We start from the raw sequence: 72089 nt of genomic DNA on the forward strand, positions 1-72089 counted from the left end.
CCTTCCACCACAACCACAGTGCCCTGAAGCAGCTCCTCCTCTTTTCAAAGGGCTTGAAATATTAGATAAAGAAGAATTTTAACTTTAATCAAAGATGTAGAGGAATAGCCAACAACCCACTTGACATTGCTTTACATTAATATTTTCATTAACATCAGTGCAAGACCTCAAGGTCCTATTGCATTTCCCATCATAGTTTCTTTCATTTGTGCCTAAATCAGCACTGTGCACATTAAAGAGCCCTGTACATGCTTTCTACTGCTCTTGGTCTCTTACTGCAACACACAGATGTGGGTCTCTCTAATCAGAAAGATTAGACCAGGCACTACCAGACATTGCAAAATGAATGGGTTCTTGCCAGGGATCTGAATGACTCCAGGACTTGAGCCAATCCAGCAAACAATTAGCCTGGTTTTGGCAGGAAGGGAAGATTGGCTTTGGGGAGAAAAACTTTAAGAAAAGAAAGGCTGAACATAGTTTAAGTTACTTGGTACAGCCCTTGGGTCCAGGTCCATCCTAAGCAGTGTGACATAGCTCCGCATGCCCTCACACTGCACCCACCAAAAGGGAGGGGGAAAAAGTGAAAGGGTATTGCACCCCTGGAGACATGGGTTTGCTGCCTCACCTGACCCTAGTGGCCCTGCTGAGCTGCAAAAAATGGCCAGCCTTTTCCACGCTTGCTTTCCTGCTGAAGGGACCTTGGTTTGTGGGCAACCATAGATCTGGATGCACTGTGAGAAGGACTGGGCTTCCTCTGCCCCAGTAAACACCCCTCTACTACAGCTCCACTGTGCTATTGGTGACAAGTCATTCCCACATCTTTCCTGGGATCCTTCCAGGTCCTTCTCACGTGCCTGGGCTGCTGCCAGCCATATCTGGTATGTGGGCTCCTACGGCAGGGAAGTCCAATTGCCATCCCATCACCCGCATGTTAGGTGAATCGTCCCGCCTCCCTGGACCTGTACCATCCCTGGGGAAGGCTGAGTGTGCTCTACATGTAGCTCAGTATCCAGAGGGTGAATATCTCCCTTGATCCAAAAGAGGTCAAAAAGGAGGTTGAGGTACCCCCTGCCTTTTCAGCAGCTCTGCCCAAAACACACTACCAAAGGCAGAGACACCTCACTTAGTCTCTGGAGGTCCTCTGCATGTAGCAAAGGGGCTCTGCAGGTCTGCTAGCAAGCTGTGCAGGCAGGGCTCCACTAAAACCATGTTTCTGGTGACTCACGGCAGTTGCTGTTACTCTTCCTTCTGCTTTCTCCATCTCTGCTTATGGTCGTCATTTCAGAATTAGAAAAATGAAACAATGACGTATATAATGTGGCGTGTTGCTGCATACCCTGCCGAGCAGTATTGCTTCATTCTCATCCTCGCTCTCTCTTAATGGCATGTGACCATCTCTCCTCTTACACTGAGCAATCATTATCATTGCAGCTGTATCTCAAAGACACCAAAACATCTCCCCAGAAAATCTCAGATAAAGCAAATTATCTGGTATATAAACTTTTATGCAGTGCTAACTGGACCCATCACAAATCAATAAACAGAACTATGTGTTGAAAAAGTGTTGTTTTGCTGGTCACTTCTCACAGTTAAGCTAAGCAAAGCTGGAGGAAGTTAGCTCAGGAAATAGCAGGAATTTGGCTACACAACCAAGGATTGTTTTTCACTTTGCACAATATCTGAGACATGAGCAACTTGGTACTACAACAATGCTATTTAAATGACTATTAGTAACATTATCCTCTTTAATTAATCTGAGTCCTTGGCTGAAAGAGTGGTTTATGTATCTGTATACTGGCTGAACCGGATCTTTGGGGATCTCTAGCTCACGCTCCTGCTCAAAGCGTGACTGTCACTGACACTATGTCATGCTGGCCATGGCTTTCTCTGGCCAAGTCTTGACAGCTTCCCAGGGAAGTGATTCAGGCACCTCTCCCATGGCCTATTCCTGTGCTGTATCACACACTGAGTTAAAAAGGTCATCTTAACATCCATCATCAAGTTACTAAAATGCAGTTGATGGCTGTGAATAGCCCCTGGATATATTATCTGGCATTACCAAGGCTTTTTGGCTTCCCTTTGCCAAACTAAACCAGCCCAGCTTCCTCAACCTCTCCTCGCAGGTCGTGCTGCCTAGGACCCTGAGCCTCTTCGTAGTCCCCATAGGAGGTGGAGAGGGAGGCGTTGTTGTATTCTCCCTGGTACGCAGTGATAGAACACATGGGAATGGTTCAAAGCTGTGTTGGGGGAGGTTTAGACTTGACATTAGGAAGCATTTCTTAACAGAGGGTGTGGTCAAACACTGGAACAGGCTTCCTAGAGAGGTGATTGATGCCCCATGCCTGTCAGTGTTTAAGAGGCAATGCCCTTAGCAATTTGTTTTAACTTTTGGTCAGTCCTGAAGTGGTCAGGCAGTTGGACTACATCATCCTTGTAGGTCCCTTCCAATATTCCCCTAAAATATTCTATTCTATTCTATTCTATTCTATTCTATTCTATTCTATTCTATTCTATTCTATTCTATTCTGTTCTGTTCTATTCTATTCTATTCTATTCTATTCTCCTGAGCCAAAAATGGATACCATATTCCAGATACAGTGTCACTCTTACCAAATGGGGGGGTCTAACAACACCCTTTGGTCTGCTGGCCACTCTCCTCCTGACTTTTATGAAGATATAAAGAAAAATGTCTTGTTTTGTCATCCACATCTAATTTCATGTAAAGAGGCCTAAGTCAAATCTTCATCAAAAGCTGTAGAACACCCTCCACTTATTTCACTGGATTGGGATCAGGCACTCATACTTTACTGGCATTACCACAAACCTGGTGACACTGCCAGCTGCCCACAGAGCATAAGTCTGAATTCCTCTTCCCTGGATATTGGTGTTTTCCCCTCCCTGGGCGAAATGAACAGTGTCACCCTGCTGGGATTATGGAGAACGTTATCTCTTGCTGCATCCCTTTCAAGTACAGGTATGTGGAAAGAAGTTTATTTTAAATCCCTTTTTCCTTTGGCAGCTACGAAGCTCCCTGCAGCTGCAACACCCACATCATTCCTTGGTGCCTTGTTTGTCAAGGAGATGCAGAGCAGTTTCTCTGCATGGAGGTGGCCTTTTCAGCCACCCCCAGACATGGTGGAGGGGAGGAGACACTTTGCAGAGGGTGTGTTGAGGCAAGCAACAGGACTTTCATCCCATGTGGTCACATGCGTGAACTTCCAGATTTTTACTATTTTCTTTTTTTTTTCCCTGCTGCATCTTTGCACAAACATATGTAGAGATGGAAGCAGGTATTTTTTTCACTGGAAAGGTGAATAATAGTGAAAGAACATAAAGCTTTCCCATATTTCTGGAACTTTCCTCTCCTCCTCAGGAATTTTTCCATCATGGCTGAAGACCTTTTATGAATTAAACAGGGTTGCCCCTCCTTCCTAGGCTCTGCTCCATCAGCAAAGTAAGCAAACTGAATGTAGTCTTTCAACCAAAAGAAAGACTAAAATTTCAATTTTTCTTAAACATTTTCTGACTTAACCAATTCTCTGATACATGTTAACCATGGACCACGTCCTCACTAGGGGACAGATGAAGTCCTAGCGCACTGTGCTCATCAGCTTTTTCCCCAGAGCGTTCCTTTCAGGAAATGTGCAATGGGTGGCTGTCATGAAGTGTCCTCCCTGTAAAGTTCAAGTTGCTCAAAGTGACCACAGGGACATTTCTGAAGCACTAACGTTTCTGATTCAGCTCAGACATAACCCACCCTTCAGATGGTGCTGAATGGTGGGGGAGGAGTGTTGACGTGAACTCATGGCACCTGTACAGAGGCAGTTGAAGGGTGCTGTGATGCTGACTTGAAACACCGTACCAAAGCCTCAAATGGTCTCAAAGCTGGAGTGACTAGATGTGACTTGCTTCAACGCAAGACTGCAACCAAGAGGTCTTGGCACTCCTGGACTCCCTTAGGAGCAGCACAGGCTGCCAGCAGTGAAAGAAGGGAGTCAATACCACATACAAGCAGAAAAAGACAGTTTTGTCTCTTAGATTTCTCAGCAAAAGCCCTGTTGAGGACCACTGTGGCTCTCAGAGTGCAGACCTCAGGTCAGGAGGTTGTCCCCAGCTTTGTTTGATGCAAACATATACTGGAGGAGCCTTTGTGCTGTTATAGCTTGCCAAGGAGAGCAGATCTGCTTGAAATGGTAGGGGGGAAGTAACAAAAGGTAAAGCAATCTACCTCTGCAAAATCTGACGTGTGTGAAGAATGCCTAAGCCTGATCCCAGACCCAAGCTTTCACATTTCTGCATTTAGTCATTTCCAATCTAGGCTTTTCTGGAAGAAGCAAATGGAAAGCCAGATGAGAAGTGGTTAATGATTAGAAGTTAAGGTGTTCACTGGGATCTAGTCCAACTCTCTCTGGTAACCTCAGAGGACACCTGGAATATCTCAGAATGACAAATATGAACTAAGATCCATAGAAAGAACAGCAATGTAGACAGGACTGTACCACTGGGCTCATCTCAAACATTCTGCTGATTGCACCATATTCATACCAAATTTATCATGAAACACCTTAAAATTCTGCTTCTATTTTTAGGACATCCCTTTTTGAAACAAATAAGATAAATAACGATACTGCACAGGAAAATAATACAACTGTTTCTGACCAGTGAAATCAAGGCATAGTAGACAACTCTGGAAATGTGCTTGTGCATATTGTGCACAAAATACTGTTTGTATTACAAAAGCCACTCTTTTTCTCATGGGAACAGTCTCATGCTATGACACCCATAGGTTTTATTTTGTCACTGCTAAACTGAGACGATACTTGGAATTTCCTTTGTGTGGGCAGTGTTCAGAAGTTTCACTTTGTTTTCTTCCAGTACAGAATGAAAAGCTTCTTCCTGAATAGAATTCATTAATTTGTCTAAGATTTAACTTCAGAAGAGTCGAGGTACTTCTTTATAATTTTGACAAAGACAGGGAAAAAAAACTTGATTAGAATAGTTTGAAATTAAGTCAAATTAAGTTGAAACGGGACAAAAAAAACATCATTGAAATGAAACCTGTGGGTGATTTTTCTTGACAAAGGCAGTGCCATTCCTCCAAGAGTTTTCAGTTCATTCAAGCAAAATTTCCTTCCAGAGGAAAAATATTTTTATCAGAAATATTCTGGTCAGATCTGACATGGCTCAAAGTGCAGTGACAAGGGATGGATGTGCCCTGGGCTTGAAGTTTTGCATCTCACCTTCTTTACACTAATCTAGTTTAGCTCTCTGAACTATGTAACAGCAGGCTGTGCTGTGCCTCAGTCTGTGGTGTTTGTTTTCTCTGCCATTTCATGTTTTTTAATTGAGTGCCAGATGAGCTGATCATTCCAGCACATGGCAAAGGCAGCAAGTGGCCTGCCTGAAACTAGGCAGATTTCTCTATTAACTCCAGTGATGGGGTTTCCATCAGACCAGTAGAAGAGACCCATGAGCTAATTGATCTTTAGTTGCAAGAAATTTCCCTTAGCATTGCCAGGCCAAGTTTCCTTTCAGTTACTACCACCCCTCTGTCCTAGACAGTCCTCCTTCCTTTCCATCCTGGCGCATTTTGTTATTTTCACATTATAATTGCACCGATCGTGGTATAACCCTTCGGTGCTGCATAATTTGTGTGCACAGCATGAAACAACCTCCATTCAAGTGGTCTTGCAATGGACCTGAGAGGTGATACATGAATTTTTCAAAGCTGAGCATTGAGGCAGAGACCATTGTGTGGCAGCTAGATTTTTAACAGTATTTCAGCACCTATTTCACTGATGGGAATCAAGCATAATTTCCAAAAGCAACTAAATATGCTACATAAGAACCATTCCAGATGAGTGTCACTGCATTAGTACCAAGGAGCAGTATCCTGTTACATCATGTTAACACGGCTGGTTTCCCAATAACGTGAAACAACGGTAAAAAAAAAAAAAAAAAAGAGTCCTCTAAAAAGGGCGTGTTGGTTCCCTTCTCCCCAGTCATTATGGTAGACAGCATAAATTTTGTGTTACATGACCTGGGAAGACTTAGAAAGTATTTCCACACTACAGCTGCAACCTAGACAGTACAGAGATTAATGTAAACAGCATTGATATTACTGGTGAAAACATTATTAGCATTTAAGAAATGCCTGTTACTGAAGAAGTCTACTTTAATAATAATAACAACAATAAAACAATAGGAATACTAGCAATAATAGTGATAACAATTTCTGATTAAATCCTCAAGTGCTTCACAGCTAAGAAGCCCAGTATCACAGCCCATATTTTCCTATTGTAAATTCAAAGCCCAGACAAGCAAAGCAACTGGCCAGTGCAGAATGCACATTTTTAAGCTGTAGGTCAGTGCTCTGTCCTTTTCCTCCTCTCGAGGGCATTTTACGTAGTAACAGTAAGCAGCTCTCAAAGTAGCCTGTAATAATCTTTTAGCCACACACTTCATCTGTGTTTATGCTTTATGCTGCTTGCATTCTCCACACCACTAGTAATCCTCACTGAGTTTTCCTGGAAACCCTTCAATTGGACATGCTGCTACAGAGATGCTAGAGACATACATACACGACAGCACTTTATTCTGTTATTTCAGTCTTCTCCACAGGAGCTCAGTAAAAATCCTTTGAGACCAAGTGCTCAGCAGCCTTGGAACACACAGAGCTGTCTAACCACTTCTGAAAGTTTTTTCCAAAGATGGTGGAAATGACCATGCCCCAGCGTGGAGGTGAATTTTGGACCCCAAGTTCCAGCATTGGGCCAGCTGGGGAGCCACAGCCATCCCAGCATGGGAGGGCTGCCCTCAGCTTCCAGACTTGCTGAATAGCTGTGTCCTGGCACTTCAGCAAGAGGTGGCTTATGGTGCATCATGACGCGCTGTAGGTGCCAGGGATTGTGCAAGCAGTGGTGGTGACTTCCAGGAGCAAGATGACTTCCCCGCCATAAGAACAGCCACTACAATGAGAGCTAGTCACCCTGTTTATATTAGCTGGCTGCTGTGAGCAGTCAAGCAGAGTTCAAACCCATGAATGAGGAAAGGGATGGATTATTTGGTACCCACAAGAAGCCCACTTTGTACTGCAGTGTTGGGACATGCAGCCAATCAGAGGCAGAGTAGAGGTGCTGTAGCCTCCTGGATCATGCTTGTGGCAGCACAGTCTGAGAAAGGCATGGAGGAAAATGAAAGAACAAACCAGACCTAGATATGGAAGAAGCCTTTCTATCTTGACTTACTAGGTTTTTGTCTACCAAAGGTCTGTGATATCCATTAAAGACAGTAGTTACTCTTTCCTTGTACTGATAGCTTTTCACCCCTAATGCCCTTTCATTACTCATTCTAAAAAACAGTCCTAGATGATTCATTAAGGCAGATTTTTCCCTTGAATCCCCCCAAGCTACCATGCTTCAGGTAGCTCCTGCAAAATCCAGACAGCACGGTGGTGAGACATCACCCTGCGAGTTTGGGATTGTCGACTGAAGGATAGAGGAAGAACGTTCAGTGGTGTAAAAATATGTCACTGGAATGACCCAGAGGACAAGAAAGGAGGGAGGAGCAGGGAAGGGAGGAATTTGGGAAGACAAGGGAAATGGTGTGATTCAAAAAACTAGGGGAAAGTTAATGGAGAAGTGAAATAGAGTCTGCTAGCCTAGGCAGGGAGACAGGAATAGCTTCATGATTTGAGCTCATTCCTTTTGTCCCATGAGGTGGGGAAGGCTGCTCTGCTAAAGGCTCGATGGAATAAGATAAAGGAAACACAAGGGCAACTTTTGTCCAGCATCTGCATGAAATGAATGCACACAGACAATTTATTTGTATTGATCAAGGTTGTTTTGCTGAAAACTGTAGAAGTCACTACAATGACCCTCCTTTGGTTTTCTACAGCTTCATTACCTTAAGACCATTTCTTTTCTCAACAAATGAGATGATTTAGGATGTTTTTCCCCAGTTGCTATATTTCACAATTTTAGATAACAGGTGAAGTTTCTGGGAATGACGTGGCAGCCTGCATGGTATTTTTGCAGATGGAAGAGTTTTATTACACATTACAGGCAGATGTTAAAGTTTTCCACAATAATTCATGTTCCAGCAACTAAAGAAGAGAGTTTAATCAACAATAATTACAAATAAATGGGCAGCAGTCCTTTAGCTACAGCCAATACCACGCAACTTGTACATGACAAAGAGACTAGAACACAGGGCAAGATTATTTTGCAGATTTGGGAGAAGCCATATTATTCTTGCTTGATCCACCTGTGATAGCATAAGGGAGGGAGAGAGGGTGTGATTTGTGCCAGTTCTCTCATTCAAAGTGGTTTAGTAAGCCTTACACAACAAATCCTTTTCAAGTACTTCAAACTGACGCCCTAAACCCACATCATTCAGATTCTCCAGGTATTTCTGAAAGTCCTGGTCCACATTCTTCAACTTGGTAGTAGTGAGACTTAAGGATAGAAAAGAGGCTAAGGAAAAGAGGCTAAAATCCTTCTGCCTCCATCTTGTTTAATTTACCATGGCATGACTACAGCCCATTAGCAATCCATCTGCACTTCCCTCCAACCTTCCCTGTACCTGTTCCCTTCCCACTTGTGGAGCTAGAAGTTAACAGGGCCCACTATGCAGCTGAAAGGGAAATATATGCCCTTGAGAAGTCAATTATGTGCTTGGGACATGCTTGGGTCTCAGGTGCCTTCTGGAAGGCCACATCACTGCTGTCTTATAATATGGCCAGAACACTAAAGTATCCGTGCATAAGTTACAATTTGTGTGTAGCAAGGTGAAATTAGATGAGGAACATAAAATATTTCTATCATTTCTTCCCTCACACCCCAGGATATTTTGTCTAATAGAATTATTATTTCCTCCAGCCTACAGTCCCACCTTGCTTCTATTTTAAGATTACTAGGGCCAGAACTTTATTGATCAATGTGAAACCAGAATTGATTTGCCTTTAACAATTGAATGGGTGAGAGTATCAGGGAACAGCCTTTCTTTATAAGACACCTGCATGCTACCAAGGTCATATCCACCTCCCCTCTGGCATGCCATCTGCAAGCCTTCTTTCTCTACACTTGTAAGACTCAAAAATTAAAAATTCTTCCTATTATCAACGGTAGTGTGTTAATTTATAGGCTTCAAATCGCATCATATCAGCTAATAAAACATTCCAAATGCTGAACATTTTGGCAAGCATTATGGCATGACATCTATATGTAAGTAGCAATGACTTTAGATGAAAGTATAAAAACAAGCTGATGTTTAACCTGGGAAATGAGATGCATTTACAGAAAGGAGCTATATGACTAGGTATAATTTTGTGATAATGCACAGACTGTGTCATTTGGTTGAGCAGCTGTTTCTCAGCATATTCCCCATATACCTTTAACATCAACTACTGTCCTTTTGTTTTGCCATACCAGAGACATTGCAAGTGGGAAAAAATAACAAGCTGTTAGTGAATTTTGCTTTTTCAAATAATTCTTTGATCCCAGTTTTAAAAAAATGTAACTTTTACTGCTTGATTTCTGTATAAGTTAACCTATAACTTCTAGCAACTATAGCTCAGAGTTCAGCTCTACATAAGTAATGAACTTTAATTAGATCCAATCAGTCTTATCAGGTAGTCAAAAAGTCAAAGTTTTGATTGTGGCATAGTCACATCCTGTGTCAAGAGATAGTGATCCTTCTAAGAGCCACTGCTGTACTCCAGTAACCCTACTATTTCATCCCCCGGAAATCTCGGCTCCAATGCTCAGTGCAAATCATTTCTACTCTTTCCCAGAGGCTATTGACTCACTGGCTTTGCCCACGCAACAGAACTGGGAGAAGTGGCTGTTGCATCACTCTTCCAGGCTCATGGACATACTGGAGCACATGATGGCTCTATCTGCCCATTTGCATGCCCACAATTGCACGTCCCTGAGCATTCAGAGGATGGTGTGGTCCCAGGTCCTGCTCTGGCCTGCAGTGTGGTCATGGACTGAAAGTACACCCACAAACCAGGAATGGTGCGTATAGCAGAGGGCTCCTCATCCCACAGGTGAGATTCTGCCAAGAGTGCCCAGGGGGAGATATGAGGGATACAGATCTGTTGACAAGTTTCAGGATTTGACTCACTGATTTCCTTGGCACTTGAGAAAGGCCTAATTAAGAAGCAGCAAACTTCTGACCTCAGAAAGCAGCCAGAAACATTAGCCCCACAGAGACTCCTACAGAGCCTGCATCTGGCTGTTCCAACAAGTCTCCTTCCTCACCCACTCAAGATGTAATTCAATGACAGAGTAATAATGCCTTTCAGTCAATTGCCTCATTAACCACACCCTGGCAGCCTTCGCTTGTGCTGAGACAACTCCTCTCAATGCTCTTCCACCATCCCAAACAGGTAGGTTTCAGAGGTGCAACTTCATCCTAATTACACCACTACTTTTACCAAAACCTGTGCAGTATCAGAGCACACTTTATCTGGGTGCATTCAAGCCTGCTGTAAGCCAGTTTCTTGGATGTGACAGACCCACTTTCCCACCTCAGGCCTCCTAAACCTAGATCCTAGGAGCTAACCAGTTACCAGCCTCCACCAGGTCCTTCTGCACAGATTGACCATGAGATTTGGCCATCATGTCTTCCACAGATCTAGTCTTCCCAGACTGCTCTCTTGTCCTTCTGCCACACCTACCCACAATGCCAGATGCATTCATAGTTCAAGCCTGTCTCCTGTCCACCTTAAGCACTCTCCTCTTGTAATGGGAACCTCACAGATCAATTTGTACCAGCCCCAGGCCCTTATAGCCCCTCTACATAGTGACCTGGGAGTCAGGCACTTCCCTTGAGATGTCCCATCTTATTATTACTCCCTTTTTGGTAGTCTGCAGTTAGGTTTGGCGCAGACAGTTATTTTCTCCCTGGTGAGTATTTGGGCAGTCAACCACCTGCAAGTGCCATGAGGTTGCGGCTGTATGTTGTCCCAGGTTAATAGCTAGCCAGTGTAAGCTGCAGGCATATTCTTGCAGCTTGATATACTCTGCCAAACAATCATGGAGGGAACTAATTCCCAGTTCCCCAAACAATTCTGTTTATGAGTCTCAAATCAAAATCTTAAATAAAAATATTAATCTCAAAGAAAAAACTCAAAGCAATTGCATTGGAAGGCCTGTATGCAAACAAATAAATGTCCTGATAGGAGACTTCCGTCCACACAAATGTCACCTCAAAAAACCAGGAGGAATTTCCCAGCTTTACTGCAGTCCAAATGGTGCATCTCAGGAATGCACTGTTTTTTCTTTCTGGGGAAACTATAGTTTTGCTCAACTCTTTTGAGCATCAGTCGAAGAAATATAGGCCTAATCTGTCAAAGAAAAGCAGATCTCAGGAATTGTTCATATGATATCTGCATTTCACAGATGTTGAGAGGCCCGTTGAGTTTATACTGACAGAGCACTTAAGAGTCCTTCACAGTGAGAAGCCACATAAACACCTGTTGTGGTTTAACCCCAGCCAGCAACTCAGCACCACGCAGCCGTTCACTCGCTCCCCTCCCATCCAGTGGGATGGGGGAGGGAATTGGAAAAAGAAGTAAAACTCATGGGTTGAGATAAGAACAGTTTAATAGAAAAGAAGAAACTAATAATGATAATAATAACAATAATAAAATGACAATAATAATAATAATTATAAAAGGATTGGAATATACAAGTGATGCACAGTGCAATTGCTCACCACCCACTGACCGACACCCAGTTAGTCCCCAAGCAGCGATCCCCCCAGCCCCACTCCCCCCAGTTTATATACTAGACATGATGTCAGATGGTATGGAATATCCCTTTGGCCACTTTGGGTCAGCTGTCCTGGCTGTGTCCCCTCCCAACTTGTCGTGCCCCTCCAGCTTTCTTGCTGGCTGGGCATGAGAAGCTGAAAAATCCTTGACTTTAGACTAAACATTACTTAGCAACAACTGAAAATATCAGTGTGTTATCAATGTGCTTCTTATACTGAACTCAAAACATAGCACTGTACCAGCTACTAGGAAGACAATTAACTCTATCCCAGCCAAAACCAGGACAACACTCACGATGAATGCTGCATAGAGCTAATCTTATTCTTCTGGTAATTCTATAAAATTCAGATAATTTTGCTCTTCAGTTCAGATCTTCATAGCTGTTTATATCATCCCTGAAACATGAATCTGTTCAGCATTAAATATAGCAAAGCTTAAGTGAGTGAAGTCTTGAGTCAGTCCTTCCTTGTCCACATTTGTGTCACTTCTGCATTTGAAGCCATGACAACATATTTTGTGCAACATGAAAATAATACCCTCTCTCCCCTTGTAATTTCCTTTCCCTAGTCCCACCTCACCTGTCATCCTAGTATGAGGTCGTGGTTTTCTTTGCTCACCGTAAGTAGCATTTGTCCACTGACAGTAGAGGCTCATGACTGACACCTTACAGACCTTACATAGTGTCTCTTGTTTTGATTTGCATGTCTTGTATTCTGGGCTGAACCACCCTTTTGAATCACAATGAACTTTATCGTATATTAATTCAACAGAGCAGCTTAGACATTGCAATTTCCATGGACAAAAATCAAGGTCAGCCCTTTATGGATAGATGGAAAACAACCTTAATGCTGGCTGACAGCTAGTCTCAAATCATACACCAGGTCATATAGGTTAAATTTAAGGATAGTTTTGCAAAAGAGAAACATCATCCTCCATGCATCCAAATATATATCTACATACCTATCAAAAGGCTGACCCTGAGAGGTCACCGTCCCCCTAGCAAGACTTGAACATCTCCTGTATGCCTGACAACACTCCCAGTGTATACTAATTGGTCTTCAGGAAAAAGAGGGAGAGACAGAAAGCTCTGAAGCACAAAGAAATTTACTGCGCTTTGTTGTACACCTAACAGTCTGGTGTTTCTCATCTTTACAAAGCAATATTTGGGCTCCACTACCATGAAAGACTTACTTTTGTTAACAAATACCAATATTTTTTACAGGAGGAGAATCAATAGACAATGAGCAATTAACTTACTGCAAGGTAACTTATATGAGCTCAAGCCTGGCTGATATTAGTGCCTGCATCTCTTTTCAGTGTTAGAATAATAAACTACAATTGCTTATCTGTACTTCACATTCAACAAAAAAGTACCTATGGTGGGTTTGTAATCTCTGTGTCAATAGAAGTAAAATCCCTCTGTATAAATGAAAAGACCATAAGATCATGCAGTCTTACACATGGCCTCTAAGAGAGGGGGGCTGAAACATTAAGATCAGCCTAAAAAACAATGCAATGTACAATTTTCATGCCTTTTTCAGCCTGCTTTGTTTCTGAAACGTGTATTTGCTTCACAGATTTAGAAATGTAAAACTGGTCTTGGAGAACTTTCCCATGCTATTTCCACCTGGAACCCTGAAATTTCTCATGATACATCATGTTTCTGAGAACATCGGTTTGAAAATCAGCTCCTGAAGAACAGACATGCAGAACCTTTAGAAAACTGACTCTCTGGACTCTGTTGAAGTGCATTCATTTCTTACTCCCTAATTTAATTTGAGGTAGGGTAAGAGTTTTGTGTGGGCAAGCAGGTTGTTCAGAATTGCATCCAACAGAAAGGGTGTGTTGGAGGGAGGTGAAGAGTGATATGAGTGAGGAATTTCCCACGCCAAGTGCACAAGACAGCTGCCAGCAACCCCTTGGGGATACTCTTCCACAACCCACCTGGGGAAACCATAGAGGTATTACTCAAATGACCAGGTTTCAGGAAAGGACAAGTAAGTGGGCTGAAACGCTCAGATCAGGAAATGTGTAATTAATACTGATCAAAAGAAGGAAGCAGACTGAGCATCGCCTCCTTCAGTGTGGGCACCCATCCTCTGCCGGTCATAAAGGTGTAGCCACACCACTCTGCAGATATAGCCTCGAGACCTGGCACAGTAACTCCATCTATTTCCTCCTGTTGGAGCTGTGACAAGTCACCAGTATCAGGGAGCCACAGTGGAGTCATTTCCAGAAGTGTCCCAGCCCTGCCTGCTGTCTGCTGCCTGCAGCTGGAGATCTACCACAAGGGCATTTCCACAGGCATGTCCCAAATCTCCCCAGCCCTGGTGCAGATGAAGATGTACAGGGCAAACACATACAATGCTTCCCCAAAACATTCCCTCAGCTTCCAGCAATCGGAGGTCCAAGGACTTCCTGAGACATACAAATTCTGAGTATTTAGCTCCCACAGAGAACTCCTCTTCTACAAACATGTCTAGTTTGTGCTTGAACCAATGCAAATTTTCAGCACCCACAATATCCTACAGAAAGGAATACTACAGCTTAGATGGGGGGGATGTTGGGGTTTTTGGACCTCTCTCTTGCTGGTTTAGATTTTCAGTAAGTGCTAGAACCCATCCTAGCATTAATTTAATTGGTGTAGGTGATGGTGGCCATAAAGACCTGGCAGTGAAGGCTGATCATAAAATTTATGTGCAGGTTCCTGTGATGTTCACAGAACCCAGGGTGAACCAAGCTGTAGACATTCACACCAGTAATATCACTTGTAAAATTTTGGTCTGCTGAAGACTGGGCATCCTGCCCAAAACCAGAGAGGGAAGGAACTCACTGGGGTTTCTTCCTGTACAGTTATTAATTACGTTCTCTCCAACCAAACAAGTGCTTTCTCGGTATCATGATGCTTGCTAACAACTTCCATATAGTGACAGGCCACGGGTCAACGCATCTCAAAACTCACAGGAGGTCAGCTGCTTCTCCTGGGCAAGGAGAAACTCCGCTGGCTTTGGCAGAGTCCTTCCAACCTCCCGGCACTGACACACATGCAGGTGGCTTTCCCCTCACCTTCTCTCCACCAGCCCTACAAAGCAGTGCCGCAGCCCCTGAGCCCTGGTGAGCCCACGCCACCTTCCAGCCGAGCTCCCAGCACCTCTCCAGTGGGGCCCCAAGGTGGCTGAGCTGTGCAAAGGCAAGTCCTGCCACCGAGGTCAATGCTAAGGAGTGATGGTTCCATCGCATGTCTAATGTAAGGCTCTAATTGCTTCTCTTTTGCTCTCACACATATCCTAGGAAAGCAGAGTCTGGCTCACTGGCTGGGGAAGGAGAGCTCTGAAATAAGTGCAAGTGAAGGGTACTGGCCCTGTGTTTATTTATTTACCTGATGGGAAATGATCCAAAAAGACTCTGCCAAAGCGAGTCATAAAGCTATTGGGGAATGGCACGAAGGGCAAAATATTTAATAACATAAGTGTGGCAGGAGGCGTGTAAATGAGGAATAATATATTCCAGTGTTTATTTCAGGAGAAAACCAGGGTCAAATCAGCACCAGGAGATTGTCAGCACATGGAGAGACATTAATTACTCTCAGATGCAAAAGCTAAAGTTCTATCCTACCACATGCACAGAAGGACATAGAGATCCTGAGGTCAGTTTGTGCCAACTTCTCTTTCCTGTCTCTGCCCTTAGCTGGGGCCTGATGCCTGGGATGAGGTTAAGTGTGACCATACTGACTTATGCAATGTGATACAATATCCCAAGTAGAGTGATCCTTCCTTTTCATCACAGATAATTATCTGATCCCCAAAGCATAGGGATTAACAGCCTGGATTTAATTTTCTCTGCACTTGCTCAGCCAGAAGACTCTAACTTTTGCAGAGTTATTCCCTCTGTGGCTCTACAGCCATCTCTGTTTGCTGTACAACTGAGACAAGTCTGACATCAGAACCTTTTCCTTTGTGAATAGGTTTTTCAGCACTGGAGAAAGGCTGCAGCTAAATCAGAAATACGGTGGAAAATATTTGGATCTGACACAAAACTTCCATTACAAAATTCCTTACAGCACATCTAGAAGAGACCTCCCTAAATTCCTGCTTCATCATGCAAACAACTCTTTCTCATTGAGCTTTGTCTGAAACCATCTGGGGTTTGCTTCCTAATTTTTCTCTCCTGTGAGAGTGCTCCTGCACGCTTTGGCCATGCCCCTGTGGTTTGGAGGAGCAGGAGCAAGGGCAGTAGTGCAAATGGCACCCTGGCTCTGCTCAGCTCTGGCTCCGTTTGCCTGGCCGGCACACAGGCATGCCGCTTGGCACACCAGCAGCATCCTGCCCCCCAGCATTTCAGCCATGCCTGGGGCTATTTTGGCAGACTTGCTGTCTATGGGAGCAGCAGGCCTTGTCTGAGGAAACATGGGTCATCCCTACCCGGAAAGAAGACAACTCCTACTTCCCAGGTTTTTACGGCATGCACTTCACGTGTCGATGGCAGCCTAAAATTTGAAGCCCTGTCTTAAGACTGAAACAGGAATCACTCAAAAGCATGCCTTGGCAGACTGAGCCTCAAGGGTTTGAGAGCATATTAGGGCAATACGGGCCAAGACCTTAAGCTGAGACTATGTCACCATTGCCCCGCTTAAGGAAATCTGGAGTTTGGAGCAAGTGAGCTGCAAGACCCCCTGATCCCATTGCTCACACTTGACAGTTTCTGGGCTGCATTGTTCCCAGAGAAGGCTATAGGAAAGGGAAAGTCCAGCTGTGCCCAGCTGTGATGTATGAAAGGAAGGTAACGGCAAAGTCATTATTCCCCAATCCATGCCATATAATCCTTTCTACAAAATAACCAGGAACTGCACTGTATAATCAGATTTTCTTCATTTGTTTGCATTTGCCACATAAAAACATGCATCACTGATGCTGTTTCCTGTATCCTCAGCAACCTCTTGATGTTAGGACAACAATAGCTAGCTGTGGTTTGCTTCTGATTGATAGACTAACAGGCATGTAGAGCAGGGAGGCTGGTGCAGAGCAAAGAGCTCTGCTTCATTGGACTGTTTGCTAGGGACTGTCAACAGCAAGGAGAAAAACAAAGCCCCAGATCATGAAGGGAATACTTTACAGAGCCAGTTTCCTTGTATGCACTGAAACAGATGGGAAAATGTCCAACTAACGTGTCCCTGACAATACAAATACATTCTTGCAACACCTGAGTAAGATGCCACTCCAGCAACAGAGAGGAATGAGCAGTGTATCTGTAAATCTATCTTGTAGTCAGTCCAGGAGAAAAACCTTATACATCTGACGATTATATTATTTCCGGTTGATACTGTCTGCTCCCTAAACAACCTCATGAATGAGGAACAGGGTTCAGACCTCGCACTCATGCACAGGTACGTGCATGAATCTCACCTGAACAACAGTGGGGAAGTCCACTCTCAACTGATGTGCACTGGTTTCACCGACTGATTTCAACTTACCCATGTGGTCAAAAGTAGAGCATCTTCCCCAGAGTATCTGTTTGAAAACCTTGCCTGGAGTTTGGCTAAGAATACTTTTCTCAGCTCTGTAATCAGTTGGGCCTTAGCTATTGCAAATGTAAATGGTAAATGATCTTTTTGGTTGACAGAACAATGTTTTGGACTGGTCTTTTTTTTATCATGAACTTTCCTCCTTATCTCTGACTATTTTCTGACCCTGGGAAACTCATTGGGAGAAAAAGTGTAAGGAAAAGCAGAGAGTGTTATGCCTAGGAAGGCATGAAGACAGTGAAATGGTTTCAGATCACCAGAAATTAACTTCCATGTGAATAAACCACCTTGTGTTGCTGAGCTGCAACAACTCCTAAGTATGTGCTGGAAGCAAAAGACCTTGGTCAAATGCAGAGAGTTCTCCTAGATGAGACCTAGGGCGCTCTGCACCTGACCTCTTCTGGCTTCAAGAGAGATTTGAAGAGAGAGACTAAAGTGGTCTTGGTCTCTTGAAGACTAAGGTGCTCTTCCCTTGTTGCATTGGTTCTTCCCTGTGTCATGCCACAATCTTATCCCTCAGTCATCTAAAAGCTGCACATGTTAGTCCCTCCTGTGCTCCAGTGTTGGGCAAACCAAATAGTCTTCCTGGCGAGAAATCTATCTGCAGAACAGAGGATGAGTTCTTCCAGGGTCTATGTCCCACAGGGACCATGCTGGATTTTGGTCTCTTTGCTCAATACATTGCATCTAAGTTATTCTAGGAGACCTTGTGTCCTTACACTCCACTTATGCCATCCAACTTTGCCCCAGTGCACTTAATACAAGAAGTCTGGTACAGCACAAAGCATTCTCTGTATTATTTGCCTTTCTCTCCTTGAAGTAAAGGCAGAGGGGCGAAGAAAGGTTACTTGCGCACCAGAAGAGACCAAAGCTCTGGTCTGTCTGTGTCTCACCTGGGGTCTTGCTGCTGGGAAAAAATCTCCTGGCAGCAGCAGTAGAAGGTGAAGCAGTTCATCACGACAACAAATGTGGTGCCCAGTGCAGCCACTTTAAATTCAAGAAATTCCAGGTTGCCTACATCATGCTGACAAGCACTGTGGTTTGCCACAGCACACACAAAGGGATAGACCAGGATTTGCCCTGAAAGAGCCTCACAGGGTCCCTGGCATGGTGCAGCTCCAATCCCTCAGCCCCTGCTTCCTCCACAGCCATGGGCTGGAGCCAAGGATACAGGAGCAGCATCCCCTTGGGCCATGACCTTCCCACGGCTTCTGACACCACAGGAGTACCACCCAGCTGATCGTCTCACTTAGCGTGTGTGGGAGGGAAATGTGCTTACAGGACGTGCACCGTAGAGCAGAAGGAGGATTGCAGCAGCAAAGAGGTGGGAGGTCATGGCAGGGACACAGCGGCTGGAGGTGGGGAACCATCCTGCACCCTCCCACTCCTTCCCGTCACATGTCATCCCCTAGCAAGGGGCAGCTCAAGGAGCTGGTCCCCATCTCCTGCCTGGTGACAAACTCAGTCTAACAGGGTAACATTTCCACATAGTGCTCAGCTATGTCCTACTTCTGCTTATTGGTGGTCAGGAGTTGTGTAAGAATAATGACTGACCTGAAGACCCCTCCTGACACATGTCCATACCTGGCCATGATTATGGCAAAACCCTCACACAACCTTGTGCACAAGGGAGGACACAATTCCTCTTCTAAAGCGGTGCTGGTCATGCTAAGATGAACCCTCATCCTTCTGCCTTCCCTCCAGTCCTATTGTCCTCAGCAATCGCAAGCAGCAGCGCTTAAATTTATTGGATGTCCATGGGTTGACCTTAGTGTAGTAGAAATTTCCACACCACTAGCACTCCCTGCTTTCACCATTCCCCTTGCCTGGCCCAGGCCATGAGCTGGCAGAAGCAGGCATTGCCCGTTGCTCCCCATGCAGCCCCAATGCTCAGCTGCAGTGAGCCGAGCGCTGGAGGGTGCAGGCCAGCCACAGCAAAGCACAACAGGGAACCACCACTGAGTATGTGCCAACAGCCACAGCAAAAGGGAAGGATGAAATACCTACCCGGGAATTCATGACCGGTGCAGGGAGTGCTCAGCACCAGGTAGAGTCTATCCATGCTGAGTTTCTGTACAGGATGTCTCTGGTGGGAGACTCCAGACGACCTAGCAAAACGCTGAATAGGAAGGATATGACAAGATCAAGAGAAGCAAGTATCACGAGCTGATTCCTCCTCTCCTCCCAGCTGAAGGATGCTCTGTGCTTTGTCTTTCTAAGAGGAATCTCGCAGAATTCAGCTGGAAATGGTGCAGATAAAACATTAACCATTCTGAACACAGTGAACAAAAAGCACTTTGAAAACCCTTAGAAAATGTGTGAAATGGTCTTTGAATGCTCAATTAGTCTTTCTGCACACTCACTGCAAGCTTAAAAACTAACAACACAGCCATTACCCGAGGTAGACAAAGAATGAATAAAGATGCAATATGCTAAGTATCTTCCGTGCTAAAGACAGAAATACCTGTAATACCATCCTTGTGTATACTACTTTATCCTCACTATATATATGATTTAGCTTACCTGTCCTCAGACAAAATGCCCTCATACATGTCATGCACAAGCATGCAGAAAGAACAAAAAGCACTATAGGAGGAAGAGAAAACTCAGCAGCACAGAGGTGGCATACCCCAGTGACAGGCTGTTTCTTTGGATGCCTAAATCCTTTCATGCTTTTTCTTCTCTTTAAAAACATTTATATGTCCCTTACGTGTAACTCTACAGTAAAACATCTGCCCTCTTTAAAGCCTGTTAAACTACAGAGGTGAGCTGGATTGGTAACCCCTGCAGGTTCCTCTGATCAGTAGAAACTAGTCAAGGATCACAGGCTGGAACACATCTGAGATGAGCAGGAGAATTCACCCAACAGTCAGGGCTGAGAGCTCAGCTGGTGTCAAAGAGGGAGCAGCAGGAGAAATTTGAAGATTGCCATGACGGATGGCCAAGCAGGACTGCCCCTGTCCGCATTCTGCCTGCACCAGCCCAGCTCCGTTCGCAGGAAAGAGAAGACCATCGTGGTCACCAAAGGTCCCCATTCCCTGTTCTGCAGCCAGCAGGTGGCCGGGGAAGGCTCCAGGTCCACGGTGCAGCATAGCTGACATCTGCAGACCTGGGTTTGTTCTGGCTGCTCTGAAGCTGCCTCGTGGAGCCGTCTTGGGTGAATGACCTCCTGGCAAATAAAAGGCATGCCATGTGCCAGCCACACTTGTGCTCTGGACAAGAAAAAGAAGTTTCTCCCTCCTTTCTTGTTTTTTTTAAGAACAAATTCTCAGCTTTGCTTCATGAGCCAGGTGCAGAGCATGAACCTGCTCCTGTCTCATCTCAAGAGCCCAGCCCTCGCTCTCCAGGGCTGTGGCTACACATCCTCTTCCAGCCAGCGGTTTGCAGGTCACACACCACTGCAAGAAGTGTCAGACCAATAAAAGCTCTTACAAGCTGTTTTAACTCAGAACTGACTCCACTGGAATTCCTTAGAAAATAAAAACAAACTCCAGGGGGTTTGCTGGCTTACAGATTGGGGATATCTGTGGCTGTCTGCTTGTAAGGAACATGCTTATAATATATATTAAGCATTTTGTGGCACTCACAATGAAGAGAAAATTAACTTTGACACTCATGGCCAAAATATTAGTGTTAGTTTTCCAGTACTCTGCCCTAGAATAAGCAACTGGGACCCCAGGGGAAAAAAAAAAAAATCAAATCACATGTCTACACAGCACTTCCACAGAAAAATGAGTTTTCTTTCTACTGAACTTAGCAGCACCTTCCCACCCATTCTCTTTTTAAAATTTATGATAAATAGAGCCACGCCTGCCCTGAAATCAGTTCTGGGTGATGTAAAAACAGAGTAGTCCTTGTCCTCAAGGTTTAACAGCCTAAATGAAAACAAACAATGAATTAAAGAAGGAAACAAAGTCAGTCACTAGCCTAAGGTCACGGAGGAATTATGTGGCTTGGCTTGGATTAGAGCACACATCCTTTGGTGCTTTACCAGCTCTCTTGTCCCATCTCCCTAACCCATACTGGGTTTCACTATTGCTTTCTCCTTCACATTTTCTCTTTCCCTGGCCTATTCCCTGTCCAGTCTGCTGGCAAGGATCCCCTTCCCCATTGCTGACAGCTTCAGTCATCCTTGCTAAATTATACATTCTGCTCAAAGCATGACTTTTAGCTTTCTAGCATATCAAGAGGTGCACTGGACTATTGCAATAAGAAGATTTCTAGCAGTGTTATTGAAGTGCAAGTGATAAAAGCTGGCTGAATTTTTATTAGGTCGGGTGGGGTTGTAGACAGACTGAGACATGACAAAATATTTTTCATTCTTTGGTATTATTTTGTAATAACAAAAATCTGAAATGTTTTTCATGCGGAGTGGGGAAAACCAAACCTTGTTGCTCTCTCACTAAAAAATAAGTAAGCTTCTATCCTGTTTCTTTACCCAGGGAAAAAGAAGTTTCTGCACATCAGTGTGTGCGCATGTATAAATCAAAGAAAGTTTCAGTTTTGATGAGAACCATGTTTTCCCAGGAAAAAAATTCCAATTTCAACAATCTGGATAAGTCTACATGGCAACATCTCCACTGACGGCTCCTGCCAAGCTCTTCCTAAACCCCACCAAGGCCAGTGGATGAAGGGTAGGCTGCTGCTGTGTGGCAGGGAGCAAGCATGCAGCTAGCCTTCCCCAGGAGAAGGGAGCCCCATCAGTTGCTGTCTGAGCTTGTTTCTCCTAAATCAGTTGCTGAGCAGCTCCTGAGGTTGCCAATAGGCAGCAGACCCTTTTAATCAGAGATAGCAGCTATCAATAAAGTAAGATGACATAAATTTTTAGCAAGTGCAATAAAGTCACAGCTTTTCCAAGTAATGATAACATGCTCCTGTGAAAGCACAATTAAAGTGAGTCTACAGAAGACGAACCCCATGGCAGCTAAACACTCTATTTTAGGCCTGACCCTGGACTGTTTCGTGCAAAAGGTACATTGAGCAACCTGCAGCCCGCTGCAAATTCTGCTAAAACATAGAAATGAAGCAACATTTCAGAGAAACAGACCCCTTCTTGGGGTCATTTGCGATACCCTCGCCTTCCCTAAAGACTCTTCCCTTTTCTCCCAGGGCTGCGTTGAAACCGCTGGGCTCCGGGACGCTGCACATTGTCCGCTTGTCTCTGCCGCTCGCTCTTGCTCTCCCCCTGCTTCTCACTTTCACTCCCATTGGTTTCATGTTCCCTTTACCACGCGGAAAACCTTTCAAGCTTATCCAGCCCAGCAGCGGGGTTTATCCTGGTTCCACCCACTGGGACTTTCCTAGCTTCCTTCTGCACAGCGAGGGGGAAAAAAGCCAGACGGAGGCAAGCAGTAGGCACCTCGGGGAGCTCGGGGAGCCGCGGTGCTCTCTTTCCCTAAGCTAGGTTTCTATTGTAGGCGGTGCATTCCTTGGGAGGGAGGGTGTGTGTGTGTCGGTGCCTTCCCACACTCGGGGCAGCTCTTATTTAATGGGGGTCTCCATGCAGGGCAGACGCCAGAAGAGATTTTGCCGTTCCCAGTTTCCCATCCAGGAACGGCAGCAGCTCGCATACCGGGTGCCAGCATGGACCGCGTGGCCGAGATAACCCTGGAGGAGACGGCTCCCAGGACCAACCAAGCCTCCAGGATGCACCTCAGGGAGGATTTGAGGAGGATACGGTGCGCGGTGCTGCTCTGCCTGCTCTCCGTGCTGGTCCTGGCGCTGCCCACTGCCTACCTGTTGGTTGGAAACCTCAGAGCCCCCAGCTCCTGCAACGGCCAGGTAAGAGGCTGACGGCCAATTTCTGTCCTGCCATGCTGCGAGGAGGAGAGTGCCGCGTCCCACGTCTCCAGGATTGGATTTGTTTGGTTCTTTTATTCTCTTTCTGAATTTCTCATGTTTAAGGGAATGTGAGAAACTCGCTGTTGCATTCCTTCTCCATTACGCAGCGCAAATCTGCCTGGGATAAATCTTATTATTGTTTGGTCTTTTTAACTTAACCGTTTCTGTTCCTCTTGTTTTCATTTCACTAAGGTCACAGTACAATGCACAACTTTGAAACTTTTATTGACATGCCACAGGAAATGCTTAAGAAAAATTGCTACTTGATGGAAATCAAGAATCAGTGTCTCTCCACTGATTTCACCCATATTTTGGCACTATGGCTCATCTTCTGCCCTTCTTTCGGGTTAACTCTGAGACTTCCCTTACCAGTGTCCTATTTCAGCAAACATCTGCTGACCGTGCTGCTGATATCAGTGGGTCAGTGCCTATCATCCACCACTGGGCAGACAGCTACAGCTCTCATATATTATTAATGCAAACTCCTGCAAAGATATGATTTGAGACAATTAAGGAGTCTGACCCTGAATTTCACATCCTTTTTTTTACTCCTCATGAAAACTTCCTCTGGATCCAGGGATCTTCTCAGCTCTTCTCCTTTGACAGACAGCTAAACTCACTTTCTCCTAGAAAGACAAACTTGCTGGTGTGGCTGCTTCTAATGCTCTTCCGTGCCGCCCCACTCCTTCTCGTGCCAGACTGCAAACAAGTGCCTATATTTCCACTCTAGACTATGAATTCAACAGGACTGCCCCATGCTAGAAGGATGCATATATGCATATAGGTCTGAAGATTTAAGGTTTTAATTTTAGGTTCAGATATGAAATTCCCCAACTAATTAGCCTGCTTGTATTATGCTCACTTAGGAACAGCAAAGGAAAGCAGTGTTAGTAAGTGGCCTCGAAGGCAGATTTCTAACCTGCCACACATTTAGTCTATGGATGTTTAGAGAGTGTGACAGCTGTACCCATGGCTGCACACGGGCACGCTTTTGGCTGCCCAGAGACGTGCTAGCCCCTGTTTGACCTCAAGTCTGCACAGCCGGTGTCTCGCGCCTAAGCAATGCCAGCTTCTGGGTGCAGCATCTTCAGCGTTATCGGCTTATACCTTTGTGCACCGCTGAAAAGGTACAGCAGCCCTGCGCAGTACCTCAGGCTGTTAAATCTGCCAATTTCTTGCACACGTGAAAGTGCATGTTACTGTGCTGCCCCTGTTACTGCTATTTAGGCCAGCTAGAGTGGATGCACACGGGGTGAAGAGGCTCTTCGGACAGTCTCAGCTGCATTGCTCTTTTTTTTTGCGTCCTGTGAGGTTGTACAGAGCAGAACAGTTCAGTTCTTGAAATGAGCTTAGAGTGAAATAATGTTAGCCTGTTTGATTGGAGTAATGTGTTTCTGGCTCTTGACCCTGTTGGCAGAGTTAGAGGAGAAAAGTATTTTTGTGAGTGGGTTTGGCTTCTTAAGAGAAAAAGCTCAATGTAAACCATTAGATTTTCAATAGCCTGGGCTATGCTAGTGTGTATTTCCATGCATACGCACTGAATTATTAGCGTGTAGTATTCCCACAATGATGTAACGAGGTGATCAGATGAGTTACAGCCTCTGCAAGTCTCAGTGAGGAAGAGAAAAATCATCGGGCTGGCCGGCTGCCCGCTGCCTCCGTGCCAAGCTCAGTGGGTGGAGCGGCCAGCTACAGTTCAACTGGATCCTGCATTTTCTGATTTTTTCATTCACTCTGCTGGTGACTAACTGTATTGCCAAGGTTATCCAGCAACAGAGTGCAGATGGGTGGTTTTGTCTGCCTGTGTAACTTGCTGTTAATTCCCCAGAGCCATGTCACAGGCTAAACGCAGGCGCTCAGCCCTGCAGCTCGGCATGGCCGTAAGCTGTTTCAGTCTGTAGGAACATTTCTGAGCATAACGGCTCTCGGAGAAAATGTCTTTTTGCATTTCCTTCTGCATTTGAAGTGTTAGAACTGAATTGCTAAACGATGCCTTCCTCGTGTGCCCCATTGATAGCCCAAACCAGGAGGACTAGGCTGGGACCAGACGTGTGTGCCGGAGTTCTCTGTGGCACTGGTTTTGGGGCATGAATGCCCTGGGCATACTGGGAGCAAGTGGGCAGACCCAAGTTTGCACCAGATGCATATTCGCTTGCTGACCCTTGCAGCAGCGAGCCCGTGGGAGGAGTCCTTTCGTTGCCTCGGGACCAAAGCTCAGCCCACACATGCTGGATTATCAGCTTCTCGTGCATTGGGGACAGTCCTGGGAGGAGGGAGGGACTTGACAGCTGAGCAGGTGAGGCAGATGTAGTAAATTCCTGAACCCGTCCTTCCTGGAGCGAGGAGGAGGAGAAGAGGAGACGGGGAAGGTTTGCGCAACAGGGGTGTGCCTCTTTGATTTGCCTGCAGGGTGAGGCAGTTTATTCATCTCTGCTTCTGTGTGGGTGCACATGGTGTCACATTCTGCCTCTGAAGGGATACAAACTCACCTCTTCCTCTAGAAATGCCCCTTTCAGGAGAAAGCAGGGCAAGTTATGTCATTACAGCAACATGTGTGAGCCACTGGTTGTCTGTCATGGTATAACACCTTGCATGAATAATTCAAGTCTGGTGATGGTTTCCCTGGACACCTTCCAGCCTCACTACCCTGCTTCCCTTTTGGAAATAGAAATCACTTTCTTTTGTGCTTCAAGACAGTGTGAGGTGAGGAAATAGGGTTCTTTAAGCAGTAACACATGGCTTGTGTTCTTAGCAGGAAATATAAAAGGCTCTAGTGGTGCCCTTCCAGAGGAAGGGCCAGGACTGCTGTGCACCATTCCCCAAAAGAAGCCAAGTTTCTGTCTGAGTTTGCAAATCTAGCAAGGAAATGGCACAGCAGCCAGGACAGCATCTCTGGCTACCTTAGCAACCCACTCAGCTAGCCCAATACAGCAGACCGTCAAGTCCTGTGGCCTGGAGATGTTGGTACTTGGGCTTATTTTCATGGCATCCTTGGCATGGCAGGACCACAAGCAGCACAAGGGAAATTCCAAAACCTGTCCAAAGGATTGCACGTGAACCTGTGTGCCATGTCAGCCTTGCAATGGAGAAGGGAGCTGCTGCAGTACAGGAGGGACTTTAAAGTCCTAGCTGCTCCACCTGGATCCTGTGTGAAAGGATGAAGCCAGAAAGCTAGCAAAAAAGCTCAGATAAGGACTGCCAGAACATGCAGACATACAGAGCCAGAAGCCCTAATGGCCTGCCCAAATGGGAAAGAGACCCTGAAATGGCTTCCCCATCTGTAGGGAAGGAGAAATGCCTGGGGAGAAGCACTGAGGTCCACATGTGTGGGATTCCCTTTCCAAAAGCCAGCAGCAGTAAAAGTCCAGACTGGCCATTGCTGCTTGACGCATATAGTCCTCATGGGCAAAGAAGCTAGTGAGCACATGCCCTGGGTACATGCTTACACTGGGCACTATAGTCCAGCCAAAATACTCCCCTTGAGGCCAGTTTTTACTGGTGCAGGACAGGCCTCTACCAAAAATGCCCAGTCCAGGCCATGCAGCGTCTCTGGAGCTAGCAAAATTGTAGGTGTGTGAACCGTGTATGACCTGCAGAGACCCTGCCCATAAAATAATGTTTTGTGCTAAAGATGGAGTGGATGGAGGTGCTGGGGATATTTTGCTCATTAATCTCTCTGCCTGCAGTGCCAGGCTGCTTTTCCTATGCAGTTCTTTATTAGATACCCCTGGCCCTTCCTGGAGGTGCAAGAGGCAAAGCATGTGACAGGGGATGTTCAGCCCTTCTTCTTGGCTTTAGCAATATATGGATATAAATGCAGTTGAACATTCTTGTTATCAAAACAAAATAGAAGTGTTTTGCATACTGCAGTATTCAGGGTAATTAGAGCTGGGTGTCTGAGACATCATTTGTCTGCAAGTCAGCTGTAAGGTGGGATTTTCAACATGACTCAGTGCTGGTTACAGTCTCTCCACCGTAACCAAAGGGAAAGTTGAAGCTATGCTGTGAACTTTTCAGAATCACAGCTAAGCATGAAAGGAAAAGAGAGAAAAACACTAATTGTGTAAATGGTCTCTCTATTGTCTCATGCTGCTCAGCTCTCCCTTGCCACCTCATCTACACCGTCAATGTACATCTGTGCCTATTTAGGACAAATATTACTAATAACTGGCCATTATGTAGCATTGACTAGTACTAAAATATTTTCTATGGAAGGTTTAGATTCGTATCCTTATCAAACAGCACAATTATGGGAAAAAAAGATCTCTTACCTTTGCCAAGCAACAGAATAATTTCACATCTAGCAGCACCCTGCTCTATCTACCACACCACGTTGTCCTTTAGCATCTATGAATGCAGCTCCTGCACCTGGAGTTTCCATCTGGCCTTCATTGGAAACAAGTAAATTGGGGTTGCATAAAAAGCTTCTTCCCAGTTTTTAGTCAAAGTCATTTTGTTATTTTTTATAAAGAAGCAGAATTCTTCTTGATCTCTTTCCCACTTTCCCATCACCTCTGTATTGCAATATCTGAGTTTATATGAAGTAGTTCAGCAGAAGTTAGGCTTTAAATATGTAAACAGTCCCACTGAAGTTACATGATTAAATGTAGGTTTGTGATTGATTTGTAGCTCATTGCAGTACTTAGCATCATTAGAAAATATGTCACTTAATAAATATGTAGGAAGTGTCACATAAATAATGGTGTAGAACATACTCACATGCATATACGTCTGGCCAAAAGCAAGGGGAGTGTTTGAGGGAAATCCTCCACACCTATTTGTGCTTCCCACCGGGGGAAGGACAAAGTCACCTGGCTATGACTCTGTCACATCAAAAAGTATAGTCATGTTTAGACACCACAGCAAGCAGATGGTACCTTGGAGAAAGTCATTAGTCATAATGAAAGGCCCAGATATCTCATTGACAGCGCAACACCATTTCTCTCTGTCAGCCACATACTGAGCTTTCGCACCACCGTCTCTTCTAGATGACATTTCCTGCAGAGCAGCAGACTGCTATGGCTGAGCTATATATGTGTATACAGGTGGGGAAGGGAGAAAAAAAAAAAAAGAGAGAGAGACTTCCTTGCAGTTTTCCTTCTCCATTTTTTTCCATCATGCTGGAGCAACTATTTTAGAAATCAGGTTTTCTGCAGGAGCACATGGATGTTTACTGCTAGTAAAACATTAAAACATCTTTGGGCTTACTGGAGTAGCTAGCAGTCCCCAAACCCAGGCAGCCTGACTCTTCTCCCCCAAACACTCTCCCTCCCTAGGCCAATATAAAATATCTATTTTCTACTTCTCCTGCAGTATTTGAAGTGAGTATTTGTGAGACACAGCCACCAGGAGATAGCTTCAGCATCTATGTGCTAATACTATTTCAGCCTGTTTATTAAGCAGTGTGCATCAAATCCTTAGCTGCAAGATGATCAGTGGCAGTTTATTCAATGTATTTATTGTAGCTGTCCATAAAACACACCATACCACACCAGCATGCTCCTGACAAACATTGCATGATAGGGGTTCCTGACAGCCCTGATAGTCCACCCTGAGCTGGCTGGTGCCCTGGGGAAAGCATAAGGGATGCTCCTCACACCCCACGGAGGCTGGATCCAGAGCCAGCATCCCGCAGCATCCTCCAGTTAGGACCCACGCTGCTTTGCAGGCTGCTGTAAGAGGACTGGCACCTGGCGAGAAGCCACCGGCCATGCCCAAGCATGAGTCAGAAGGACCAGCCCTGGTAGGCGTGTGGCAGGCAGACAGCAGCTTCCCTTTGAACTGCTCAACCTAAATGTGAGAACCACTCGGTATGGCCCAGGGCCATACCCTGCCGCCATGCAATGCATGTTGGCACAGGGATGTGTTATGAGCGTGCTGGTGTTCAGCTCTAGAACAAAACATAAGAGGTAAGCAAACGTGAATCACCCTGCCTTCCCTTGGTGGAGTGTCAGTGAGCCACAGAGCTCACCCTCTGCCAGCAGCACTCTGACCTGCTCAGCTCCTTTCCATCTTCCAATGAGGCAACCCAACATTCAAGACAGATCTAAGCAACAGGCTAACAGTCTGAAATAACACAGATGCAGAAAGAAAAGCAGGTGAAATAGCAGTTCTGTAGCTGATACACGTCAGTTAGCCTTTCGCTGGCATTATGGATTCATTAAGTGCTTGCAAAGGCTCAGACCTGCTGAGTCTTGAGACAGGGAAGAATCACTCGCATCACTCCGCTTGCTCTGTTTGCTCTGCACAGACTGAGGGACAGGAGCATCTCTAAGCAGCAGAGGTGCTCCAGCAGTGCTGGATAGAGGCACCGCCACAAAGGAGGGTTATCAAAGGCTAATTCACACTGGCCACTCCGCCAGTCCTCCCCCAGTTATGCCAAGGGCTTGTCCAGCCTCTGAACAATACTGGAGTTTAACGCAACCACCACCACAGGATCCCAGGTTCTGTCCCTGGCACCTTTTCTGAGATGCAGGCTGTTTCAAACAAACAGCAGAAAACTCTTGCAATGAAGCAAAGCCCTGTCAGGGCTTGTCCTTTTACATAAAAGCTCTAGCTGAGGTTGATAATATTACTGTGGCATATTCCATTTTCTGGGATAATGCAAACCAGACCCTGTGTGGAGGTAGTGTACACCCTGGAGCCCTGAGCTTACCACTTGGAAATCTCTCCTGCAGGTCACAGAAGAGAGGGACTCTCGCTTTCTGAAGCAACGGGCAGTAGCTGCTGGTAAGTTTGCCAGTCCTTTCCCCCATCCCAAACACCTTTGTTTACTGAGGTTTTGCAATCGCTGCCACAGCACGCTGCTGGCAGATGCCTCCCCACCTGCCCTCCGCTCTCACCACCCAAATCTTTCCCAAGCCAAGTGAGCCAGGGCAGACAGAGGCAAACCTGGGCAACAAGATGCAGGGAGATGACTGGGGCCATAGCAAAAGTGCGAGCATTTCTAGCCCCAGGGCTGTGCAAGCTCGCTCCTTCTAGTGCAGGCACAGACCTCCCCAGCAGCTCTCTGAGATCGGTATAACTCCCTGAACGTGCAAAAGGATGGATTCTGGAGCCCGTGCATACCACACCTCCCTTCTGTTCATCCTCCAGCAATTTAAGACACAGCCATGATGTGTCCTGTCGACACCGCAGCAGGCCTGACAAGCTCAGTCATTTGCAAAGGGATTTTATTACCTCAGTGGTGTCAATAAACAATCACAGTGAATGACTCCCAACTCAAACATATGCAGAAATGGAAAGGGGCTGGACACGTTTCCTCAGTGGCATTGATCACCACTCACATCTCATTGACTTGAATAGCAAACACCCTTACACACTGTTTTTTCTTTTTCCCCCTCAGGTACAGATACACTTTCCAGTACAGAAAAGCCAAGAGCGCACCTGACAGGTAATGCTTGTTCAAAAATGAAGCATTTCCCACGGGTATTACAGCAGATGTCGTGGTGCAATAATCTTGGTTTCTGTGGGCCTGATAGGATCAGGTGTTGCAGAAAACATGGGGAAAATAATCACAGCTTTGCCTTGTTGACCACAACAGATTTACTGCAGCCTGTGTTTGTAGAAAAGAGCCCACGAAGGAGGTAGTTGGCAGAAACTTTTCTTCTTGCCACTTTTCCAAGCCATTTATTTAATTGAATGAGCAGCTTTTGTAACCAAACTCAAATAGGTGCCTGGTATCTTAGTGATCTGCTGAATCCCCTAGAAAAGGCAGTGGAAAGAGCCCAAGTGAGCCCTCATGGAGCAGTGAGTTGGGAAAACTACCAGTTTTGGAGCAAAATCATGTCAAATAAGACCAGCTTTAGAGCCCTTATTTTTCTGCAAGTTCTGACTTGGGCCACGCACACCATATTGCCATCAAATAGCCTCCTGTTCTTACTGAGATCACCTCTGACTCGCATTGGAGAAAGCAAGGGAAGAGTTATGTCCAGCTGAACCCCTCCAAGCCCTTATCTTGTGTTTGGAGGGTGCTATCACAAAGCACTGTTGCAGGGTGGGCTGCCATACATTTCTGAGGGGCTGCCAGTATTTGCAAGGCCACCATCTCACCACCTCAGCCTTAAGTTGTAACTGTCATCACACCAAGGACACTGTCCTGAGCCTTCCCCCATCCTCGCCAACTCTAACCACCTGGAAAATTGAGGTATTACCACAGAAAAGGAAAAAGTTCATGGCTGGTTTCCATGTGGATGGAGCTGAGTGCTGAAAGGCTCTCCAGCTGCTCTGACCTAAGGCAATTTTTACCTCTCAAAAATGCAGCTCACTGCAGAGGCTTCCCCAACACCCTGTGTGTTGTCCCAGGGGAGCACTTTAGTAACTTGAAGCATGCAAGAAGTGGCATGATGCTTCACGCAAATTCACCTACAGGGTTAAACAGGTTAAATGTACAGTATTTCAGGGCTGATTTCTTTCCCAGCGTAGTTTGCTTTCCCTAATCCACAAGCTCCTTCTGAATGCACATCCTTGGTCCCATCCCCTTTTGCACACAGGTTGCTAGAGCTCCAAAACTGACCTGTGCTTGTTCAAAATCACGTATTTGCTTAAGTGCAAGTTTACAAGAGCAAAATAACCACGTCTGCTAGTGTAAGTCTCTCTGTTTCCCCTGAATCCTCCCATGGCAGAGAGACCCAGAGGCTCCCAGTGCAGCTGACTCAGAAGAGCAGCCAAAGCACAGCTCTGCTAATGGGAACTTCCCTGGGTTGCACAAAAGTCCATTTGCCACAGGGAAGCACCCAACAGTTTTCTTCAAATTTCCTCAGGCCCCCCATTTGCAAAAATTCCTTTGCTGTCATTCCTGGGCAGTCTCCCTGGGATGGTGCCCATCCTCTTCAACATGCTGGTTTGGGCCAGTCACTGCTGGCCATAGCAAGGAGGATGAAGAGGAAAAAGCTAAGGGGATTTTACTGCTCCTTTTCTGTGCAAAAAGGCTACACCCAGGCTGCTGTGCTATGTAGCCGTCAGGGAACCTAATTTCCATGAACTTACCTTTGACCTTTTTTTAGCCCAAGCATATTTTTGGTGCTGTACCCTGTGGCAAGGAATTCCCAAGCTTAACAGTACATCACAGTCAGAAAATATTTCCTGTTATTTTAAACTTGCTGCATAATAATTTCTTGAGTGCCAGCCTGGTCTTCTCACAAACCGTGACTTGTGCATAGAAAGTGAAAGAGGAATAATTATTCCTCAGACCTTTGTTACATTCCCCCACCTCAGGTACCTTTTTCAAAGCGAAGTTGGTAGACTACAAACTCGCACTTGTAGGAAATCTCTTCCAGATCTCTATTCTCTCTGTCTTTTTCTAGTTTTAGGCACATATATTCTGAAGGTGAGAGCAGAAGAGCAAGAGGAATAACTAGCCACAGTACTTTCACAGGAATGCACCACTGAATTAGCAGTAGCAGAATGACTCGATGTTTTGGTCCCTGTTCCTTTATGATGAATTTTCCACCTGCTCTTGGCCTTTTTAACATATAGTGAGCATTTTTAACTTATCCAAACTGGCATCAAGATCTCCTCTCTCAGGGTGGCTATAGCTAGTGAAGAATGGGACAATCCATGGGAATACCTAGCTAGGACTTTTCTCCATCCCCAGTCTCTCCTGTGCACTAATGTATATTTGCTGCTGACTGCACCATGCCATCATCCCCTCTTTGAGGTGTTTGGTTGCACTTTGGGTCAAGATGCAGACCAATGCCTATTCCTTCTTGTCACCAGCCTGCGACACGGCTGGATGAACTATGTTGCAGAAACCCCATCAAATACCTGGCTCACACTTATCGTGCTGCAATGGTACCCGAGCCCCCCACTAAATCTGGGTAGAACATCACTTTCTGGTTCCACTTGATTGTTGGAAGTTATTAAACTCCCAGGGCACATTCTTGAGAAACAGAGACCCTGCAGCCACGGGACCTCACAGTGCATGCTGTACAAGGGCTTTACTACAACAGGAGACTCAGGCTCTACTCACTTGCTGAGACCAGGAGTCTGGTGTCCAAGTACAGTGTTCAGTATCAGGCTCTCACACTGGTGAGGGCTAGGAGTTGTAGAAACCCCACAAGTTCAGCAATATGCCACAAAATATACCCCAAAACTGCCAAGCAACAGGGTTTCTCCAGCAAGGGACTAAACCAAAAGAGATTTTGGGAAAGGAGAAGTAATTTCACATGTAAGGGATGACGAAAATTTATAGTGGATGCAAAAGTTGAAGGAACTGTAGCAATGAATCCCTTATTAAAAGCAGATTTTATTTACTTCAAGAGTTAGCCTATGTCACAGTTTAACCCCAGCTGGCAACTAAGTACCACACAGCCACTCACTCACTCCCCCCCACCCAGTGGGATGAGGGAGAGAATTGGGAAAAAAAAAGGGTAAAACTCTTGGGTTGAGATTGTAACAGTTTAGTAGAACAGAAAGGAAGAAACTAATAATGACAATAACAACAATAATAAAATGACAATAAGAGTAATAAAAGGATTGGAATATACAAAACAAGTAATGCACAATGCAATTGCTCACCACTCACCAACTGATGCCCAGTTAATTCCCAAGCTCCCCCCCCCAGGGCAACTCCTGCCGGTTTATATACTGGGCATGACGTGACATGGTATGGAATGCCCCTTTGACCACTTTGGGTCAGCTGCCCTGGCTGTGTCCCCTCCCAACTTCTCGCTGTCCCCTCTCCAGCCTTCTCACTGGCTGGGCATGAGGAGCTGAAAAATCCTTGACTTTTAGACTAAACATTACTTAACAACAACTGAAAACATCAGTGTGTTATCAACATTCTTCTCATACCAAATCCAAAACATAGCACTGTACCAGCTACTAGGAAGAAAATTAATGCTATCCCAGTCGAAACCAGGACAGCATAATAGGTATATTTGCAGGAAGTAGAGCTCCATGTATTTATGAGATAAATAAATGACAAATACAAAGTACAAATGCTGCTAGAAAAGGAGCCGTACTGTATTCAAAGGCACTTGAACATGCATTTTTCCTCTTGACCGGTATTGAAAGCATGGGGAAAATTAATTAACTTGAAAATAGAGACCATCAATAGAGTGAGCTTTATCCTAAAAGGGACATTATAGCTGTAAAACTTGGAGTTGCCTAATTCTAGAAGTTATGAAATCATGTACTTCATTTGAGATGCCTGTTGGTTACAAAAAACATTTAAGAATTGAGTGTCCTTGACATTTTAAATGCGTCATTCTACACAGAAAAAAATATTTCACATGCAGCTTCTCTTCAATTTTCCCCCCAAATTCCCAAGATAGAAAAGAGCGCGGGACATTTCCTGGAAATATTCTGATCTTTTCTGATCCTTCCCATCTCAAACAAGATTTCATCTGCTACCAGCTGATCTCTGAGAGGTATTACTCCAAGTTCTTGTAAGCCTTAGAGTGACCCAAATGCTACTTTAGTTTTCGCCAGGACTAAGGCCAATCCCTAGACACCCGAGAGGTAGATGAGGATGAAGGCAGACCATGAGTACTTTAATTTTCTTTTATCCCTCTCTCTCTGTATCAGGCAAAGCTCCATTGGCTTTAAGCCTCATAGTCTTCATAATACTTCTATAATTTAGCTTGGCTTGCTATCACAATCCCTGGCTACTGTTCTCCCACACAGAAATACTCTCCTCATGTACTTTACCTCCTGGAGAAAGATCGGAAAGATTTGATACTTCAAGCAGCGCTGACAGGCAGGCTGAAAAAACCCCCGTTATTTTGTTGTGCTACTCAGAGAATATGCAAGAAATTGCACTCCTAACACCTTCTTGTCTCCTTACGGATTATTTATTGCTAGAAAAGAGAGGGAAACGGATGCCATTGGGAGCTGAGCACATTAGTTTTTCTGAATCTTATTTCACCCAGGATAAACCTAATGGTTATTGCCAAGAGAATTTCAAAGCTTTCCTTTACTTGCATTCCATTTGCCTCCCTGCCCACGCACACACAGCCCTTCCCCAAATACTGAATCAAAATCAACTTTAAACATTAACTCAAGCTCATGAAAAAGGTCTACTTTCCTGGAAATCAGTTGCCTCAATCTTTCTCAGCATTTAACATGAACTTTCCAGGTTCATTTTAATACCTGACAGAATCTTAATGGTATTTATCCACTTCCTTTTCACTGCCTCAGCTGCTGTTCTACCAGAACAATTTTATGTGGCAGTCAGTAAAGAGCAGAGAAACTCTTTTGCTTCCCTGCATAAAAATGAGTAAGTGCTAGGGCTTATTCTCCTGGCTGGTGTGTGTGTGTGAGAGAAATTAAAATGGTGGAGGAGAGGTGAAGGGAACAGGGCAACAGTTCCCCGATCCTTCCCCTGAGACCTCTGCAGCCTGGGGATCATCCTTAGCTTGGATCAGACTGATGTTGGGGTCTGGATTAGAGCTCTGCTTGTAATCAGTTAACCACAAGACTGGGAAAAAGTCTGGAGGAAAGTGGAGGCTAACACCAAGCTTAGCGTTTTGTTCTAGCAAAGCATTTATATTAAAAAAACAAAAACAAAAACAAACAAACAAACAAAAACAAACAAAAACCGAGAGAGAGAGAGATAAAAATGGTTTTAAATACAACGTGTTGCTTTGGAATTGGGCCTCCTGAAGCATAGTGGGGTCTTTTGAGGTTTTGGTAGAATCAAGTGACACTGGTAAGCCAAAAGCAATTCTACAGCAGAAGCTTTCATTGTGAACACTCAGGAAGAAAAGCTTGACACAGGGGCTAACAAACCGTAACATCCTTCAGAAGCAACTTGGCAGGAAGAGAAGTTCAAGTGTCTCAGTTTTTGGCGATAGATCATGCTGATCATTGTGAAACTTTTGCAAGCACGATAGTGTCTGTCTAAGAAACCTAACTGCAATCCATTGCTGCTGAAGAAAATGATGCTTTAGTATTACTACTGTCCTGAACCATCAGGTACAGGCATGGTACACATGTGTATACTGTCCCAGCACTGGTTTCACTTCAGGACAAGGTTTTTACTCTGTAAATAGGTAAGATAGCACCCCGGACCTGCAGGGTAAAACCATCTGTATTGCTCCACAGTGCCATGAGACTCAGTCTTTAGGAAGGACAGTTTCATCATTCGGGATCTGGCCCACAACAAGGCCATCCAGTCACAGCATACCCCTTCGGGCAGCCTGCGCTGGCCAAGGTCTTCCAAAAACATCCTGGGCTTTCACTCCTGATTGCTCAGATCTGGACACGCTATGGACACCCTTTAAAAATATCACTGGACAGTTGGCCTGCAGCCAATTCACCTCCGTTTTCAAACTGTAAAATAAGAACATTTCTGTCCTAGCATTTTGATTACCCTGTTTAAATTGCTTGCCCTTAGGAGTAGAGAACTCACATTACGTTCAGCAACATATCCCCAGCTGTAGCAAACTAACCCACCTCTTCTCCCTCTCTCTTCCTCCCACAGTGAAGAGACAAGATCTCGCTGACACCATGGGAAACCATCTGCCCATCCTGCAGTGGGAAGACAAGCGAGGCTTGGCTTTTACCAAGAACAACCTGAGTTATTCCAGCAACGCACTGGTGATACCTGTGTCTGGGGACTACTATGTCTATGCTCAGGTCACTTTCCGAGGGCCCATTGAAAGATACAGTAAAACAAATTCTGTCACTGAGATCATCACCAAAGTCACTGACAGTTACCCTGAGCCCACCCAGCTGCTGACCGGCACCAAGACCCTCAGTGAAAAGGGAAACAGCTGGTTCCAGCCAATTTATCTGGGCGCCGTGGTCTCCTTAGAAGTGGGAGACAAGCTAATGGTCAACGTTAGTGACATCAAGCTGGTGGATTACACTAAGGAGCACAAAACCTTCTTTGGTGCCTTTTTACTGTAGGTCCCTGGCAGCAGCTGGTGGGGGCTTCCCTTCAGGGCCCTGGTGTGACCTTGCAGGACCTTGGCTTTGTGGGCGTGCATCAGGGTGCAATCTCTGTGCTGTTATCCTTCTTCTGTACTGTCACCCCCCTGCAGCTCCCTACAGCCTTAAATTAAGGGGTAGGGAAAGCTGAAGCCACAGGCTGAATTGAACAGCCCCCCCCCCCCAAAAAGAAAAAAAAAAAATCAAACCAGAAGAATGAAGGTCAGATTGGAGACAAAATTATATTTTTGAAAGTAAAAACTGAGAGCTCTTTAAAATTTTGTAAGCTAGGGAGGAACAGTTTATACCTGTGGGTAGGAATATTGATCTTGAATATTGCAGCTAAGCTACATCACTAATTCCTCCTCCAATGTACAATTTCCTCAACCCAAAGAAGTGTTCTGAACTTCCTCCAGTGCTTCCAGTATAGTTTTGCATGACCCTTCTTCAGATTCTCAGTTCTAAAAGGTAATTACTTTTCATCATTTCCTTACAAATAGATTTGCTCAGTACTTTGCACTAACATAAAGCTCAGATTAATCATTAACTGCTTAACTAACCCCTTCCAACTTTCCTGTAAAATAGATTAAAATTATATCTTGTGTTTTGTAGAAGCTACCTGAATTTTTTTCCCCCCAAGAAATTGCTTACAGCTCTTTAAGTCAATATACAGCCTCAAAACTTTATGTAGGATTTCTAGGGAACACACACAAACACTTTCTGTTTCAGCATGAAAGTGGAATCTCCCCCCTAGGTCATAACATTAGGAAAACAGAAAAGACAAGGCAGAGAGAGACATGCAGCAAAATTTTCCACAATTTAAATCAACCGCTGAAATTTTGAGAGAAAACCTCTGCAATGTTTTGCTTTCCATTATGTTTAATGCAAAGCAAGCACAACTAAAGAAATCACTGTCTTGGTGCTCCCCCTTGCATCCATTGCCAATGCTGCAGCGGTCCCCCAACCACAAGGGACTCCCCAGCCTTTCCCTTGGTGAAGGCTGGCAAGCAGTAGTCCCTACACAAGGTCAAAAGATCCAAAGACACGATCTTGCCATGCCATGACCAGCTGCGGAGCTCAGGAATGTTTAGCTTCCCATGTTGCACTTCGCTGTTTTCATTGACCTTACTGTCTCTCAGGGAAATTCCACAGCTTTCCTTCTCCTCCCACAATAAATACATCACTGACAATGACTCAAGTCATGTTCTCGTAGATTTGGACTTCGCACTCTTAACTACCAGGAGGTCTCACGCCTGAGCCCCTACCATCCAGCCATTCTGCAACAACCAGGCTTCACTCTCTGCAACTCTTTCCTGCTCACCTCATTGGATTTCCTCCATTTTCCACTTCTTGGCCAGAAGTGACAGCAAACTTGATTGCCTAGTTAACGTTTCCACTCAAAGCCATGGTGGGGCCAAAAGCACACTGTTAGTGTCAGGGAGGTACTGAGGTTGGGGAATACGTAGCACTGGGACGGGGGGTTGTAGCTGAAGAGCTCAAATGGGCAGAGAAGTTCTCTGGTGGAGACAGCCCAACTACAAAAGACCGTGTGTGATATTGCAGCCCAACCAGCAGTGAAGCCAGGCTTCTTTGTCCACAGCGAGCCTATTCCTAGCAGGAGACAATTTATTTCTATATAAAGATCTGTTTGAACTAACATGGAAAAGTCAGTAGCACAGCTGAAGCGTAGAGCATAGAGGAAGGCCAAGGCAGATTGGGGGTAAAGGGAGGAGAGGAGCAGAGTAGGAGGTGGAAGATCCAGGCAACACCAGGATCTCTGCCTCTTCATGGCTTGGTGTCTTCATGCTGACAGCATGACTATACCACTTAAACCTAGCAGGTCTTTTATGTAGTAAATCACCTCAGAAAAGAAGGCTTTTTGACCATCCTTCCCTCTTCTGCAGTGCCTGGGTCCCATAATAGGTCTCAGTCCTTCACTGTTTTATCCACACTGAGACAGCATTAAACACATCGCAAAAGCTAGGAGATCACTATCTTGCTCTGCCCTTCTTTCCTCAGCAGGTGTCTGTCTTGCTTCCAGATTCTCCTGGAGTCTAGTCATTGGGTGTTGGTCCACTATACAACACTATACAACAACATCTGGGAGACGTTGACAATGTCCGTGCATCAAAACCTCATGACAGTTTGGCTTCCCATCCTTTCTTTGACTTGTCCTTCATTTTCCCCACATCCACATCTCAACTGTCCTCTTGATCCCTTTCTCCCACAGGCACCTTCCTGCCAATCACCCCAGTGCACAGAGAAAACTTGACATCTGAAAATAGGTTAGGATGGCAGAAACTAAACGTAATGATCCTGCTAGAAGGTGCAAACACTCTTGCCCAAAACATCCTCCAATGTCTTTATTAGCTAGATTCACTTCTGTCTTTAAGTCCTTTCTCCTATGTTTCATCCACCTGTTCAGCCTTTTCTTTTAAGCTGAAACTGGCTGAGACAGGAGCAGTTATTCCCCATGTATGTGTTCAGCACCCAGCACAGGCGACCTGGCCTCATTACTTCTCAGAAAGGGTGTCTGGTCATTCAGTTCCTTGGCAGTGCTGTTCTTACTGCTCAGAACCCCCCCACATCATGGTAAAATCTGGTGAAATCTCACTCTTGGCAGTTCAAGACAAGGTTATTCTCTGAGAAACCCTAAGACTTCCCATATCTTAGATTTTCTAAAGTGTTCTCTCAACACCCCATGCTAAGTTCTTCTGAGCTTCTGATCCCTTAGTTGTGTGCCCAAAATAAGAACTGAACTCATGAAAAGATGAAATTTCCAGCTCTTGCAGACCACCACGTAAAGCACTTTAGGTGACTAGCACATGAAACAACATGGTAAATCTTATAAAGGGAAGACTTAAAAGTGACCTGTCCAGGACAGGTGATTCTCAGCGACTAGGTAGGAATGCTTCTGTGAAGTGTTATATAGGATGAATTTGGTTTATCTGTGGAGAAAATTGAGTGCAAATTCTAGCTGTTCTGAGACAGTTACAGAAGTTCAGAAAGCTCTTTATTTCTACAAATGACATGATGTAGCATTCTTTCGAGGCCATAACACAATCCTGATTGATAGACTTGTATAGCAGATTTCCATAAAAACTGTATCTAAAATCATCATCACTTAATGTCTGGTGTGCTGAATGATGGTAAATATGAGGTCTGGGGGAGAAGAGTGGTGAATGCAGTGTTTGGCATACAATAGGAGAGCCTTCTATGGGATATATACATATATATACGTAGACGTACATATATATAGAAGTTCTAGGAAGCCCATTAGCAATAATGAGCCTTCTCTACCACAAGGCACATAATTTGTGTCCACTGTGCACGAACGATAAATTTGACGAGCAAAAAATTTCCTGCTGCAGCTCCATTACAGGTGTGACTCTCTTGATCCATGGCACAAAAGTATTTATTTTAGTCCAGTTGAAGCAAGCTTTTGCACCCCATTACACACACCAGCTTCTAGCACATTTAGTGAACTAGCACATAAAGTGCTAGTGACATATGACATAAAGAAATATAACTGGCATTACTTGTTTTAAAGTAGTGCAAGCATATTAATCCACACATCTACCCTAGTGGAAATTCTATCTTTCTCCCTTTTTTCCCCCTCTCAGTGCTAATGTTTCTGTAACAGTGACCACCAAATATAGTAAGTTTGCAGGGGCTGATTCTGACCCTGTTGTATATCAGATATTGCTCCACAAAAGTCAACAGCATGAAGTCAGAGTAAAGCCACTTAAGCAAGAGAGAGGTCAAGCTTAAAGGGAAATATCTCAAACAGACTGAACCCAAGCTGTGGATTCTCCGATTTTTCCAAAGCTAAATAAGGACAGAGGTGTTCTCAGAAATTTGTGTTCATTGAATTAGAAAATTTTCTTTAATGTAAATAATTTCTGGAGATGTGAAAATGCATATGTATCAGCATTTTTCAGTTGAATGAGAAGATGATGAAATCTGGTCATGTGAACAAGTGAACTTTCAGTCTATGGTCAAACTGAAAATATGTTTTGGTTTGGGTGGATGTGAAACTAAAACAATTATAAGAAAAAATCCAAGCTTGAGAAAAAGGGTAAAATAGGCAGCTCATGCTAAATGAGTTAAAAATACATGATCTCAGGTTTTGACCCTTACGTTTCTTAGGGGGAAAAAATAAAAAAAGCACTTTTCAGAACAAAGCCATTGAAAGAAAAAGTAACATATTATTATTTAACAGATTATTATTTTTTTAATGTGAAGTCTGATCAAAATATTTTAGTTCTTAGGAATTCTATTCTCTAATCTCTTTGATCCTCAAAAAACTAACACTAAATAGTACCCAAATTCCTAAAAAGATTCACTTACCTACTGCTTCCTTTCCCCTTAAAAGCTAAGTATTGGTAAATAAGCATTAACTCCATATACATACAGAAGTAATTTAAATCAAACTATAAGGATCACAGCTCCAATCTTACCAACATATACTTGTGGTGTACTTAGTCCTGAGCATGTGGCTAAATGGGTATTTTTGTAAAAGCAAGCTCAGTTTTCTTATTTGGTGTATGGGAGAAGTAAAATCTACATTTCTCAGACTAAAAGCAGATAAAATGTTTTACCTGTGTTTACCCTCAACTACATCATTATAGGAGCAACCCTCCAAATCAAGGAGCACTTACATGGAACATCTCCAGCACATGTATGTTGGCAGGATTGGGGTCTAGAGGTGAAAAGCTGAAGGTCATGTTCCTTCCTTAGCAAAACATAACCCAAATGACGAAAAGGATGCTGCTGAGATGATTTTGGACATAACAGTTCAGTGGATATCAGGATAAGCAGAACCCTGGTACTAAGGGACACTACTAGGCTATGCTGAACTGTAGCACAGACTGGAATGGATTAAAGTATTCACTTGTGATTTTCAACACGGATATTTCAGAATTTTGAAGGAATCTCATTTTTCACCTCTGTAAGGTATAACTGACCACACTGTGCTTTGTTTTATTAATCTCCTGAGTGGCCCATCATTTCAGATGAGAAATGAGGAGAAAATTCATTCTTTAGAAGAATCAGAAAATGTGAAGAATTTTTGCCCAAATCTGGGTATTAGACACCAGTATAGCATTTTGCTATTGTAAGGAATTTTATAGAAGTGATTGTATATTGTCTTGTGCTTCAGTACTGGTGTGTGTCTTTACCAGAAGAACTGACTTAGCTTCTTGTTTCCAAGTTTTATGGTAATAAAAATGCAAGTTAACTAATGTGACAACTTCTGATCCTGGTCCCCTTCCAAAAACACTAACCAAATAGCATGCTTAAGAGCGATCAGCTAATACAGCCAGATAATGCTGATGTATAAGGAACCTATTTTGTTGTGTGTTAACATGTGAATGATTGTTATTTTATGCACGGTTAGAGGTCCCTCACCAGAGTGAGCTCGGATTCAGACTTTCCCCTGAGAGCTTATAGAGACTCACATTTCAAAAGGCAAAACCATAAAGGTGGAGCAGATTTTCTTTCTCAGTCCCTTTTCCCCTTTGCAGAGTAAGGAACAGCTGGTTCCCTCTTTTTGTTATTTCTTAGTCTATTTTGAAAAAGCAAGTCCTACGGAAAAGCAGTGTTCATCAGAAACTGCATCATAGCTGTACTTGCAGCCTGCTGAGTCAGGGACTGATACTCCCTGCTGAGCACCCAAGGGAGACGGGAACCACGGTATCACCACCTGGCCAAAAAGCCAGGTTTGCCCTGGCTACAACCATACCTAAGAACACCTTGGCAGCTTGGGAATTGAATGTTTACAATTGCTCAGCTCCTGGGTGCTAGGCACAACCTAGCTAGGAAATTTTGGCCAGATGATGGTCAAAGTCTTGTTTGAATGCAGCAGAGCTCTGGGCACCCTTAGCCATGCTCTAGCTTGAGCTTTGCTGTCCTTACACTTTCAGCATAATACCAGCATCTACTGGATATGTATTTCTTACCCTGGGTGGTGTTATTTTCAATTCCTCTGCTGTCAAGAATGCAAATTCTTTCTTTCCACTAGCAGAATTGAGAAACATTCTCCCATTGGGCATATTATTTTGTATTTCCAAAATTTCTTTTGTTTTCCTGGCTTGAACTCAGAGTATTGTATTTAAATTCCTTCAGAAGAGGTTTCTGGTTAGGGGCTCTATGCTCTGGCTCAAGGAAGGTATTCACTTGAAAACTCTGATGGAGGACATATGTTTACCCTGGTTTCCATCCACTTGCAAATACCCAAGATGCTTTGTTAGCAGCCTCTGTAGAACAGCCAAGAGTTAATTAGACAGTAGGAATCAGACTGCTTTCTCCTGTAACACCAAAAAGATGTTTTGGTTGTTTTTGGTTTGTTTTTTTTTAAAATCCAATAGCTACCTCACGTTTACAAGAATAGCAAGAGCAAATTATAATATTATTATTATTATCTGTTTTAACTTGAGCCAAGCAGAATTCACTTCTTTTATTGCCATTTTACTCCATGCTTTGCACATATAGGGTAATAGCTTGAGTTAACGTCTTCTTTGTGGTCTAAATACACTGGCATATACAGTCCCTACCTGCGAGCATTGTGCTTCAATTTGCCTACCTTTAATCATACAGAAGGTGTCTATTCTCAATAAATTTCTAGGTTTCCTCTCTAGCAAGGTGGGGGGAAAGAGATGCACATTTCTGAAAGGCTGCACATGCTAGGGAAGATGGGGATAATGGAGGTGCTTCTCTCCCAGGGCTGCAGAGGCATGTATATAGTGTTTTTCTAGCTAAATGCAAGTAAGATGACAGCAGCACTCAGTGAAAGTGATAACTGCATTGCACTCACTTTCTCAGACAGCTGGATAAATCCACGCAGCTACTGCCTGGGCATAATCCCCATAGGGTTTAGTGTTAACAAATATATACGTGGATGTGAATCTTGAGGGAACGGAGAACACCACTTTCATACAATGAAGTTGTTACTCTGTGAAATTCATCCTGCAGAGTAGGACACTACTCATGAAAATTTAACAGTCCCCACTCTCATCTGTTGGCCAAGATGCCCAACCACAACTGGATATGCTACTTGCCAGCTTTGTTCTTGAATGAAGACTCCTTTTCCAAGCTGGGGACAAGTTCGATGTCACAGTTAATATGTCCAGCTTTGGGGAAGAGCTTTGAGTTCACTCTGGCAGGGCATGGAGACTTTGTCTCCTAAGCATCTGGCAGGATGGAGCATAAGCTGAGATGAAGTGGAAGTGGTCTGCACTCACAGGAAGGTCCTATGCTATAAAAATTTCAGCTCATGGACAGGCAGCTGAATAAGGGATGTGTCTTCTAACACACTCAGCATCTGTCAGACAGGTTCTCAAAGGAAATGAGGACACTTTTTGAGACCTGGTGCCAAAGCTAGGTACGATTCTCTTAAAAAATGCAAAAACAGGAGCCAAGTGTGTCAACAGTCACAGCTCCAAACTCATTTTGCCTTATAAGTACAATTGCTAAATCCTTTGGAAAAGCATGAAAGACATTGCCTGAGAAGCTATAACCTGGTTTATTAAGCACCATAAGTCAGGAGCGTTTGGGGGTTTTGCTGAATTACGAGCTAAACCAGCTTTCCAGATGCTCTCATTCTTGCACAGATCAAGGTATGTTCTTTCATTGATTGTGGAGTTTTATATTAAAATAACAAAAAGGCACCGAAAGTGTTTGCTGCATATTTATTGATACTGTACATATAGATATCTTAATTTTATGTAAGAGAAATTGTAAAAATCATGGTATAAAGTTTAGATCTCTTTCGTTAACAGCTATTTCTTTTAGAAAATAGCTTTGACACCTTCTGACAATGAAGTTTATGAATAGTTCGTTAAAACGTGCTTTGTGTCTTAAATGAAAAAATAAAAGCATTTAATTTGATTCATATTTATTCCTGAGTCTTTCTTTATTCTAATAAGCACCCACCAAGTGCTCATATTTACAGGTGGGAAGGGCAAACTTTTACCCATGCCAAAGTGGTTGAAGTGTGCTGTGTATTGTGTTACACATGTTTTCTCAGATGTGCAGGGGTTTTTTATATAAGCTATTAATCACATACAGAATACACATGCAGAAAATTATTAATCCTAACATTTCAAGAACAGTGAAATTAAGCCCTATTCATCTGAGGACAAGTTTCAGACATTTTCATGAACCTTTATTTTAAGGGCTTTAATTAGAGAATTTTGATCCAGTGGCATATGATTAAGTACTGGGACTGTAATTTTCAGTTCCACACAGATTTAATTTTTTTTCTCTAGACATAGCTGAATCTCACCTTCATTTTTAAGGGTGCCTAACTCTCACTGACAACAACCCCCCAAAAGAGAGAAAAAAAAAGAGGTCAGTGCATCCCAAAGATTACACACCTTGCTTTAGAATGAAAAACTCCAATTTAACTGCTTTCTGCTCAACAATGAGATTATTTTGTGAAACCTCACTGTGTTTTGAGATTTCTTTAGAATTTCAGAACGTTGGAGCAGAACAGCATTTATTATTCAGAAAACAGGACTTTGTGTGAATTAACTAAATTCCTAATTCTCGCAATAGGATCCTTTTGACCACCCCCATAAACTGCTATTTCTGTAAAAACACCAAGAGGAAAAAATAATTCTGTTTTCTACAGTAATGAATTTTGCTCATGGGTGTCAGCTAACATTACAAGGGGTGGCTCCAAACTGCAGTCTGCAAGTCAGGTGTTAGTCTGGCTTCTTCTAAAGTCTGACAGAGATGGGTTGACTCTTTCTCAGGGGCCATCTCCCTTTAGCTGTTCATTCCAGGGAGCTTAGAAACATTTCAGCACAGCTGAGGTTAAGAAGTAGGAATTACACTCTGAACATCATTTCTGAGCTAAATGAGCGCCTGTTTGGGTGGGCAGCTCTGGCGCCCTCAGGAAAGGCAGCTCAGCATTTCCCAGCATCAGAGCCTGAGGTTGGCTACTGCGCCAGCTCCTGTGGCTGTTCTTCAGCAATCAACATGACAGCAAAGCACCTGGCTTTCTACCTTCTCTCTCTGCCTTATTTGATGAGAACAAACTGGGTAGTTACATATGAGAGCGCTGTCCTGTATGCCAGGAGCAGAAGGGTTCAGCATTCCCTGCTGATGGTCCAGCCAATCGATGACTGTAAAGGCACACCAACAGTTCCCCGAGTTTTGAGTTAATCTTCGCAGACAGGATAGAGGCACATTTCTGCATGCAGAGACCAGAGAGGAAGAGATCTATTAAAACATCATCAAGCAAAAAGCTGCCAGGGCATGGTTATCTGTGAAATCACACAAAATAGATGTCTGCTCACTACATTTCCCTTCTGTCAGTGCCTGAAAGCAAAGGATGAAAAATGACATCCTTTCAAAGAGATGTTAGCAGGGAGCGCTGCCCATGCCCTAGCCCTTAGCAAGACAACTTCACTTGTTGAAGAAAAGGAAGTGGGACATCTGTATGTAAATCAGGGGAATCTCTAGAATGAAAACAAGGAGCTATGAAACAGCTTTTTGCTATACCAGTGGGACTGTTCCTCTTTGCTACTGAATTATCTGGTGAGAAGGTAGGAAAGATATTACAGCATATGGAAAACGCTGATATCTGTGTACAAATATCTAGGTTCACTGAAACTAGACAGTCCCTAGGGCTCTGCTACCACTACCTTATGCATGGCAGCATCTCATTAGTTTACCTTCAGAGGGCATCCCTTTAGACTTCTTTGATAGAGGAGGTGACGTAAGGAGGATTGAAAAGGACCTTTTCTTTACCCATCGGCTGCAGCTGATTCTCACGTGGGCTAAAAGCATAGTACTGATCTCCTGCATATCACACTATTACTGACCCTCTGCAGTCATAAACTAGACTTCGATGCTTATTCATTAGGCACATTCTGTTGAGCAAATCTGCTATTCCTTACCCAGCTTCTAGAGTACAATCCCAATTTCAAGAAGGCTTTTATGCACCCATTCAAAGCCAAGTGCGTAACCACAAACCATTTTTTTGGCAAGTATAGCTTGCTATGGGAGTATTTTTTTGCCTCAGCAGGGCACCATGGGGTCATGCTTTCAGGTTGTAATTTTAGCAATGACAACATAGTTCTTTAAAGAGGTTTTACTTTTACTTATTTATTCTTGTGGAAAGTTCCCAAGACATAGCTGAGCAAAGCCACACTATTTTTAGGGCAACTATATTCAGTAAAGAAAAGTGTTGCCACAAGGAATTTTCATGTCACTTCTTCCCAGAAAAGTCTTCCTGAGTCACAGGGTGGATCTCCTAAGTGATCAGGCAAACTATCGTGCTACACCAGCACCTGCTCTATACTTTCTGGACAATCCCAGAGGAAGGCACGCACGCTATGAGCGCGGCTGGAGCGAGTTGGCTGTGGCAGCAGTGCCACCAATACCCTGCAGATAGGCAGCGAGGACTGCTGCTTCCACCTGCACTGTCTTTCTGTAACCCAAGCCAGGCCACCACACACCCAGGGCAGGGGAAAGGGGACACTGGGCAGGTTCCTGGGCCACCCCAAGCCCAGCGGTTCTGACCTATGTCATTTCTCCACCCTCCCTTTAAGTATGTACATTACCAGGATGCAAAGCTTCAAGTGCTAAAGCTAACTGTCTTGATTTCATAATTAATGGGTTTATGGCCACCTTCTGGTGGGCTAAGAATCTAATTGGTAACTTCCTATGTTGGGGCTGTGGCACCTGAAGATGGTCTCTGCTGTCTACCCCCTCTACTATCCTTTCAGAAGGAACTGCGTCCCCCAACTCCAAAGGTTCCCATGGTCCCTCTGCTCCCACAGAGGACACCTTTCCCTTTGCAGTAGAGGATACAAATTAGATTATTTTACCTTCCTTGTACATTAAGGTTTATCTAATGTCAGAACTGGTGGAACCAAACCGAGACTCATTCATTTAGGTTTATGTTTACACAGCTTAGTAATCAGCAGAAGACTAACAACTTCAGCGCATACTTCAAAAAACACTCTCCTAGTCCTCTCTGAAGGGCTCCAATAGCCTTTTTTGACCTCAGGAATTACTACCCCAGCATCTGGGAATATCCCACCTTCAGTGGCTTTCTCCAAGTGCTGGGTAAGCAACACTCTGCCCCTCAGAGGCAAAAAAACCCCGAAGAATATTTTAATCTTAATTACAAGTACAGTACTGGTAGCATGCAGTGCACTTCATTCAGCTTAGGGCTCATCTCCAGAAATACCACTTTGACAAAATAAGGGGTTTGTGTGAGGAGATAGCAGCTTCAGTGTAAGGTCTTGGAATTCAAACACTCAGCAGCGCTCAAATGTGAGATTTGTTTCCAACATCCCTGGGGACAGACAGGGTCCTCAGAGTGCTGGTTCTTATGGCACAAGGATCCCCTCCCGAAAGTCCTAACCACGCTCCAGAGAGGCTCTCAGAGCCCCTGACCCTTCCTCCAAGGGTCATGCCACTAGAAAGTGATTCTTCTCAGCTGGAGGTTTTCTACGTGACAGGAACTGCAGGAGCCAAGAGCATTGCTAAGTCTACAGACAACTGATGAGCACCAGAGAGCACACATCAGAGTAAGACCCAGGAAAGAACAATTTCACAGACCCGTCTCACCTTTCCCTTGGTCTCCAGGGGAAGGAAGTACATGCCAAGGGCACAGACAGGAACCACAGGGAGCTCTGCCCAGGCTCCCAAAGGGTGCACCATGTCTCCCTTTGCCAAGCAGTACAGATAGAGCCCATGCCTCCCAATAGGCCCATTTGGATTGATACAAGCCATGCTGCCAGTCAGTAACCCGGACAGAGCATTCTCCCAATAAATCAAAGACTAAAGACCCTTCAAGACATAGGGAACATCCTAAAATATCAGACCATCAGTCAATTGACGACCGTTCTTGAACAACAGTGGCAGAAGATGCTCTTTAGGGAGAAGATGGGCATGTTTCTTTTCCCTCCTATCCTGTTGCATCCACACTCACATCTGCCATAGCAGTGGTTTCAGAGGGTACATCCATACCTATTCCCTTTAGTACTAAACTAATGAGTAACAGGTCCATGAACAGACTAATCACTTTCTAAACTATTCGGTATTATTAGTTCCTTCAGTTTCCTGTGGCAGATTCCTTAAATTCTTTGCCCGCTGCGTAAGAGCACTCTTACCCGTTTCAACCTGAAGATGAGAACAGCCCTTGAGCCTGCAGCTGTGGCACTCACCTGGAGCACAGGAGACATGAGATCAGTCTAGTCTGGGACAGGTTCTCCTTTTTGGCCAAAGCTTTGGAACATGACAGTTGTGTGTCAGCATTCATGTTGCCAGTTGTTTATCATACAGCAACCTGTACCACATGAAAGAAACCTCATCAGAAGCCATAATCACACCCTCTCTCCCTCCCATATGGATACAGTGGCCAACCTGTGTGTCTTCTTGGCTACCAGGCCAGTCCTGGAGCCACAGGAATTAGCATGGATGCTAATAACTTGCAGACTGGTTGCCTTATTGCACCATGTGAGGCCATCCTCCAGCGAGCAGCGAGGTCCCTACCAGGGCCCTGTGTCAAAGGGGCTACCAGGACATCTTTTGCCAAAGAGGTCATGGCCAAGTGATAGCATCAGCTAGCTTCCAGACTCCGATAAAAAAAATATTACTGAGCAAGTGCTATTTCTTTTTACCATGCCGTCCCCCCATTCTTATATGTCATTAATCTCTGATCTGTGAGGCAGAGAGAAAATAGAGATCAGCCAGGACTTGTCACTATTGTCCCCTTTATGGGTTTTCCCATCTGGCTCTTCAGCAAAACCAAATATTTCTTATTTTATTTCCCTTTTTCCCCCCATTCACTTTGGGACAGGCAGTTACAGAACCAGGGAGAGCTGGGAGCCCACCCCGCAGTTCTTTGAGAGCCACGCTCCAGGCATTAGAGAGGAGCATGGCAGAAGGCTTCTATCTGCCACAGCAGCCTTCCTACGCAGCAGGGATCTACAAGGAATTTTAGAAATCACACCAATAATCTCAGGCAGTAGAATGACATCTCCTCACTCACCCTGTAGTCATCACTGTTGGTTACTTATGTGGATAAGGACCAGAGAAAGTCTTTGGCTGAAGAAGTAAAGCACTAACTCAACTCAGTCATATGCAACAGGAAACATCAGATAAGCATGAGCCTGAACTATTGTGTTACTTGAGTGTTTTTCACTTGGGTACTTAAAGGAGTCCAAACTGACTAAGTAGCTAAAATAAACACGACCATAAGCAGTTGGGCTCCCTCAGCTTCCCTTACAACCACCCCAAATAATACATTATGCCTCAGTTTCCCTCCATACCCTCAGAGATCAGCACATCCAGACACCTGAGCCCCACTACACACCAAAGCACCTGCTGCAAACCTCTCTCCTAGTCTGCAACAGACCACCCCCAAAATAACCACCTTTCTTTCCCACTCCCCCTTTCATCTTCCTCTCCAAAGCACACACCTGCAGGAGCAGAGCAAGGCAGAGGCTAATGGAGTCAATTAGGTCTCATTAACACTTTCTTGACCAAAGCGGGTGTTAGCCACCCTGTTAGCCCACCTTCATGTGTCACTGCCCTGGGAGGAATTTTCCAACTCAACACAGGTTCTGTCTGCATCTCTGTACTGCACTCTTCAGGAAAATACAACAGTTGACAAAACCACACCAAAATGCTTAAGCACTGCCTTGGTGCTTTCCATAGCCTTCTGAGATGTCTAGGATCCCTCTCCCCCCCAGCCTCCAAGCCACGGCAGGTTCCTATTCCCATAATTACTCTTCTGCCTGCACGTTTGCTCTGATTTGGAGGTGGTGAAGAAGAACCTGTCATTAGACTTCTGCACCCTTCTTGCAAATGACGCCCTGATCCCCATCCACAGATATCAAAAGTCTCTCACTTCACAAGTGAACTCCTTGCTCTCAACAAGAATATTTACTGCTTGCATCAGAGAGCATATTACTTGCAATTTACTCTTTGTTTTCTCTGTACTTACAGCCTTCCCTTTTTGCATTCAAGAACTTAAAACAACACCCTGTAAAACAGCCAAACTACAATGTCCTATAAGTGACAAATGAAATTAGTTATCAAGGATGACTTCCAAACACCACCATGTGCTCTGAAGCAGTCACTCAAAATATTACTTGTTTTCTTAGGAATAACTGATGCATTCCCAGAAAATCAGGACCTTTTCTAGCTGTTTACTCAGAGGAGGTACTGATTTAACTGAACTCAGTTGGTCTACATCAAGAGAGTATCCGAGGCTCATTAGCATACTTATCCTTGTATCATTCCTATGAGATAGGGAAAGTCCGTTTTTGCAAATGGGGAACCATGGAGACACTGAATGACTCGACCAGAGTAACACAGGAAATCTGTGGTGGGGAAAGAAAAGGGAATCGGATAGGTCTTCCACGGTCCCCCACTTGTCCCTTTAACCTCTCCCCTGTCCCCCGGTTGGGGTTGTCAGTCAGGGGGTAGTGAGAGCCCCTGCCCGTGTAGCCGGTTTTGCAGCCACTCCGCAGACTTCCCCCTCCTATCCAGTCTGAGTCAGCGGTGGGCACTGCGGTCGCCCTGCTCCGCAGCACGGGCTGCGCATCCACCCACCTCTAGTCACCAAAAAGCATCGCTTGAGTGAGAAGCAGGAGCAGGGGAAGGAGCCGAGGAAAACCAAGCCCAGCCTCCTGCAGGGCCAGCACAGAGCCTGGACCTTCACTTGGGTTCCCTGATAGTCGGTTATCAGCAGTGGTAATACATATGGAAATACAGAGTGGGAAATCTCCAGCCCAGCTCCCAGGCACCAGGATGGGGCTGGGACCAGCTGGCTCTGCAGCATGCACGGTCCTTACACCACATACCCTTGGGATTGCCTGTTGTTACTGGAAAATACTCTCTGCTGGGGGGAATACGCTGCACTCAGGAAAGCTGTCATACATCTCCCCACACTCCTGCCTGGTTTGTTGGCTGTCTCCCTGGGGAAACTGGCAACAATGTTGGCAATGTTCCTCTCTGGAGGAATGAATCCATCCCCTGCTGGAAATGTTGCATTAGAGGAAGAAAAAAAAGGAAACAAATGAGTTTTCAAAAGCAATTTTTGCTAGCCACTAAATTCAGAGTCTAGAGGGTTTTACTTTGAATTAATATGGGCTGTCTCTGCTCTAGGGTTAAAGTTATTGATCCAGTTCTTGATTACTGTCATCCGTCTTTGTTCCCGGACTTATTATCATCCGTGCAGGGCAAAAGTCTCTAATTAGGGACTGCAATTTACAGTCTTACTCCAGAGAGTCACCAGCAAGGAAGCCGTCGGCATGCCAGCTGGCTGCAATGTCTTGGGGCCAGCTGGAGTCAGCAGGGAGCAGTACGGCTCAGGAGCCCTCAGGTGGGCGCACATGGAGCCGGGCAGCCACCCAAAGCCTGCAGGAAGGGAGAGCCTTTCACAGGTCAGGGCTTCCCCGGCATTTCCTCCGGGCTTCCACAAAACCACTGGGGTCACAGGGGCGGCAGCAATAAATTCCAGTTGCAGTTTCTCAGAGTAACAAATATCTGTCCCAGCTTCGAGATTTGTTGTGATGCAAGTGAACTTTTAAGAAGTATTTATTATCTAGCAACGTGGCTTCCTTTACTTTTAGCAATCCACATTTACTCCTGGTTATCCACTGCCAGTCCCCGGGGCTGAGCAGGGAGTAGCACAGGGCCAAGGAGACATCAGACCATGTTGCCATGCCATGGCAGGGCCTCCAAGGAGAAAACTACTGGCATGAACTACCTTTAACAACTGTTGTAACAAGTAGGAGAGATGTGCACCAGTGAGTAATTACCGGGGGTGTTCAGAAAAGCCATGTAAAGTCCCCTAAATAACATTCCTATGAGTATTGTGGGTGCCTGGACGTCACTGACCCTTACCCAGAAGGGACAGGCTGCTGAAGCCCACCCACACGCGCGGCCATCATGCAGAGAGAAGCCCCGATCCTCTCCCAGACCTCATGCAATCCCACTGGCGTCAGAGGAGGCTTTCACACTGATGCAGATGACTTCGTGTCAGCCTGTAGCTCCCCTCACCCGGCTCAGTAGGAAACGCAAAGTGCAGCTGTTGCTGCTGTCTGTCCTGAGCATCCAGATAGATACCTCATCCGAGGAAACCACAGTGGTTTTGAGACAGTATTTGTTCTTAGCTGGACTTCACCTGGCTATGATCTCAAGGCATGACTGGGTTACATCCTTGGACCCATTAATTAGACACAGCTTATGGGACAAGAAATGCTGTCACGCAGCAAAAGATCACTTCCTGTAAATATTCTGATGCAAGGGATGACTTGGCAACTGCTGCACTCAAGAGATCTGGGAGAAAAGCTGAATTAACACCCCAACTTCCGCAGTCTGCCAAACCAAACAGAAAAATCTGTGTTTAACTGTGCTTGCTCATAAACACCATGCTCTTGCTCCCAGGAGAGCAGCCCTTGCAACAGGAGCCCCTGCAGCACCTCTGCTCCTGATATGCCATGGCCAGAGGAAGCATTTGCCTTCTTGGAGAACCTTCAGAGAGAGGAGAGGGAAAATCATTACAAAGGAGCCTGGTTTCAGGGCTGGGGCTTCTGGCAGGACAGACTGACCTCCTGTCCCCTGGGACATGCAGACTATGCTCTGAATTTTCTAAGTAATTTTTTTTTTTTTATGGGAAGCTTCAGGATTAAGTGTCTGAAGTATTTTTTTCCTTGGTGATCTTCTTTTATTTGCCCATTCTCCCTTAAAATAGAAAATGCCTGACCAAAGTCTGGCAGAGCCATAAATCTTGCACATATTCAGTACGATATTAAGGTTGTTATTCTTTTGGGAGTTTTGGACGTTGGACCGAAGCTCTATTTCTGGCAAGATTTGCATCAGAACAGACTGTCTACTGCAGTGAGTAAAGCCTGGATGACTGCTGGAGGGCTGGCTGCACAACAGCGTGACTGGTGGCTCTGGACCATGTAAAAAGCCACCTGCACTTTAGCATCTGCCCTGACCGCTGCACCACTGGCAGCTGGGTGAGATGCAAAATGGACCAACAGAGAAGGTCTATCCACCGAACACTGCTCTGAGGAGAACATTGCTGAGCCTCAACAGTAAAAATGACATGCAAAAAGTGGCAGGCAATTGACAGGCTCAGCAGAGCACTGATCATGCTATGAGACCTGAGGATGCGGGAAGGATTCCCATTTTCCATCTGCTTTTAGCCTAAACTGACCAAGTGTTCACACACAGGGGTTCTTCTATAAGATCTCTTCTTGAGCAGCTCCTTGCTATCAATTTTGTCCTCTTTTTTTTTAATAGGATAAAATATTTCAAGGCATGCATCCGTAGGATGTTTGGGTTTTGACTCAGAGCTGTTAAATAAACAAAGCATGCTGAGAAAACTCAAAAAATCAAGGACATGAAAACTCTGGGGCCCTGTCTGTCCATCTCCTATGCACAGACAGCCAGGCTCCCTGCAGTTACCCCAAAGACTGAGCACCATAGACATCCCCAGGACCTCTCACCCAGGACCCCCGTGCATCCTTTCAAACACTCCCTTCCCTAAAGTGTCTTAAGCAAAATTAAGGACTTGTTTGTTAAAGTTGGAGCCAAGACAACTACACAAAGGAATGTGTTGACCATGGCAAAGAAGGACGAGAGATGAGGTTAAGCACAGCACAGAAATGCATGGAAATGGGTGGGAGAAAGGAAATGGGGCACCCCGTGGGGAGGATATGGGTGCTGAAGTGCAGAGAGATTAAAGCTGCTTCCACTCTGCAAAATAAACATGAAGAAAAACCAGGAGTTGAATCTGAGTTCATGCTTCTCCTTCAAGACCAGTGTCCCTGAGCAAAGTGTGATTTTCATTTTGGTATGTCTGTTTTGGGGGTTGTTGGGGTTTATCATAGAATGGTGTGGGTTGGAAGGGCCCTTAAAGACCCTCTAGTTCCCCCCCCCCTGCCATGGGCAGGGACACCTTCCACTAGACCAGGTTGCTCAAAGCCCCATCCAACCTGGCCTTGAACACTGCCAGGGACAGGGCACCCACAACCTCCCTGGGAAAGCTCTTCCAGTGCCTCACCACCCTCACAGTGAAGAACTTCCTTACATCTAACCTAAATCTACCCTCTTTCAGTTTAAAGCCATTACCCCTTGTCCTATCACTACATGCCCATGTAAAAAGTCCCTCTCCAGCTTTCTTGTAGGCCCCTTTAGGTACTGCTTGTCCTCTTTCAAACCCAATTTTGAAAAATACATGGGAAAAAAAAATCTAAAGTATATACTTCTTTCTGTATTTACTCCTCAGGTAAAAGTCCTCACAGCTTTGAAATGTTTAACCTTCAAACATGCTAAACTATTTAAGCAAGGAGGGAATGACAGGCTGAATTCTTACGAAGTAAGGTTTTTTTCTAAGCAAGTTTAATGAGCAGGACACCAAGAAACTTGTGGCCTTAAAGTCCTGGTCTATCACACTCGAAAACACATCTTGCACCCCAGGGTAATTTCTGACATTTGATTTATCTACCTTAAAGTGGGATGAAAAATAATAATATAGAGGTTCACTGAATAAAGACACCCTATAATTTTTTTCTTTGAAAAAGGTGAAACAAAAACTTCTGCAGTTTCTAAAGAAATACATTTCCTTTCCAATGTTGATGTTTCAAAATGCCTCCCCCACAAATATTTCCTTATCTTAAAATGAGAAGTTTTACTCTGAAACATGATGCTTCCATGAAAAATACCCAATTCAGTGTATTACAATGTTTCATCAGGATTATTGTTCTAGGTGAAAAGGTTTTATTCAACACAGAATTCAACATTAGATCCTGAACCCTAGTTGGTGGCTTTCTTTTAATACACATTTTCAAACCACTGCACAGAAGCACCTAATATGCCACAGAGAAATAAAATTTATAATTATAAGGAATTTAGTACCCTCAAAACGTGTCTGTATTTTGGTATCACCCCATCCAGTGCATACTGAATGACAACAAACAAACATTGCAAACCTCGAAGGAAAAGGTATTACATCGTGTAGGAGGTATTCGTTAGCTTTATGCATACTTTTGCCACTGACAAGAAGCCAGAAAATGACTCACATTATTTGTCAGAGGAAGAAGCATACAACTGAGAGCCCTGAATGTATAAAAAATGAAGTGAGAAAATGTGAAAGAATTGGGAAATATATCAGCAAACAAACAAATTTAAAAAAAGACAAAAACTTTTGAATTTTACAAGGTCGTTTCCCCCAGCATATATTTTAGGACACCAAAAAGGAAAAAAAAGGTAGAGAACCCTTTGGAAGCACAAAGGTGAATGGGCAGAGGGGAAAGCCACACACAAAATCACCTATTTTCTCTTTCTGGTTGTTTTGCATTAAGCAACATATCAACTCACAACTGTAAATATACCACAGTTTGAAAATTTGGTTAAAGCAATGAGGCAAGTGTAGCCAAAACGTGCAAAAACTGACAATTGGATCAATTCCAACCTCAGCAAATTATTGACATTGGCTGTAAAGTTGGGAGCGTTTTCCCCCGCTTTTTGGACAGCAATATTAATGTCTGCTTTGACCTTTAACAAATAACATCTCCAGCAGCCTGCTAATCTGCAGGGACCACCAAGTGTCACAACCAGATTTATCTTCTTTCTTTACTGTGTTCCTTTGAAGCCTGTAAGATAGAGCTACTCCCTGGCCTGGAGCCTTTACACAACCATAAGTAATTCCCTTGTCTCATGTTGCATTTACCAAACCTAATTGTCTTTGGCTTGCGAAGGACATGATATTCATTTCATTATTCCTGGTTGAATTTTTTTGCTCAGTGTGCTGCTGCGAGATGTTTCTGTGGAAACACTGCTGTAGGAAAGGAAACCTTTGGGGAAACCTGGGAAGTTTGGGGTTTTTTGCTATTTACTCTTATCCTTGTCTTACGTCATCAATGAAAAGGAGCAGGATGGTGTATTTATAGTGCATGAAGACAAGAGAACAGCTCTGAGATGGTTTTCACCAGTGGGTTTGCCTAGCAGACACACAAGAGTCTGGCAGACTCCTCCAGCCACTGATGGGTGTCACACGATGTCAGAACACACCAGGGGAGCCCTGCATCAGTAGGAGCTGAAGTCAAGGCCACATGCAGAAATGGAGAAGTGGGATGTCTCAGCCAGCAACGGGCAGGATACCAGCCAGCACAAGGCATGGAAGTGCCAAGCTGAAACCTCACGGTCAGTAGACAGAGGAGAACAGTGTCACCGCAGACTACTTCTTCAAAAAGAAGAGTTTCATTAAAAAAAAAAATAAAATCATGAGATTACAAATTTGTCTCATAATGTTAACCAGAGATAAGAAGTGAAGTGTTTTTATTTTTTTTACTTTCTTTTTTTTCCCCCTCTGTTTCAGTGAAAGCGAAGACTAAGGCATGCAGTACGTGATGTGAGTCCTGCCAAGGACACGTATCCCCCCACACGCCCTGCAGCACCCCTCACCAGGCAGGGTGTAGCTCCAGCACAGGGACTTGGAGGCACAGGGCTGTGAGCAACCCTGGACACGTGCTCAGCTTGGGTTTTGCTCCTGCAGCTTCAGCCAGCGAGACAGCAGCTTCAGTGACACAACACCAGACAGGGTCCTGAGCCACGGAGTAGCACCAGCAAGCTCCCCAAGGACAGTCAGAGGAAAGCTGACAGGGATATTTGCCCGGGCAGTGCGTTTCTCGGGAGGCACGGCCAGAGGAATACAGACCTGTTCTTTGCCCTGTAGAACCCTAAGGAGGGCTGAGAGGTGGACCTGCCTGCTCTCCCTTGGGGTGAGTCGCTGGAGACTGAGCACATGCTTTCACTGTGTGAACAACAGAGAAAAGGTGTTGGTTGGTTTTTTAATTATTATTGTTGTTGTTTACAGTAGCTCTTGCAGGTTTCCACTGAGTTCAATGCTACAACAAATACCAGAGAGATGATTACCCTTAAGAGCTTGGAAAACCAACCAACGACTTAAGATTCTGCCAGCGCTGCATGCCAGATCTGTGGCACCTCTGTAGACATCTGGTTTTAAGAAGCTAAACATCCAACTCTTGCTTAACTTCAGCCACTTTTACAGGGCCTGGCGAGCTCCTTCACTAATCGCTAGTGACTTGTTCACAGCCTCAGAAGTCAAAAAAGTAAGAAACAACCAAATCAGAAGCAAAGCAGATGGTCACAGAATGCACCCATGCCAAAGCTGGATTAGCAATGAGGGCTCATGACTTGCAGGTCTAGTTTCCAGTGCCACTTTCCATTTTTTCAACCCTTATAATATCCCTTGTGCTGCCTTTCTGCAGCTGGTCCTGAACTCCATCATCCTCAGCAGTGAGCCATGCTTCCTAAAGCGGATGCCGTCATGAAAAAGCAGTGCAAAAGCCTCCCAAGAAGACCTGATAGAGATGAGTAAGAGCAAGCAGCTTTGACCAGCTTCAGGAAGCTTTATTGCTTCAGGAGTGTTGCAAAATATGAGCAGCTTTGGCCTAGAGCGAAGAGGCAGGGAATAAGAAAATCACATATACACATGGAAACATGACAACCCGTAAAGCAAATCTCTCTCTCTCTCAGGAGTGTAGAAAACAAACACAAATGTCTTCTTGGCTAGAAGAAGCCAGAACAATGCTGCAACAGCCTTTCCAGAACAGTTGATAACACTGTATTAAAGGTCACGCAAACCTGTTGTTACACTGGCAGCACTTAGAAGTAAATAGGAGGATGCTGGCTGTGGTTTAGGTCAAAAAACTGAGTCTACCAAGAGAGCACGAAGTGCCTCTTAACGTCTGTCCTGGTTTCAGCTGGGATAGAGTTAGTTGTCTTCCTAGTAGCTGGTACGGTGCTGTGTTTTGGGTTCAGTATGAGAAGAACGTTAATAACACACTGATGTTTTCAGTTGTTGCTAAGTAATGTTTAGTCTAAAAGTCAAGGATTTTTCAGCTCCTCATGCCCAGCCAGTGAGAAAGCTGGAGGGGCACGACAAGTTGGGAGGGGACACAGCCAGGACAGCTGACCCAAAGTGGCCAAAGGGATATTCCATACCATCTGACATCATGTCTAGTATATAAACTGGGGGAAGTGGGCCTGGGGGGATCGCCGCTTAGGGACTTACTGGGTGGCAGTCGGCAGGTGGTGAGCAGTTGCACAGTACATCACTAGTATATTCCAATCCTTTTATTATTACTATTGTCATTTTATTATTGTTATTATTATCATTATTATTTTCTTCCTTTCTGTTCTATTAAACTGTTCTTATCTCAACCCACAAGTTTTACTTTTTTTTTTCCCCAGTTCTCTCCCCCATCCCACTGGGTGCGGGGGAGCGAGTGAGCGGCTGCGTGGTGCTTAGTTGCTGGTTGGGGTTAAACCACAACGATGTCATAGTGTTTGTGCCTTTGACTGGGGCTACTGAAGGATGCCAGAGCCGGAACGACCCACTCTCCTGTCCGCCAGACAGAGCCCCTGGATGCACAGGGGTATGACAGTCCCCAGCGCCTGTTGTCATTCCATTTCTACTGAGAGGCTCCCTGTCAGGCACGGAACAATGTTTTCAAGGAGCCAAGTACTTGGTCAGTCCAATCTGATTCTTAGGGAGGTTGGACTGAGTTGAATCTTCCAGCCATGGAGTTCAGGCTGCCTGAGAAAGCTAACCAAAAGAGCCATGGTCTTCTGTGACACAATGAGAAAAATCTTTCTTAGATAGCATATTGCCTTCCATTTCTCGTAGATGCCACCAAGTGATCACCAGAGGCTGTTCTTATCTTTGGTCAGAGGCCAGCGATGGATGATGATGCGCAATGTTCCTCCATGAGTTCCAAGAAGAGACGTTTTCCCTCAAGTGTTCTGTTAAAAACTAGACGGGAGTAGTTGACCCAATGTTCTAATTGCTAAGAAACCTAACGCAATTTCCAGTTTAAATGCCAGGAAAATCAATCCCTTTCCCTCTTGATTCAAAGCTCTTACCTATCTTCAAAATGACCATCTTGCATTGCTGGTTACTGACTATTCTCCTGCAGAACCGACAACGTGATTTCAGAGACGCACTAACCAGCTTCAGAAACAACAAAAGAAATATAGTGTCATTTATAAATTGCTTATTTAAATGACCCCACTATAAATACTGTTGTGCAGGTAGCAGCAAGCACACCTTGCCCTGTGGGCCATCCTGTTTCCTCAACAATGTAAACGATTTCAGACAAATTACACACAGAAACTTTAAAATGAAACTTGCCCTATTCAACAGTACAATGTTTGCAGTGAATAGACTACATAGCCTCTCCCTTCCTGTTGCAAGCAGCATCCCACATAGGGATTAATCATTCCTCAGAAACAGTACAACCAATTGCAGAGTTATTGGCACCTCTCCCATCTCATCAAAAACAGGGCTCTTGACATAGCTTGAGTCATCTTCCTAGTAGTTCTTTTCAAGCCTATACTCATCAGCTTCCAGGTGAGCAGACTTCTGATTTTCAGCTAACTAGGACTTTGACGTCTCCAGTTTTGGCCAAACCAAGTAGCCTGCAAAGGAGGAAAATAGCTGGCTGTAATTTAGTGCGAGCCTCACCCCACTCCAATCAGCACAGCTGATCAGGGCACAGCAAAACAAATTGATTTGCCTTGATTTGCTTTAATAGAAAATTTTATTTGTTTTCATATTCTCTGGAATTTAGCAGTATTAGTCAGTGTTTAAGACAAAGAATACTAAAACCAGAAACAGAATAAACAACAAAATCAGATCACTGGTTGAACTGACATTCATTTTTTAGCACAAAATCTCCTTTCTGAGAACTTGCCTATTAAAGAAAATAATTTTCTGGCCTGTCTGTCCATTTTGGATATGCACTTACAAGGAGGGAAGTAGCAAAATGCCACAGCTGAAGCAATGGCACTGTCATGGTCCTTGTCCAGGAGCTGCATTCCACGCTTCTCAGATGCAAGGCAGGTCAGGCCAAAAATTATTTAAAAAAGAACACATTTACAATGAAAAGGGCATAACTTCACTACCTGTTTTCTTTTTCCAGTTGCAAAATTGCTTTTTTACTTGCATCCTACCAAGATTTGGCTTTGTGCAAAAGAAAGGAAACCATAGTCAAATGAAAGGGAGGAATAAGAGAATGAAATAGGATTTCAGCAGTGCATTGAGCTGCCTGACCTTAAACACATGACTGCTAAAACCACTCTCCTGAACAGAATTATACCAGGAACTGAGATCTAAACCAAGTCTAAACCCAAATATCACACAGTTGTGTATGTCCTGTTCAAAAAATAAGGATGGATGGGCAGATGGACATACGTTTGCTCAATAACTTAGCCTTACACAAGCTAGATATTCCCAACAGCCTCTTGCAGCAAGCTAAATGCCCTTACAAGTCTCCAGATCAATTGCACTGGAACAAAACATGTGGGACTTTTCCATCAGGGTCAAGTAAAAGCAACTGCACAGTTGAAATTAGATCCAGAGCATCTATGAACATGAAGTTTAGGTGAGAATACAAATTTGAATACTGTTCTCAATGAAGCTCTGTCAATGATTCACCTATGAAAGGGAGTCAAAGGCACAAAGACCAGAAACAGGGATTCAGGTCAGGGACCCAAAGCCAAGTTCTGCTCACATCCATAACAAAATTCAGGATTTATCATAAAGAAAGCTCTTGCTGATGCCATTTCTCATTTCCAAGAGAGGTGGTAATTTGGAAAACTATGTTGTACAACCAAGAATTTCTCAAAACAAGTTTGTGTCTACTCATCCTTAGCGTTCACTTACATTAAGTAAGCAGTTTCCCTTGGCTTGGTCTGGCTCTTGCATTACTGCTATTACATATGAGGCAACAGCTTGAATCTCTTCCAGATGAAATTACAGAAAGCTATGTATAATGAAATTTCTACCAACACTGAAGCAAAGGATTTAGTTTTTATTATACCTGCAGTGACTTGAAGCTCTTTACTGAAACTTTGAGAAGGGAGAGAGATGGGTAGAAAAAACTTCTTATCAACTTGAATATGTTTGTACTCAGTGTGGAAAAATGCTTGTGTGCTACTCTAGAACACACCAAATAAAGTTCACCATTCTGAAGTAATAAAGACTTTTATTTTAGAGCATAAGTCTACAGTTCAGCAGCATACATGATCTCATCAGGATTTCCATCTATTCTTGCCTGCACAAGGTCCTGTCATTTGCTTGACTCCACAATTCTAGCAGGGCTCTGCAGCACTGCTTGAGTCTGACGTGTTTTAGGATGAGGATGTCTCAGAAGATCAGTACATGCAGTTTTCCAATCCCAAACTGAGAGGTTTTGTGGTTTCTTTAATGGTAAGTATATTACTAATAATGGGATTTTCACACATGTAGTAACCAAAAGAAAGGATGCCAGTTTATGGGACCAGAGGATTTCTACCCTATTATATGCCTTTAGGTCTAACATCAGACACTCTGTGGCACACATTTTTTTTAAATTCAGTGCCAAAGGCACATTTAATTTTCCTAAAGCTATTAATTACAATTGCATAGATTTAAAATATCCTACAATGATATAATAGTGGACTAGAACAAATGAGCAATTAAAATGTACAGCATTGTATGTTACAGCATTAATTGTTCCAACATCATTAAAGACCTGCACTGTGCTTTTAAAGGGGTAAAGATTTCCAATGGCAGATGGAAGAATTGAAACAATTCTATACTCTCTTAAAAAGTTATTGGGCTTCGAAAATCCAATGAATTAAGTGCTGATTTAGAATTTTTTTTTCAATTTTTGTTACTTTTAAATCTTGCAACTATTAATTCCACCCTGCTGGAGAATTTCAAAGAAATCTGCTTTTCTTCTGTGGAAATTTGCATGTAGCCAGTGGGTTTTCTTTAACAGAAACTAGGAAAACTCTGCATGCAGTAAGTGAAATTCACTCAAAAGAAGTCTAACACCCACCCCAGGATGGACCAGGCAGAGGACCACTGGCTCATGGACTCGATTCCTTGGGGCACTGCCCTGTGGCTATTCCTCCCTGTGCTGGTTATGGGCTCAAACTTGGTTCTGCTTTAGCATAAAGGTGGAAAACCACACTTCTCATACTCCTTAGGGAACTTCTCCATACTTAAATGAAAAGAAACACCAAATAACCAAGCATGTGTCTTGTATCAGTTCTTTTATCATTAAGATAGCTGTTCCTCTTTCAGTCCTGTAGTAAAAAGGAAGTCAAGCTCCACTCAGCTATTGTTCTCTAAATGTTTTACAAATGCCAACAGATGTCAATGAAAAGTTTCACAGATCCTTCCTTGGGGTCCCCTTTCTAAACAGCTTCTGGGAGGAATTCAGACACGAGAAAAGCAGCACTGCTGGGAATCCCTATATCAGATGAAGCCCAGTGGCTCTTCCCCAGCAGAGAGGAGATGTAGGAAGGAAGGAGGGACATGTGCCTTTGGGCTGATAGGAAGCCAGGTCGACCTTCCCAGAAACACTTTCCACAGAGGGACAATAGGGGGAAGGGGAGGCAGAGAGACAGGTCCAGGGAGGAAAGAGAGATGCAAAGGGCGAACAGAGAAGCCTGTATTGGTGAGAGACCTGACTATGTTGTAATCAAAAAGCTGCCTTGCCCCTTGCTTACCTTGCCCCAGTGACATTCATACCCAGTGGCGTAATTTCCATATTCCTTTCAAATCAAGCAGTGACTTAGATCCCCAGGGTTGAGTTTGCAGGAGAAAGCTCAAGGAAAATTTTAGATTCTTGCCCATAAGTAAAAAACCAGACTTGTTTAGGGAAGGAGGGCAGGAACCAGGTAAGCATGCCCAAAGCAATAAGTGATAAAGAGAATATGAAGAGACAAATATTTTGAGCTTCTCAAACAGGAAAAACAGAGGAAAGTCTGAAGGAAAATGATATATTTAAAATTAGGAGGCATTCTAGTGTGCCATTTAAATTATTTTCACAAGATATATAGTGCACTGAAGTGATATTCTCTGAAGTGATACACTAAGTCAGAAATTGTATGTTTTGTTCCATCTGCCATAGAGAAACTATGAAACAACAGTATTTGTCCGGGTCTCAGCCTTTGTTTGTTGCCATGTGGAATCAGGGTCCATTATCAAAAGTGATAAAGAGATATGAAAACACTGAGAAGATGCAAAATCGGTGCCTTCTAAACCACAATCATTAAAGACAGTGTGGTGCTGGGCCAGAGCCACACGCTGTCTCTCTGGAATAACGCCTTTCCATCCTTTGGGGCCAAGGACCCCAGATTTCCGTGTGGGATGGGAAGACCTGGCTGAATGTGGCCCCCGTCAACCAGACCCAGTCTCTCCTGCCCCCTCTGCCCTAACTGCACAAGTATATCCACAGAACAAGCACCACACCTTTGGTGCAAAAGATAAATATACCATGGGAAAAGAACAGGGGAGATCAAGGATGCCTCTAACACTCTGAGTCCCCAAGTGACTTGTGCAGATCTCTCAGCAAGACTGAGCTTTTGAGACCCATCTAGTGCCTTAATCCTCAAAACAGTGTCCCCCTAAGTACTGATGTCTGCACTGATGTTGGATACCTGACAACAGCTTGCATTACCAGTATGGTCAAACATCCACCGCTACACAGAGCCTGGGAAGCCAGGGTTTGCAGGCACTGTGCCCACATGCCTGCTGGTCTCTGGAGTCCCCAGGCAGCAGGACATGGGCTCGTCCTTTCCCAGGGGTGTATGCCAAGACGTGAAATGTGCCCTCTACAGCTAGTGAAGTCCAGGCTCCTGAGCTGTCCACCAGACCAGTGAATGAAGTATCATGTCATCCTTTGTCCTGGTTTCAGCTGGGACAGAGTTAATTTTCTTCCTAGCAGCTGGTACAGTGCTGTATTTTGGATTTAGTATGAGAATAATGTTGATAACACACTGATGTTTTAGTGGTTGCTAAGTAGTTCTTACCCTAAGTCAAGGATTTTTCAGTTTCCCATGCTCTGCATCAAGGAGGTGCACAAGAAGGTGGGAGGGATCATGGCCAGGACAGCTGACCCAAACTAGCCAAAGGCATATGCCATACCATAGAACATCATGCTTAGCATATAACTGGGGGGAGTTGGCCAGGAGGGGCCGATTGCTGCTCGGGGACTGGCTGGGATTATGCATCACTTGTCTTTCTTGGGTTTTATCTCTGTCCATTTTTGTTATCTTCCTTTTCATTACAATTATTATTATTATACTATATTTTATTTCAATTTTTAAACTGTTCTTATCTCAATGCCCAGGGGAGGGAGGAGTAAGCAAGCAGCTGTGGGGTGCTTAGTCGCCGGTTGGGGTTAAACACCGTCAAAGAACTTGAGTAAACATTCAGTGAATCAGCACTTCCCAAGAAAAATCAACAATTTTCTTTCCTCTTCACTCAAATTAACTGCATGGTCTCTGGCCTTTTGAATTAGCAATTGATAGCAGAAGAATGTTTGTGTGAGCCATTGGTCAAATATCCCTCAGGTTTCCCATGAACAATCCTGAAGGAAACACAGTCCTGGGGTCATTACTATAACAAGATTACAAAAGAACCCATCTGGTTCTTAGCCTTTAATCCTAGCTAACGGAGGAAGACAGACCATGATGTTTGCCTGTAGCCATGCATGTTCTGGGTTTGTGCTAAGGCCCTGCTATCTGGGAAGAGACGTGCTAGAAGGTGCAGGGCTGGCCACGGTCCATTCTCCCTCGCTACAAGGGTTCCCAGGCTCACAGCACAGCCTGGGGTAAGAGGAGAGTGAATTGCTACTGTCTGACACAATGCTGACTTGCCAGCAGCAGGCGGCTGTCACCTTCTTCTTTATGGGATGGAAGCATCAGGAGACCAGAAAGGTCCCCAACCTTTGGTGTGATTCATTCCCAGCGTGGAGACACCACCTTGCCTTGGCTTGGAAGTGTCAGATCAGAAGTATCCTGAAGGTTCCAGGTATTGTTTTTGCATACGTGGCAAACCCAGGCAGCCACAGCCGTGTTAGCGAGCTGTCTCAGACTGGGAGCGCTTGAGTGTGTTTAACAGACACCAAGACTCGTAAAATAACTGATATTGGTCCTGGTCCACAGACTGACAAGGGGGTGAATTTCCCAGGCCTGCTCAGGCATGACGGACAGCATGCAAGCGAGGAGGTGCTCTGTCGCCATCCGAGCTCTGGGGAAACCCCACGACAGTGGCACTGACCTCATCCCAGGCACCTCTGAGAGGCATTGGCAGCAGCGTTGGCAGGACATGCACAGAGGGGCTCGGGCCCCTTTCAACATTTCCAAGGGGATGCTTTGTTCCCCTTCTGAATTTCAGTTAACTTTGGTCTGGACCTCATGAGGCACTACTCAGCCATGTTTACATAGTTCTCCCTGAGATGTCAACATCACCTCTGATATTTCCACTGTTACTAGCCCTCTGAAGCACTGAGGTCTCCCACCATTTGTCACAAATGCCAAGGAAATGGAAGAGTGTTAAGCCATGACTTCCGGAAACAATATTCCTTGCTTAGCTGAACTCAATTGCAACATCTTTCAGGAGATCAGAACAAACCAAACGAAAGTAGCATGTAATGTTTTCTGCTTTTCTAGTGCTGAAGATGAAGAGAGAGCTCCCACTGCAAAAGCTAAAGAAAAACCCTGGCATCTTAAGGCCAAGACTCCGACATGCTGCAGGTGACTAAAGAATGCAAAAAAATGGTACTTTCAGAATAACATTTTTAAAATGCTTAGGGAACCTGCATGCTTAACTCCTTCCTGTCTCCCTTGAAAATCCCAAGCACACTGTTTCCAACTTACCCGCTGCTGCACCAGCCTGCTCCCAAAATAAACAGACTGCTGGCTCGCAGCATCAGGACCGCTGCTGGGGAATAAGCTGTCCTCCCAAGCAGGTCCATGCTCCACACACAGCTGAGCTGGTGATTTCACAGAGCCACATATTCGCATCATGTTACTCTTGTGGTAAGAGCAAGAATGTTGCATGAGGAGTCATTGGTAACTGGTGGCTGGGAGGAAATGTCAGGCAGGGTACTGGGACCTGAGCAATATGCCTGGGATGGCAGTCTGGGGTAGCATGGCATTAGTACCTCTTACCACAAATGTATGACATGGCTTATAGAGTCACAGGTACAGCTTCCTGTGTCTTCAGGCCTGGAATAATTATATGAGAAAGACTGGAGTTTGGTTAATTGACACTGGGATTCAGAGCAGGCAGGGTGGAACTCGCTCAAAGCTCCTGTTCCCTGACACCACTCTAAAGAACTTCAAGACTTCATTTTGGTTTTGCTAAATGTTTGTTTCAAAATAAGGATGGAAACAGAGGACATCTTTTAGCAACGCATACAACCTTATGTAACCCATTGGCTAAAGGGAGTGATCCCCTGTACATCCTGCCAGGGAAATTTCCTGCAGCCCAGTGCCAGAAATTATTTGTGGACAAGAGCTATAATGTAAATAAGGGCTTACAGACAAGGATGGTGCCAGCCACGCTTGTGACCAGTGCTCTCACAGCAGCTGTATCTTGTCCCAGGCTGCAGGAAGGAAACACAAGAAGTAACTGCAACAGCTGTAAGGAGCAGCTGTAAGGAGTCAGAGTTGCAAAACCTCCAAAACAGAACTGCTCACTTCCCGAATGCATCTGCCAGGCAGTCGGCATGGAAAGGGGAACCTGGCTGCAGAGCAGAGACCTGGCAAACTCAGAAATGCTGCAAAGAGAGGTAGGAGGTGAAGCTGAGCCACAGCCATCCTTACCATAATCGTCTCTGCATGCTGCTGGGGCAGGGGGGGACGGACATGGATGAGGAAGAATAACATAGCCTGAAAGACTTTGGAGTCAAGGAGAGGGTTAGTCTGGCCAGGACTGATCTGAGTTTTACTGGACTTGTCCAACATGTGATTGAAATGTGGGAAACACAGTGCCCTCACGGTTACCCACGGCCAAGGGACATGTCGTTACAGAGGGAGAGGTATGGCAGTAGGTGGAACTCAGCCATCCATCAGCTCTAGGGCTAAGAGAAAGCTGATGGAGCTGGATGCCCTGCAGACTAAGGAAAATTAAATTAAGTCATCTTCTACATGTGAAATGACTTCCTCAGCCCTGCAGGACAGGCTGGATGTTACAGCAGTTTTGACCTGAACCAGAAGTTGCTAGCAAGAGGAAACTGCTAGGAAAAGGCTGAATAAAACCGTCCCCACAGCTAAAACACAGGTCAGGCATTTTAAGAGAGTGGCTTTCCAGCTGAGCTATGAAATATTTGAAATGTTAATGTTTCTCAGTGCCCTCTCTATTTGTCACATCTAGTCGGTGCCACTTGCCTGCAGACAGGTGACCAAGCACAGAGGCCATCTAGCCAACGGCACATCCCAAGGGGAGAGCAGACCATCCTCAGACACCATCTCAAAGAAGCCCCGTCTGCTTAGGTGAAAAGAATATAGAAAAGCAAACTTTGTAGTAACCAGCAATGCAAACCCTATTGGTTTTCGACAGTTGCCTGGTAACATCCAGGCAGGAGAACACTATGCATGGGGATAAAGTTACAAACAACTTGGGTTTCCCTCATGCGTGAGTGATCCTCTAGACAAACAGATGCCTTCAGTGGGAAGGAAAGGAGCAGAAGTGAATGTTGTGGTTGTTTCTTGGGGATCAAATTATACTGTATCGATTGAGTCATTTTTATCTGAAATCACATTACAGCCTTTTCCTTCAGAGCTTCATTATGCACAAAGGAATTGAACAGCAGCAGCTCTCCCTCCCTGGCACATCCTCCAGAACAAAGGTGCACACACAAGGGAGACCCTCACAGCTCAAGACTGCAAAAGGGCAGAGGAACGAGAGGCCAAGCAGAGCAGCTGAAGCAGCACTGACAACATGGCCCTGGCAGAGAGAGGGAGTTTTGGGGCTGAGGGAGACTGGAAACAGTAAGCCAAGAAGCTATTAGCCCTTCTTTGGCTCCTTGTAGGCTCAGAAAATCAGGTTTTGATGAACAATCACCTCTTCCTCTTAGAAGAGGGCTGGCCATGCAGGCAGAGGAGGACATGCATCACCCTACCTGCCGCAGCTGTACCCACTGCTGCTGCGATCACCTTCACCTCTCTTGGTCCAGGCACCATCCAGCTTCAGAAACCTGCCCACAGTTTCCAGTCAAACACTACAGGGAGAGCCACACTGAAGTACTCAGGACTGTATAAATCCTGGAGCCCTTTACCTATCCCTCCCTCTTCACAGTCATTTGTGATGCTCCAGTCAACCTCAGCTCAGCGTGGGGCACATCCCTCTCAGCTGGTATAATACTTTATTTCATTTCTTCACTGATTTAACACCAGCACGTGTCTTTGAAATAACTCAGGTGACCAAAGAAAAGCAGGGGGCTGCTGCAACTCTTCCTTCTGCTCCTGCTCATCTCAGCTCATAAATTGGCTGCAATAATGTTTTAGTTATAAAAAATGAAAATATAGCTTTGCCATTGATCTCAGTACTATTTTGCTGAGCAATAAACCTACTGCCTGCCACTCAGCAAAAAGGAAAAAGCAATTACAAGAGATGCCTGGATGAATCTCCCAATCTGTCAATATTTTTGATGAAGACAAATTTTGTTGGTAAAGGCAAAGTTCCAGGCCTGAGAAAAAGGAGCCAAAGGGCATTAATACTGATAGAAATCAGACCACCAGACTCATGCAAGAGAAGGCATATTCAGGAGCGGGGAAGGATGGCAAGTGAAGAGGCTGGAAGAGAAGCTCCATAGGTCTGTAGAAGAAATCAAAAGAAAGTGTAGGAAGGGAGGAGGAAACTGCCTTCAAGGGAAGCATTTAGTAGGGCACTCCTCTGGGGATCAGCCCTACATCAGGGACCTGAAAAGGAACTGAGTTAATAAAGAGCAGGTGTCAGAGTTTGAAAATCAGCCCTTCTTTGGGTCAGTAACTGGCACGCAAAGGCTAGGTCTTTCATTAAAGGCTCTAGGGCCAGGTAACTGCCAGCTCAGCCCAGCCCAGCAGCAGTGTGGAACCATGCTGGAGCCCAGACTCTGAGATGTTCCTGCCCTTTGGGAAAGAGAGCAAATAAAGCCAAGCTGTGCAATGTGGGCTCACTCCTAAGTTCATGCAGCTCACAACAGCGAGCACAGGACGTGACTTCAGATCTCACTCCTCTGGCATGTCAGACCATCACTCTTATGGTGTGATTCCCCTGGTCTGGCTCCTTATTGAATATTTTTTGCTGTTGTTCCTGGGAGTTTTGCCATTAATACCAAGTGAAAACCTGTCCCATGGCATGCAGACCTTGCTCATCATATCTCCTTAGGATGTGCCAGAGAGAAACAGGTTAAACTGTAACAAGAAAGAGGTATGAGCTGGGCATTAGAAAATGTCCTGGTGGTAAGAATGGGGACATGCTGGTACTGATTGTTAGGGCAGGGTGGAGCATCCTCCGGGCAGGCTTTGAGACCAGGACTTACAAACTTCCTTCAGGAATACATTGGTTTATTGAACCTACCTGAAGAAGGGATAGCTGCATTTCCAAATCCATTTTCTGTGATTCTCCAACCCCTAAGGGTTGATTCTGAGCACCTGGGTCCAGGCAAAGTCTACCCTTTCCCTTACACTTGCTAGAGGAAGGGGTCAGGGGAGAGTCCCCCCACCCAGGTTTGCTCTAGTTCAAGTATTTTTGCTTTCCCCTGCAGAGAAGCTCTCAAAGCTCCCCCCCACTAGGCAGACTCCAAAACCAGACAGGACACAGCAGGGACATGGTGGGGACAGTGGAATTATTTTCTCATAAACACCCCATCACTGGCCTCTCTGGGAAAACCTTACCTGTAGGATCCAACTGGAGGTGTCTAGCAGCTGTGCTCCTGCTTACCAGACGAGCAATGGACAAGGGCAGTGTGGTCTGATGCTCTGCGGCTCTTTGCATGGTGCGTTCAAATCCTGTGGCTGACTGGGAGGTGGATGGTTTCTTTCTGAAGGCCCTTAACAAGTGTGAGTTAGCTCTTGAAGGTGACCTACTTTGGAGATGACTCTGGGTCTCTGCCCTAAATTACTTCTGTATAGCCGCTAATGAACACTCAGCTCCTTTCCAAGTTCCTCCTGGTTCTGCTGTGTTAGCCCGCAGAGCCGGTCAGGTTTTCTCTGGTCTGTTGGCAGTGGGATGAGCACCATTAAGAATTTTAGACAAACTAGGTTTTAAGTCCAGTGCATGGTGCTTCCTGCAAATGCGGTGCAGATACACGGTGATTTCACAGCACAGAAGAGCAAAAATTTTGCAAAAAGTAGCAGGAGACTGTAGCAAAACTTGGGAGAGTTTTGTCTGAAGCTGACTGAAGGCTGTGTCTATATGCACGTTACAGAGAAGCAACTAAGATGGTTTCTCAGATCTAATTGTACCAAGGAAAAGAGGATCCGTTTGCTCCTCTCTATTTTCCTCCCTGACAAAGCCACTTTGGTGACCTGAACACCACTCTGCTCCCTGCCTTGCAAGGTTGACACCGGACACAGGCTTGGACAGGCAGAGACGCCTGCAACCTCCACCTCCAAACTGGATCCGCTCCACCCACTCCAGCACACGGCTCTTTCCCTCCCGTCCATGGTGGCAGCAGGAGCATCGGGGCACCCCTGTCCCTGCAGCAGCAGCTGGACTGCACCTGGGCAGGGTGGCTGCACCACGCCGGGATCCCCTCCTTCCCCTGCCCCTCCACGAGCCAGTGCTGGAGGTTTAGCCAGAATTACAAAAATCTGAGAGAAATCTCTGGCTTTGCACCTGGCTGTACTTTATTTTGCAGGTGCAGGGATCCAGCTTTACAGTGCGGCACTGGGAAACAGCTGTATTTGTGACTCAGTTAAAAAATTTATTTTTTCCATCTGTTGTAAAATTAAGGTCAAATCCATTAGAAACTTCTTTTCTTTGTAAACACAGAATAGAAAATTTGGGGAGGGGGTGTCAAATTAAATGTTCTCATGGGAATTAAACTTTTTACCTTTTTTTTAAAATCAAAAGGTATCTAAATTTAACATTGCAGCCTCATTTTGAAATATAATATTGAAACATTTTATATTGAAAAATGTTGAAAGGTAACACTTTGGTTTCAAAAGAAAAAAAATCAATGCAGAATTTGACAGATTGTTTTGTTTGACCTAAATTTGAAATTTTAATGGATA

General features: G+C 44.7%; 1 protein-coding gene across 1 annotated transcript; it reads left to right on the forward strand.

Annotated features, from left to right (window-relative positions):
• Positions 1-22886: 22886 nt before the first annotated feature.
• TNFSF15 (tumor necrosis factor (ligand) superfamily, member 15) lies at positions 22887-36998 on the forward strand. The gene is made up of 4 exons (XM_010571015.1): positions 22887-23084; positions 29822-29873; positions 30490-30537; positions 36571-36998. The coding sequence occupies exons 1-4, from the start codon at positions 22887-22889 to the stop codon at positions 36996-36998; spliced, it is 726 nt and encodes a 241-aa protein (XP_010569317.1).
• The last annotated feature ends 35091 nt before the right edge of the window (positions 36999-72089 follow it).

The sequence above is a fragment of the Haliaeetus leucocephalus genome, unplaced genomic scaffold (assembly GCF_000737465.1).
Source record: "Haliaeetus leucocephalus isolate CR32 unplaced genomic scaffold, Haliaeetus_leucocephalus-4.0 Scaffold306, whole genome shotgun sequence".
Classification (NCBI taxonomy): Eukaryota; Metazoa; Chordata; class Aves; order Accipitriformes; family Accipitridae; genus Haliaeetus; species Haliaeetus leucocephalus.

Excerpts from the sequence above, each read along its gene's own strand:
- TNFSF15 (XM_010571015.1), top strand. The coding sequence starts at position 22,887 with ATGGACCGCGTGGCCGAGATAACCCTGGAGGAGACGGCTCCCAGGACC. Across the intron at positions 29,874-30,489 it reads GCAACGGGCAGTAGCTGCTG|GTACAGATACACTTTCCAGT; the intron begins GTAAGTTTGCCA and ends TTTCCCCCTCAG. Across the intron at positions 30,538-36,570 it reads GCCAAGAGCGCACCTGACAG|TGAAGAGACAAGATCTCGCT; the intron begins GTAATGCTTGTT and ends TTCCTCCCACAG.